At 38.7% G+C, this 72,089-nt stretch overlaps 2 protein-coding genes and 1 non-coding gene across 7 annotated transcripts; all 3 read left to right on the forward strand.

Moving 5' to 3' along the window:
• The first annotated feature begins 10,495 nt into the window (after positions 1 to 10,495).
• Positions 10,496 to 38,004, forward strand: NT5C1B (5'-nucleotidase, cytosolic IB). Of its 3 annotated transcripts, none has more exons than XM_045369739.2 (10): positions 10,496 to 10,708; positions 12,549 to 12,638; positions 12,968 to 13,198; positions 13,745 to 13,882; positions 15,185 to 15,649; positions 15,929 to 16,096; positions 17,207 to 17,336; positions 24,030 to 24,152; positions 24,557 to 24,741; positions 37,647 to 37,970. In XM_045369739.2, the coding sequence occupies exons 1-10, from the start codon at positions 10,679 to 10,681 to the stop codon at positions 37,968 to 37,970; spliced, it is 1,884 nt and encodes a 627-aa protein (XP_045225674.1). In that variant the 5' UTR covers positions 10,496 to 10,678. The 3 variants fall into 3 exon arrangements, with proteins under 3 accessions (XP_045225674.1, XP_005576542.1, XP_005576545.1); XM_005576485.4 differs by having other exon boundaries at positions 12,968 to 13,147; positions 13,745 to 13,888; XM_005576488.4 differs by lacking the exon at positions 12,968 to 13,198 and having other exon boundaries at positions 13,745 to 13,888; positions 37,647 to 38,004.
• LOC123568461 (U6 spliceosomal RNA) lies at positions 16,728 to 16,834 on the forward strand. Its single transcript, XR_006691839.1, has one exon. It is a non-coding gene; the product is annotated as a U6 spliceosomal RNA (small nuclear RNA).
• Positions 38,005 to 40,934: 2,930 nt separating the features above from the next.
• On the forward strand, positions 40,935 to 47,089 carry RDH14 (retinol dehydrogenase 14). 3 transcript variants are annotated; one of them, XM_074012284.1, is made up of 3 exons: positions 40,935 to 41,561; positions 42,445 to 42,473; positions 46,010 to 47,089. In XM_074012284.1, exons 1-3 carry the CDS (start codon positions 41,036 to 41,038, stop codon positions 46,625 to 46,627), a joined length of 1,173 nt encoding a protein of 390 aa, XP_073868385.1. In that variant the 5' UTR covers positions 40,935 to 41,035; the 3' UTR covers positions 46,628 to 47,089. The 3 variants fall into 3 exon arrangements, with proteins under 3 accessions (XP_073868385.1, XP_073868386.1, XP_005576547.2); XM_074012285.1 differs by lacking the exon at positions 46,010 to 47,089 and adding an exon at positions 44,928 to 46,003; XM_005576490.4 differs by lacking the exon at positions 42,445 to 42,473 and having other exon boundaries at positions 41,087 to 41,561.
• Positions 47,090 to 72,089: the final 25,000 nt, after the last annotated feature.

Genomic DNA, 72,089 nt, shown 5'->3' on the forward strand with positions numbered 1-72,089 from the left:
CTCTGCCAAACTCTAAAGTTAGAGACTAATCAATTACTGATTGTGCTTTGGCTGAAAGTTGGAAAAATTCAAATAGGCATAGTCTCATTAGAGCCCAGGGTCCATGGAGATAGTATTGGGAGTCTCATTTTATTGTCCTAGAAAGTGCCTCCTCAAACCCTTGTCTACCCTACGGCACAGAAAGTCTTTCTAATTGGGAACACACGATTTTTTATTCATTCTTTTATTCATTCAGGAAACATTTTGTTCAAACACTGTATTAAACACTGGGGATGCAGAGATGAATAATGCATAGGCTCTGTCCTTGAAAGGCATTCACAGATTAGTGGAAAAGAAAAACATAAGAACAAGTAATTATAACTTGGCAGGCCTGGGGCTTAGGACAGAGAATGCACAGGTGCCACGGATGGGCCCACGGTAAGACACTGGACACGTGATGCGGCTGTGTGGCTGATTTTTACTGGTATTAAGGAAGTCAAGCCAAAAGATGCTAGAAACAGGATGTGACAGGGAGGAAAATGCAGCATCTGTGATTAATTTGGGATCTTTCCTGAACTATTGATTGGGAGGATGGTGGTCCTGGCCACAGGAACAGAAACACAGGGGCAAAAGCAAGCTTTTTAAAATGTTACTGGACAGGAAGAAGTGGGAAGCCAAAGGAACTAAGTGGAAAAGAAAATGAAGGTCATTGATGCCAAAGCCAAACGTTAAAAAACTGAAAAACATCACTAGAGTGAATTCTATCCATTTTCATCACCAAAAATACAGAATCCAAGCTGGTCCAGACTTGGGACTCTACTCTGAGCTGTGCTGCACTGAGGACACTGCTGACCTACATTTTGCAACAATATCGGGGGTTGGGGGACCTCTAGGAACAAGCTGCTCACTCCTCAAATATAACAGCAAACACACATATTTTCTCACCACTGATGGGGCTTTTGCCAGGAAATCACACAGACCCAAAATAAAAAAACAGGCCAAAGGAAAACAAACAGACAAGACACACAGTCTGTCATCCACGGGGCACTGCGGTTCAGGGCAGGGCCTTCCCTAGGTGGTCACAGGGTCCAGATAAAACCCTACCCAGAGTGCCTGAAATATGTTTATGCAGGTGAATCGGGAGGCAGGGAACCTGGGAAGACAATGGTTACTGACTGCCTGTCCTGTGCCAGGCATTGCGCTTGATCCTTTACATTCCTCATTTCCTTTCTCTCTATGAAGTCACTATTATTATCATTCCTATTTTACAAATGAGGAAATGGGCTGTGAGGCTAAGCAACTCTCAGAGACACATAGGAAGTGGCAGCACTAATATGAAAAGCCACATCTGCAGAGTATGAAGATGTTTCTTTTCTTGGCAACATGTTGCCTGTCTCAAGGAGGTGAACACGCCACCTGGGAGCTCCTGGTGCCTGAAAGCTCCTACAAGGACCACCCCCACACAAGAAATCCCTTGGTTTCAATGTAGGCAAGGTGTGATTAACCTGTCTTGAGCCTATTTGTTTGATTATTTTCCTTTCTTAAAAGTTACCTAATAAAGTCTCCTCATCCCCACAGTCCCTTTCGGATCATAGGTTCTCCTAGCAAACTGATCAACTCCTGAAGAACCTAGGCTAGAAGTTATTTTCCTGCATTGTTCTACTTAAGGCCTGACCCTGGACAGCAGAATCATGAGGACATCATACAGAACCGGTCAACACAAAGACAGCTTCTGTGAGATCCAAGACACGATCTCATAAATGCACCACGATTCCAGGTGCAGCAGCTTAAGTGCCTATGTAAGTCCTACTTAGCACCTGTTCATCTGGCTGGCGTGAAGCAGGAAACTGGATTATTTTCCCTCCTTTGGATGAGGCATAGCACGTTGATTAATGATGTGAGGGAGAGTGAACCAAAGACAGGAGTTCTGTACACAAATGTCTTTCAGGAAAGCTATCACAGGCGTGGGGAAAGAAAGGTGAGCATTGTAAGGAGGGGGTGGCAGACAGCATTTGGTTGATTAGGGTTTGGTTAATGCTGGCGAGTGTCGAACATTCCAACTCATGGCTGTTACTAATGGGAGAAATGGGGTTATTTGTTAATTTTACTTATTAAAGTAAGTGTTGAAGGCAGGATGGAGGGAAAAGGTGAACATGTACCATTTTGGCTAAGCCTAATAAAACATGGAAAAAATTCCTCATGATTTTCTTAAAAAGAGCAAGACATCGATTTTGCACTGGCACCAAGCTCCCTTACCTTAAAGAGGAAGTGGTCATCAATTTCCACTTAGCCTGCCCAGTTTTCAAATCCTTTGGCCATCTTCCAAGTGACCTATTTCTTTGTTCATCATGCAGATTTTTGGTGGGATGTGTTATAAAGAACTTCCTGTGAACTTCTTTTGTGCTTTTCTTTGCATGACCACATTCATGTTTCACAAAAAAACTGCAAGATGTGCATAGGCATTTAATTCCTATTTTACAGATAAGATTGAACTCCAGAGCCCTAATCTATGCAAGTAAGTGGCACTTTTATTTTTCAAGACCTTATATTTTATAGAGCATCTTTACATTTGAGACTACCTTCCCCAGGATATTTTTAAAAATTCTTTTCTTAAAGTACAAGTGTTTTTCACTTTTTAAAAATTTTTTCCCAATCCATCAAAGGCATTCTATCTAGTGTCCATGGACAGAGTTCTCTGGTGCTCTGACTCCATAGTAACCCCTGAATCATGCGGATGGTCAAGATGGACTGATTCAAGAACTATGAACTTCAAAGAAAACTTTTTTCTTCGCTGATGACTTCTGAGAGACATGCTCGCCTCTCTGGATAACCTTCCCAGAACTTGTATTTTTCAACTTTGACCTACATGAGTGGAATGTTGATGTAACTGCCATCTGGGAAGCGGCTAGTAGATACACATTGACCTCTAGTCAATATTTTGGACAAGGAATTTTCACTTACCAGCGTTTGGCAAGAGTATTCTGCATATGCACCATGAGCAGGGCCAAGCTCATGAGAAGCTGCTCCTTTATCATGATCTGAGATCTGTAGAGACTTTTAGAGTGACAGGATTTGGCTCTGTCCCCATACAAATCTCATATTGAACTGTAGCTCCCATAATTCCCACGTCTTGTGGGAGGGATCTGGTGGGAGATAATTGAATCATGGGGGTGGTTTCCACATACTGTTCTCCTGGTAATGAATAAATCTCACAAGATGTGATGGTTTTATAAAGGGTTTCCCCTTTCACGTGGCTTTCTCTCTTGCCTGCCACCATGTAAGAAGTGTCTTTTGCCTTCTGCCATGATTGTGAGGCCTCCCTAGCCACATGGAACGGTGAGTCCATTAAGCCTCTTTTTCTTTGTAAATTACCCAATCTTGGGAATGTCTCATCAGCAGCGTGAAAATAGGCGAATACATAGAGACACAGTCTCATTGGATGAAGCTCATACTTAGAAACTATAATAACTTTATTTATCCAATTTTTTGACTATCCAATTAATTACATAGGATTCCAGACTGGCCTATTGTTAAGATATGTATAAAAGACCGGGCCACTGTAGAAGAGAAAGTGTGATTAAAGAACCATCACTTCGCAACTTCAGGCAAGTTGTTTCACTCTACACTGCTTGGTGATTAAAAAGTACTAAATAGTATAAAATGCAATGTGTCTAGCATGTGCTTAAAAATATTATTTCTTATTGTCCTTATTTTCTTAACATGAAGATTTCAAGCCACCCCATGGAAGCAGCATTCCAAGAAGATAGTCACCGCAAGCCTTGGGAGCCCTAGGCTCAAGCACTCCCATAATGTTATTTTCCCTGCATTATATTAGTTAAAGCATATCACAAGAGAGAGCCAGATTCAAAAGATGGGAAATAGAATACAGCTCCTGATGGGAACAGCTTCAAATTATTGTTCGTGACTCAACTCACCATAGACCCTAACCATGAACCAGTATTTTGGGCCAAGCACATTATATGTGCTACTCATTTATTTCTTCCTAAAAACCCTCCAACTAGGTATAATACCCATTTCATAGACATAAAAAAAAAAGATTTATCGATGTTAAGTAACTTCCCTGATGTTAAGCAAGTGGTTAGTAACAGGGTTGGTTTTAAAATTCAAATTTATTTGACCCCAAAACTAATACTGTTACTTTAGTATATTTAGAGATCAACCATGAAATACACTTCCATTTCTACAGAAAGGAACTAAGAAGGATATACGACTTTATCCTTGTACTTAATTTTAGGACTATTCCAATGAAGACATCTTGAGTTTGTAAACTTTCTCTGAGGTGTCAATGTGCTCCTAGATCTGTTCCATGCCCACATCAACAATCACAGATCTCAGAAAGGTGCAGGAGAAAGTACACAACTCCTCCAAAAATATCCACACACGTACATCCTGGGGACTTAGTGACAGGCTCTAACACGTTCATACATGTTACATTTCCTAGTCGATACCTTTAAAAACAGAATATATCTTCAAATCAGGTGACCATACTAGCCCCAGATAGTCCATATGCACTGAAACAGATAATGGTGGACACCAATTTGCAAGTATGAGTTTTATTTATTTAATTCCCTATTTTGAGGATTCACTTAGGCAAAGTCAAATAAGTGTGGAGGACAAAATTCTAAGATGATCTCTCCAAAGACCTTCACCCTTGTGTAATTCCCTGCCCTGGGAATACAACGGGGCATCACTCCCATGATTATGTTATTATACATGGCAAGACAGACTTTGTAGATATAATTGAGCTTACTCATTAGATGATCTTGAGTTAATAAAAAAGAGATCATCCCAGTGAGCATAACCTAATTATCTGAGCCCTTTAAAAGGAGTTTTTTTCTGACTGATAGGATTCAGCACAAGGAAGGTTCTCCATTAATGAGATGGAGGCAGCCATAGAGCAAGGGCCTGCGAGTGGCCTCTAGGAGCTGAGGGTGATTCCCTGGTTGACATCCAGCAACTTGGACCTCCGTCCTACAACCAGAAGAAACTGAATTCTGCCAACAACCCATATGAGACTGGAAGTAGATTCATCCCCAGAACCTCCAGGTAACAGCTCAACATGGCTGACACCTTGATTTTACCTTTAACAGATTCTAAGCAAAGAATCAAGGTGAACATCCCCAGACTTTTAACTTAACAGAACTGTGTGATAATAAATGCACATTATTTTAAGCCAGTAAGTTAGTGGTAATTTGTTACATGTCCATGCAAAATTAATACAGCAAGCTGATCTAAGTGACAGGTAGAGATCATAAGAAAATGTGACCCTTTCCCCTTCTCTACAGCCTTTCTGTGAGCCTCAGGAATCATGCACCTATGCTGACTAATCTTAGGCCTGATATTTCCAACTATCCACCCCATGACCTAGATTGAGTCCAGTGCTAATCATGTTAAATTTTCTAAGACAGTCTTGATTTGAAATATCACATTAGACCACATTCTTACTAAAATCTGAAAGTGTAGTTACTGCTGCAATGAGGTATCTAGTTATTGGTTATAGGATCACAGCAATGATTTTTTCAAATTTTTATATTCATAATTCACTAAAATATAATGATAACACCTATCTATTATTGCTAGACACCTTCTTATACTGTCAAAAATCCTCACAGTCTGTATGAGAAGTAGATGTAACTTTTCCAATTTTGATGGCAACAAAACTGAAGTTTGGATGGAGTAAATGATTCAAACATATAGACTAGCTAAGGTAAGATTTAAACCTAGGTCAGTCTTGCTCCAAAGTTCAGAATTCTACTGGATAGTGATGCATCAATCTGTAAAATGGGTTATGAAGAAAGTAAATTAATGATTACTCAGGGCTGGGCAGGGGATGAGAAGTTAGGGGTTATATCTGTTGAAAATATGCTACAATTCAGCTGTGTTTATAGTTGCATGACTACAAATATTTTAAGAACCATTGAATTGTACACTTTAAATAGGTGAATCATATGGTGTGCTAATTATATCTCAATACATCAGGATTTTTTTAAGGCAGTAAGAAGTGTTTTGTTGGGGAAATCTAGATATATGAAGCTTGCAAAGGAGGCAAGGAATGGGAGAAAGACTCAGTCATGGAGAGTCTTGGATATCAGACTAATTTGTTTCCAAGGGGAAAAAAAAGGTTCTCCACAAAGGGTTTTAAATAAGGGAGTGAAAGAATCTATTGGTGTTTTAGAAAGATCTCTTTAGTGGCTATATAATGATGGATTTGAGGAGGACACAATAGTACAGTTGAGGAGGTTGGTGAGGAGACTCTTGCACAGCTCACTGGAAAAGATGAAGACCTGGCAAAAGCTAATGGAATGCAAGGGTGCCTGGTGTTTGAGAGACACTGCTGAGAACAAAGACAAGCAACTTGTAAGAACCTCAGATAAGGGAGAGAAAGGAATGTAAGACTGGGGTTTCTAGCTTGGGAGTTCAGCTTCTTGAGCAGGTGCTGCCTCCCCTTTGTGGAATCTGGGAAACTGAACCCAAGGCAATGTGGGGAGAGGGAGGAAGGAAGGTAGGTACCTTAGAAGTTCTACTGAGAGTCTAGGGCTCAGCCCTCCAGTCAAACACCAATGATACTGATACCTGGGTCTTACATTCAGAGATTCTAATTAAACTTGTCTGTGATTGTGACCTGGAAAGATCCCAGGCACTGGGATTTTTAAAAGCTCTCAGGTAATTTTAATGTGCAGCCAAGGATGTGAACCTACAACTTGGAGAGTTCCTTTCCAACTAAGGAAGTCAGAAAAGGACGCAGCTGTTGCTGGGAACTGCTTATGGTCCAGCCAATCAGACAGGGCCCTATTTAAAAAAAAGGTGCTAAGGAGTTGATGGGTGCAGCACACCAACATGGCACAAGTATACATATGTAACAAACCTGCACGTTGTGCACATGTACCCTAGAACTTAAAGTATAATAAAAAAAAAATGAGGCTTTGTCTTGAGCATTGGAGTCTGACAGACCCATTCTAGAGACTGTTTCACTAATCTTTACTACAGGAAATGATATTTAAGATGGGAGAGGATTATTTGATGTTGTTCACATGGGGTCAGTGGACCAGCTAGAGCTTACCTGTGAGTATGAAGAATTCCTAATTACTCTGGCTTAGTGATTATGAAAGTGTGGTGCTCAGTCCAGCAGTATCAGCTTTATCTGGGAACGTGTTACACATTTAGGTTTTGGGCCCTATCCAGGTCTACTGAATCAGAAACTCTGGGGGAAAAAGCCCCAAAATTTGTGTGTATGTGTTTTTTAAGAAATTAATTAAACTTTAAAAAAATTTTTCAAATAATTATAGATTCATAGGCAGTTGCAAAAAAAAAAAAATACAGAATGATTCCATTACCCTTTGCCCAATTTAGACATTCTACAAAACTATAGTACAATATCACAGCCCAGGTGTTGACACTGATACAACCAAATAAAAAATACAGACTTTCCATCACCACAGAGATCTCTCATTTTGCCCTTTTCTAGCGACACCCACTTAACTCCACCCACCTCTTCATGCTGGCAACCACTGACCTGTTCTCCATTCTATAATTGTTGTCACTTCAAGAATGTTATACAAATGAAATCATATAGTATATAACTCTTGGGGACTGGCTCTTATTTTTACTCAGCATAATTCTCTGTGGAGTCATTCAGGTTATTGTGTGTATCAATAGTTTGTTCCTCTGCATTGCTGAGTAGTTTTCCATGGTACGGTTGTGCCATAGTTTAACCATTCTCCTGTTGCAAAGTCACTTTAACAACCTCTCAAAGTAATTCTGATGCACTCTCAGGCTTGAGAACCCCTGATCTCTAGAAAAAAAAAGCTTTAAAGGACAGGAAATAAACACAGCACTTTTCTGGGTTTTCTTCCCACACACTAACTTCATGGTCCTCCTCAAAGGCATAGGTAAATGACTTTTTAAAATTTCCACATGGCCAGGAGCGGTGGCTCACGCCTGTACTCGCAGCACTTTGGGAGGCCGAGGTGGGTGGATCACCTGAGGTCAGGAGTTAGAGACCAGCCTGACCAACATGGTGAAACCCCATCTCTGTCAGATACAAAAATTAGCCGGGTGTGGTGGTATATGCCTGAAATCCCAGTTACTCGGGAGGCTGAGGCAGGAGAATTGCTTGAACCTGGGAAGTGGAGGTTGCAGTGAGCCGAGATCATGCCATTGCACTCCAGCCTGAGTGACAGAGCAAGACACTGTCTCAAAAAAAAAAAAATTCCACCACTACTGTTAACACAATATTCTGTATCCTGCTTATCGCTGTTAAGTAAATGCATTTCTTAAAAGATTCGTGTATTTATATTCAACAAATATTTATGGACGTACCTCCCAGTAACTATTCCAGGCAAGAAGAAAGCAGCAGTAGAAAAGATACATAGGTCACTTCTCACAAGTAGCTTTTGCTTCAGCAGGACCAGAAAAGACAATAAGCATATAAAGTCTTGTGAAACAAAGTCAGGTTGAAACAAATGTCATGATTGAAAATAAAGTGACATAAGGGTTAAAAGATGAAGGAACTGAGGTCCCATTGTTAGTGACAGTCAGAGAAGTCCTCTCTGAGGAGATTGCTTGAGAGCAGAGTTAACTAAAATAAGGAATTAAGGCACGTGAATATATGGGCTGCTGCAGCAGACGGAGCAGCAAATTTAAGTCTTGCAACAAGAACATGCTTAACCTATTATATGGTTTGGATATTTGTCCCCTCCAAATCTCATGTTAAAAGATGACTCCCAATGTTGGAGGTGAGGCCTAGTGTGAGGTGTTTGGGTCATGGAGGTGGATCCCTAATGGATGGCTTGGTGCCCTCCCATGGTAATGAGTTACCAGGATATCTGATTGTTCAAAATAATCTGGGACCTCCTCCCTTCTCTCTCTTGCTCCTGCTCTCATCATGTTACACACTTGCTCCTTCTTTGCCTTCTGTCATGATTGGAAGCTTCCTGAGGCCTCACCAGAAGCACACGCCAGCACTATGCTTCCTGTATAGTCTGCAGAAGTGTGAGTTGAATAAACCTCTGACTCAGGTCAGTTCATGCTTTTGCACAGGCTTCCAGACTGTGGAGGAAGGGACTCCAGCCCACAGCCCTAGATTTGGTATGTTAGGCTTCCCTAAGTGAAGTCCTGCTCATGAAACCTATAACAGAAGCCTTTGCTCCTTCCCTCGAAGGAGTGCTCACAAGCCATAATGAGTTTATAATCCTGAATAGTAGAAATAAAACACCTTATTACAATGAGATGAAATTCACGTTAGCTGCTCTGGCCCCAAACATAGAATATTAAGAAAATAAAGATGCTCTTGGTACTTAAGGGTGTGATTTTAATAGAGAAGGTAAGGTTCTCTGAAGTTACTCTGAAATGTATAGCACTTAGAACTTTGATTGTCTACATAACTTATAAAAATTATTAAACAATAACATCATAACCATGCAAAAACAAAAGACCCCTGTACAAATTTTGGGTAGAATGGTGGGGGTTGGGAGTACAGTGGGGAGTAGAGGAGAGATGAAATAATTTAAACCCAGGCACTCTTACCTAGAGTCTGAATGTTTTACTCACTAAAAGATCCTTGGATAACTTAAATTAAAACCATCAACAACTTCCGATATTCAACCTTAGCTATCAACTTGTCCCATGAAAACAGGCCAGAAACCTGCCTCAGTCCCTTATGATTTCATCAGCTCAGGTTGGCATGGCACATGTCTCCTATCTAAAGCCTGGGTGAAGATAAAAGGAGAAAACTAAAATGAAGAACATGTTTAGATTCTGTAAACCAGAGTTAGGGGCTACTTTTTACAAATATCAATCCTACTGGTAGCTATATGTTCCCTGTTACTTGCCAAAATGAATCACGAACTCATTTGTGGACCCAATCATTTATCCATGTTCACTCTCCCAGACTTTGGGGGGCTTTCCTCAGATCTGGAAACTATTTTTGACAGCTGAGATTTTGTTCTAGACATGGAGTTTAAACCTGAGTTTGAGTTTAGCTTTAGTGTTTAAAGGGTTAAGGATGGGGCAGCCCAGGGTAAAGGGTTAAGGATGGGGCAGCAAAGGTAACATTCTACACTGAGTCTAGCCATGGGGAAAGGACTTTGTCAGTGTCTTCCTCGACAGGTTTTGCCATTGAAAGAAACATGAGACACTAAAGCTAAACTCAAACTCAAGTCTAAACTCCATGTCTAGAACAAAATCCCAGCTGTCAAAGAGAGTCTCTAGATCTGAGGGAAGCCCTCCAAAGTCTGTCTGGCAGAATGAACATGGATAAATGACTGGATCCACAAATGACTTTGCCATTCATTTTGGCAGTACCAGGAAACACACAGCCACAAATGAGATTAATATAATGAATGGGAGAGAAATGCTTAAAAAGATGTAAAAAGAAGGAAGTGGTAATATTGATATTGCTACATATTGAACATCTGAACAATGTTTAGACATCAATTTCCGAAAACAAAGACAATGGCTATGAGCAGATACACTCAAAATGAAGAAATAATTTTTTTTTATTTTTTAAGAAAAGGTTAATCACATATTCACAGAGTCAGTTTGTTACTATGGAATCACATATGATGTCATAAATTTGACATTCTAAATGCAAAGCTAGACTGAGCAAGGGAAGTGACAGGAAATGGAGCTGGGGAGACAAAAATCTGGATAACAACAAAAGAATTTCAACAGTTAAAAAATGAGTCAAACATCTCTCAAACAGAAAAAGGTGAGTGAATTGAGTGTCTTAGAATCTTGCCGTGGGGCTGAAGAAATGTGGACATCAGTCCATCATTTGCCTCTGCAAAGGCTCTGCAACAACCAAATAATTTCAGATAATGGCTTCATGTAGAGGAAAAGAGAAGGAAGAGAATAAAGGCAATGGAAAGAGCAGAGAAATGGGAAGAAGGAGAAATTTTTAAAAAACGAAGACAGAAAAGAAAAAGATTAAAACATGTAGTATACAAATCATTCCAATAAGTCAATATTCATTTAGCATATACTCATATGTTAGTAGTAAAAGGTAAAAACAGTGGCTGTCTTTGAAGAAGGCATGGCCTAGTAGGAGACAGAACAGACAAAGGACAGCTCATTGCTCTGTAAAAGTATATACAAAAGACACAAGCAACACAGGGCAATATTTCACTCTGGGAACTTCCCCCAGGTCACACGGAGCTGGGTTTTGAAGAACATAAGAGAGAAGAGGAGACCATAAGGAAATAAGGGTGGTGTATGCAGGCAAATACAAGTCACTTGGTATTAGTAGAACACAGTGATAAAGTGTAGAGTGAAGGGCATGCAAGTAGCAGGTACACAGGAATACATCATGAGGCTCCTGGTCGAACCAAGTGAAGAAAGTGTTTATCCAGGAATGAAGCATTACTAGATTTACATCTCATAAATATTACTCTAAATAAATACAGTGGACAGATCTAGAAGTGGAGAGGATTTAAGGCCATGAAACCTGCTCGAAAGGCTATATTCTAAAAACGTAGTCCCAGGATGGTCAGAGGCCTGGAACAATGCAATGATAATTGAGATAGAAAAAAGGAACTGGATTTAAAATATCATTTGGAATTAGAAGTAAGAGGATATTATGGTGACTGCTATGTATGTGTATAAGGAGGGTGAGGGTTGATGAAAAGATTATAAATTAGTTCAGGAGCCGTACAGCTATGCCATTCTCTCATGCAACTAACATTCTCATGCAACTGACATTGATGAGATTTTTCCTGCTGCAAAACATAGAGCTTAAATGGATGACTATAGAGTGCTCTAGCAGATCATGGTCTAACCTAGAAGTTGTGCTCCTTAAACAGATAAATAACACTAATCTTGATCACATTGCGGCCACTTACTTATCATAAAACAGTTTAAATAATACTCCAATAAGTATCTCCACCAAATGAAAATGAAAACATAAATATTTGAGTAGAGTTCCACAAAGTGAGTTATCTTCTTGTGCTCTGTTACTTGGTTTTCCCTATCTGTTGTTAATTTGTTGGTAAGAAATCCCTTTCCACTCTACATCTATGAGTAATTACATGATAGGAACAGAAGACATGACTTTCAATAAATTTGTATGAGATTAAGGTCCTTATATTTAGAAATCAAACTAATATTGGTGAGGCTAGATCCACAGAAAATTTGAGCTATAGTGATGATGAAAATGAGAAAAAATTGAATTCTAAATGGTAAGGAAAAATAAGTTTCATAAGTAGCAATCTTCAGAGTAACAGAGAAAAAAAAACTTATTCTACATAAACAACTTCACAATTCTCTAATATTTCCCATGTTATCAGTCTTTAAACAATAAATGCTTTATATCTCAAATCTATGAACCAACAAATTTCTATATTAAATTTTGTTTATATAATTCTTTTTAATAAAATATGTGTTATCTTTTACTCATTCTTGTTAGAACGGGGAAACTAAGGTCTAGAGTTTATATCTTTTTATATAAGCAAATAAATAAATTCCATGTTTTCTTTATCCTTGTATTCTTAAAGTCAAGGTTCCTAAAGCCCTGAGATTAAAAATTAATAAACATTCTTTGTTTCCATGTCAAGAATGAGCCCGGAATGAGGTCCTCAAAAGAGAGTCTAGAAGCAGAAAAAAGAAAGGAATCTGACAAACAAGGAGTTCGTCTGAGCAATCAGGTGAGCCGATCTCTGTAGCAGAGGTGAGGAAATTAAGGAGCAGAGAGCATAAAGGAAAATGTTAGGGGGCAGGGAGTTCTGGGAGAGAAGACCAAGCTGTTGAGAATTGTATTAAGCAATCCCTAATGTCCTCATGAGGAAGTTAAGGAACTAGGAGAGGTTGGGCCCTGCCTTCCCCTCCATCCATACCCGAGTGTTCACTTAGAATGTGTGGAACCACAGCAGGCTCCTCTGCTCAGCCTACACAGGGAGGAGACTGATCTTTGTTCAAATCAGGGAGGGGAGGGGGTCTGGCCATCGCATTGACCACTTTCTGCACAATCTTTCAGATGAGGCGTGCAGTCAATCCGAATCACTCGCTGAGATGTTGCCCCTTCCGGGGTCACTCGTCGTGTAGACGCTGCCTTTGTGCAGCTGAGGGAACAGCCCTTGGCCCCTGCCGCACAATACGTATTTATATTCACATGTGCCTGTTGTGGGAGCAGGGCCAGCAGATCACCATGATGAGGGTGAGCAGAGATCGCACTACTGATTCTGGAGGGGAACCACAGACAATCTGGGTGAGGGGAAGAATATGGCAAATAGAAACTCTTTTACTTTGCTGCTTCCTGGTCTCCTTCATTCTTGTTTCTCCTAAAAGGAAAGCTTGAGGGCTCCATTCCTTTTAAGCAGCTGCTTTAGAGTCCCCCTGCAACCTCAGTGGGGCACCAGCTGCCCTCACCTTTAGAGTCTGGTAAAAAACGGTGGATATATCATTTCAGCATCAGTTAACAGGCTTATCCTCGAGGGAAGAAGTGAGAAAAAGGGAGGAACAATGGTGAACCATACTAAGTTCCATATACGAGGAGTCACAGTGAAAAAATATGTTTGCATCTTGGTTTTGGATGCTCTTTCAAATGGACCCCCACATAGATGCTCCAAACAGAAGTGAGGACTTGACCAGAGTTAGAACAGTACACAAGAGTTCAGGTTAAGAGTCAATGAGGCCAGGGATCTTCTCACTGGGTGCTGCTATATTCAGCCTGACATGACTATTCTGCAGGCACCTGTATAGAAGGAGTGGGTGACAGGGTTTTACACCCTTGGGTTTCTTCTTTCCATCACAGGGATCACAAGAATCATCACTGCGCAAGACAGACTCTCGAGGGTACCTTGTGCGCAGTCAATGGTCTAGAACATCCCGCAGCCCATCCACCAAGGCTCCATCCATAGATGAGCCTAGAAGCAGGAACACCAGTGCTAAGGTAGAGGTAAAGATGAAAGGGAGGAGTAGATGATAGAATAATAACAATGGTTAACATTTATTGACGCTTTCTATGTGCAAGGCCCTGTTTATGTGCTTTACATGTGTTAGCTAATTTAGCCCTCAGGAGAACTCCCTTCCGCCCATAAATCCCATTTTACCGCTGAGAAAACTGAAGTATAGAGGGAACTTGTTTAAGGTTTCACATTAATAAGTTGTAGAGCTAGCATGAAAACCCAGGGGCTCTAGATCTAGAGGCTGCACACTTCCTCCTTCCTTCCTTAATTCGACAAATAGTTATTAACTGTGATTCTCAGAAGAGAGAAGGAAATGGTCACCACAAGAGAAAAAGAGTGTCAGATTGTGTGGGGCTTTGAGTCTTTAATTAGGCCTGACCACATAAGCAATTAAACAAAAAAAAGTTAGTTTTGAGATTAAGAGTTTGGAAGCAGAGCGAATGATCCAGACCCAGCCACTGGGAGAGCATGCATTCCTACCCAATTCATCATCTCTATCGCATTTGACTCAATCATCTAAAGAAAAACATCCTTTTTTGAGTCATGTGTGAAACAATCTGAAATCATACATGGATGCCTAATAACTTCTTGCTCACCTTAGTAAAGGAGATTTTTCTCTAGAATAGTCCTTTCCTGTTTAGGAAAATGATTCAATATAACTGTGGTCCCCTGGCACAAGGAGCTCTGAAGGCCCTGTGGAGATGCTCCAGTCTCCCGACAAGCGACTTTCCCAGCCATCACTCTAACATTCACATGGGGAGCGGGGAGAGACATGCCCCAAGGAGATATGTAGCGTGTTCTGGTGAGAATGTCTGGCCCACTTTGCTCATGGAGTTAACTGGAGGTCACACACTAAGGCACTGGCCAAGCAAGATCCATTCTGCACGCCCTCTGTCCTACCTGCAGGCCTCTGACTGAGTAGGTATATGCCAAGCAGGGGACAGAACTTTGCAAACCATGTGTCAGCTGCCTAAGGGGGAGGAGGAGGACTGGGTCCTATCTACTCCAAACAAATAAAAATGTGCGAAATGCTTATGGGGAAGCTAGGGGAGAGAGAATGAAAGCAGACAGTCTCTGTGTCTGTTTAACAGAAATATCAAACAGCTGAAGCCTAGAAATGTCCGGTTCCCTTAAGCCCTACTTAAGGAGCTGAGATGAACCAGCACCCATCCAAGGTCTAGGAATGGAACGGGCAGAAAGGACAGATCCTTGACGGGAGCTGGGCAGAGCTGGCCACAGGGACCCTGGGCAGGCCTCGACTTCAGACGCCCATTGTCTTGCTGCAGCTCCCCAGCAGCTCCACGAGCTCCCGGACTCCATCCACCTCCCCAAGCCTTCATGACTCCTCACCGCCGGCACTGTCCAAGCAGCCCTCGCTCCAGCCGCCCGCGTCACCCCAGCCACCCCGGTCGCAGGACTCACGGCCTCCCACGCCCCCAGAGCCCGATCCTGGCTCCCGGCGCAACACCAAAATGCAAGACAATCCGGAGGCCTGGGCCCAAGGCATCGTGCGGGAAATCCGCCAGAGCCGGGACTCGCAGTCGCGGGAATATTCGCGCACATCCCCCACCGAATGGAAGTCCTCCAGCCAACGCAGGGGGATCTACCCCGCCTCCAACCAACTGGACCGCGACTGTCTGCCTGAGCAGCAGCAGCAGCAGCGGGAGGATGAGGACGACTACGAGGCTGCCTACTGGGCATCCATGAGGTCGTTCTATGAGAAGAACCCGAGCTCCTCGCGTCCCAGGCCGGTGAGCGAGCCTGCCACCCCTGGCACCCGGGGCACCCCTCCTTGCAGCGGGCAGCAGAGCCTCTTCCAGCCGCCCTCCTCTCCACTGCGCAGGGAGGTCCTCCCCAGTCTCCCGCTTCTCCTCCCCAAACTTCAGGGAGTCCCAGCCTCAGCTGTTTCCAGCATCCCACTTCTCCAAGCAGGGACCCGCGGTCCTATTCTCACCCTCCCGTGGAGGAGCCCCAACCCTGTCCCCTTCCTGGCTATGTGACTGTCCTCCCGTTGGCGTCCCTCTCTGCAGCCCAAACCCAAGAACGCCATCACCATTGCTCTCTCATCCTGCGCTCTCTTCAACATGGTGGACGGCAGGAAAATCTACGAGGAAGAGGGTCTGGAAAAGTACATGGAGTATCAGCTCACCAATGAGAATGTCATCCTGACCCCGGGTCCGGCGTTCCGCTTTGTCAAGGTACTCTGCAAGCTGTCTTTGGTCCGCCAGGACCCTCGATGGCGAGGGAAGGACCCAGGCCAACCCTTGGGAGGGCATTCAATTTCCCAGATCATTCCTAGCCCACGATTGTCATTCTTGTCTCCTTCTAGCTGACCCAGGTCAGTTTATGATTTCGCACAGGCTTCCAGACTGTGGAGGAACTCCAGCCCACAGCCCTAGATTTGGTATGTTAGCCTTCCCTAAGTGAAGTCCTAATCATGAGACCTGTAACAGAAGCCTCTCTCCCTCGAAGGAGTGCTAAGAAGCCATAATGAATTTATAATCCTGAGTAGGAGAAATAAAACGCCATATTACAGTGAAATGAAATTCACGTTAGCTCTTCTGGCCCCAAACATAGCATATTAAGAAAATAAAGATGCTGTTGGCACTTAGGGGTGTGATTTTAATAGAAAAGGTAAGGTTCTCTGAACTTACACTGAAATGTATAGCACTTACAACTTTGATCTGCTTATATAAATATTACACAATAACATTATAACCATACAAAAACAAATGACACCTCTACAAGTTGTTGGTAGAATGTACTTATGAGTCATAGTAAAAGCATGGGCAGGAGCCACAAACCTAAAGATACATGTTAATACACAAAGTACTATCTTTGACAGCATATATACTAAAATTCGAACAAAACAGAGACAATTTGCATGACCTCTGGGCAAGGATGACATGCAGATTCATGAAGCAGTCCATATTTTTCAAAATTAAAAAACAATCATTAGATGATCAATAAAAGCAGATTTTAAAAATCAATCAAACATAGACAAAGCATAAAAGGATTAGCCTGACCCTACTCTCTACCTGTCCCCCAGAGATAATTCTAGTGAACCTAAAGTTGAAACAATTCTCAACAAACATTACTGATGTATTCTGAACATTAACTGAGTTCCTATGAATGAGAGGTTGATGATACAGAAATGCATGGGATAAATCTTCCTTAAAGGAGCCAGAATCTCTCAGAGAAGATTCTTCAGAGCTTGAATTTGACTCTGATGAGATGCTTCCTCTGTGGCCTCCCCAAAACCACCTTGCCTGCCCCTCTTTACACACATTCATGTTTGTAATCTGCAGGCACTACAGTATGTCAATGCTAGACTCCGTGATCTATATCCTGATGAACAGGACTTATTTGATATTGTACTGATGACTAATAACCATGCCCAAGTGGGAGTGCGGCTTATAAACAGCGTCAATCACTATGGTAAGTAAAATAAATACCATGTGGAAGAACAGCTCTCTGCTCTGAAAGAGAGAAGCCATGTTATTTTGCTAACTGTGGCTTAACCAAACGCAGCGTCTTTGATACTGACACCCCCTTCTGCGCCAGGAATGTTTATTTGCCTATGTCAGAACAAGAGAGGCCATGTTCATTTTTAACTTCAGCACAGAGTTGGGCTCAAAGCTCTGGACTTAACTTGTCAAGTGTGAATTTCAAAGTCTTAATCCTAGGTCCTGCAATATATTTCTCTGTTTTATGTTTTTCACTTCTGAACTTGACTTCAAGGAGCCGTCAACCGAAAGGTTTTTACTGTGTGATCAAACTTCTTGCTCACCACAGATTCGTGTTAAAGGTTTAAAGGTTTTCACCTCTCCTTTCCACTCTTAAAATCTGATTGTCCCCGGCTGCTTTCTCTCCCCACACATAAAATAATTTACATGGAAAATTTGATTGATTCTAGTCTCTTCAGTGTTTCTATCAGTGTGTTGGGGACTTTAAGAGAAAGTTCCAACTTTTCCTATTATGGAACTACCTGAATTATTTCAGGCACAATTGGCCTATTTTCTAAATGGGTGTGTGAAGTTAAAATAACGTTTAAATTGGGCATATTTACAAATAATCAAGATATAAGTTATGAGTTTTACTTTATATTATTCTAACTATAAGGCTGGAATCATTGAAGTACATTTAAAAATATTTTTGCCTTTTAAAAGTGTAGTCTTCTTAGTGTTATGAAGTAAAAAGAGAGAACATAAAAATTTAACATAAATGAGTGCCATATAACAATCACCTAGTAAACAACAGCTAGTATTTAACATTGATTTAGTAGGTGATTAAGGTCTATCCATCCCTCACCACGCTGACCTATCAAGGCTGGAAGCGTAAGAAATCAGTTATTTACCTGTTAATTCTGCTGATGAACTGTGTACAACCTTCTCATGCAGCCTTGTTCATGGAATAAAAATCTTTTGACCCAGAAGAGTTAGTTACTTCCTTCTCTGGGTACTGAAAGCAATTCGTATCTCTGTCTGCCGGGGTCTTTATTATAACAAATGTTTTACATGCCAGGCTCCTCAGTGAACTGTGATCTCCTTAAGAAGAGGGACGACGCTTTAATCATTTCTGGAGTCTCGGTGTCACCAAATAATTTCTGGGTGATGAAATTCACATGATTTAGGGATTTGTAGAGCACACTTTTGTGCCACATATGCCCAACATTGACATAAGTGAAAAAATGAGAGCATTTTCTAATACCAAAGCAGATACTTCCACCAAGACAGTTAATGGACCTGACCGACTCTCCTGGTCCATACAAATGATAAACAACTAACTAGACAGTATTCTGCTTTATATCATGTGTACCTACCAGTTTATCATATATCTAAAAAAAATCCTTTGAATTGGTACATATTCTATCATTTGGATAATCCTATACTTTATATAACTACTGTCACATTGTTGAACGTTTTGCTTTTATAAATAACCCTAAACAGACCTTTTTATAGAAATCTTTATCAGAATTTCAGAATATTCCTTTTTAAAAAACTAAGGAATCTTAGGTCAAAAGGTACAAAGCTGTTAAAAGCTCTTAATACATATTGCGTATCATCAAATCACTTTCTAGACAGCTTGTACCAATGTATACTTTTACCCATAGTATATGAAGGTGCCTATTTTACAAACCACTTTCAGACAGCCAGTGTTATTTTGTAACAGTTACTGATTTACAAAAGCATTTGATGTTATATTAATGTTTAATGATGATAATTCACTGTTATATGACTAAATTGCATGTCATGAGGGTTTAGTGTAGAGATTACTTCATTACCTAGGTAATAAGCATATTACCCAATAGGTAATTTTTCAATCGTCATCTGCCTCCTACCTTCCACCCTCAAGTAGGCCCTGATGTCTATTGCTCCCTTCTTTGTGTCCATGTGTACTCAATGTTTAGCTCCCACTTATAAGTGAGAACATGTGGTATTTGGTTTTCTGTTGCTGCATTAATTCACCTAGGATAACAGCCTCCAGCTCCATCCATGTTGCTGCAAAAAAGATGATCTCATTCTCTGTTATGGTTGTGTTCCACGGTATATATGCACTACATTTTGTTTATCCAGTCCATCATCAATGGGCATTTAGGTTGATTACATGTCTTTGCTATTGTCAATGGTCCTGCAATGAACATTTGTGTGCATATATTCTGGTTTTTTGTTGTTGTTGTTGTTTGTTTGTTTGTTTTTGAGACAGAATTTTGCTCTTGTTGCCCAGGCTGGAGTGCAATGGCACTATCTCGGCTCACCGCAACCTCTGCCTCCCGGGTTCAAGTGATTCTCCTGTCTCAGCCTCCCGAGTAGCTGGGATTACAGGCATGTGCCACCACGCCCAGCTAATTTTGTATTTTTTTAGTAGAGGTGGGGTTTCTCCATGTTGATCAGACCAGTCTCAAACTCCTGACCCCAGTTGATCTGCCCACCTCAGCCTCCCAAACTGCTGGGAGTACAGGCGTGAGCCACCATGCCCTGCCATATATATATTCTTATGGTAGAACAATTTATATTCCTTTGGGCATATACCCAGCAATGGGATTGCTGGGCCAAATGGTAATTCTGTTTAAAATTCATTGAGAAATCTGCAACCTGCTTTCCATACCAGCTGAACTATTTTACACCACCAAAAGCAGCACGTAAGTGTTCCTTTTTAACCACAACCTCATCAGCAGGTCAGTTTTTGATTTTTAACAGTAGCCATTCTGATTGATATGAGATGATAATCTCATTGTAGTTTTGATTTGATTTTCTCTAATGATTAGTGAGGTTGAGCATTTTTTTCATATGCTTGTTGGCTGCATGTATGTCTTCTGAGAAGTGTCTATTCATGTCCTTTGCCCATTTTTTAATGAGGTTGTTTCTGCTTGTTAATCTGTTTAAATACCTCACAAATTCTGGATTTTAGACCCTTGTTAAATGCATAATTTGAAAATATTTTCTTCCATTTTATAGGCTGTCTGTTTACTCTGGTGATTGTTTCTTTTGCTATGCAGAAGCTCTTTAATTAGCTCCCATGTGTCAATTTTTTTCTTGTTGTTGCAATTGCTTTTGGTGTCTTCATCATGAAATCTTTGCCAGAGCCTGTCCAGATTGGTATTTCCTAGGTTTTCCTCGAGGGCTTGGGACATGCCCCAAGGAGATATGTAGAGTGTTCTGGTGAGAATGTCTGGCCCACTTTGCTCACGGAGTTAACTGGAGGTCACACACTAAGGCACTGACCAAGCAAGATCCATTCTGCACGCCCTCTGTCCTACCTGCAGGCCTCTGACTGAGTAGGTATATGCCAAGCAGGGGACAGAACTTTGCAAACCATGTGTCAGCTGCCTAAGGGGGAGGAGGAGGACTGGGTCCTATCTACTCCAAACAAATAAAAATGTGCGAAATGCTTATGGGGAAGCTAGGGGAGAGAGAATGAAAGCAGACAGTCTCTGTGTCTGTTTAACAGAAATATCAAACAGCTGAAGCCTAGAAATGTCCGGTTCCCTTAAGCCCTACTTAAGGAGCTGAGATGAACTAGCACCCATCCAAGGTCTAGGAATGGAACGGGCAGAAAGGACAGATCCTTGACGGCAGCTGGGCAGAGCTGGCCACAGGGACCCTGGGCAGGCCTCGACTTCAGACGCCCATTGTCTTTAATCCATCTCGAGTTAATTTTTGTATCTGGTGAAAAGAAGGGGTCCCATTTCAATCTTTGGCATATAGCTAGCCAGTTATCCCAGCACCATTTATTGAATACAGAGTCCTTTCCCCATTGCATGTTTTTCTTGACTTTGTTGAAGATCAGATGGTTGTAGGTGTGTGGCTTTATTTCTGGGTTTTCTAACCCATTCCATTGGTCTATGTGTCTGTTTTTGTACTGGTACCATGCTGTTTTAGTTATTGTATCTTTGTAGTATAGTGTGAAGCTTGGTTATGTAATGCCTCCAGCTTTGTTCTTTTTGCTAAGGTTTGCTGTGGCTATTCAAGCCCTTTTTTGATTTCATGTGAATTTCCAAATAGTGTTTTCTAATTCTGTGAAAAATGTCATTGGTAGTTTGATAGGAATAGCATTGAATCTGTAAATTGCTTTGAGCAGTATGGCCATTTTAACAATATTGATTCTTCCTATTCATGATCATGGGATGTTTTTCCATTTGTTTGTGTTGTCTTTCATTTTTTTTCAGCAGTGTTTTGTAATCCTTTTAGAGATTTTTCACCTCCATGGATAGCTGTATTCCTAGGTATTTTAATTTTGTGTGTGGTGATTGCAAATGGGATTGCATTCTTTATTTGGCTTTTAGCTTGAACACTGTTGGTATATAGAAATGCTACTGATTTTGCACATTAATTTTGTATTCTGAAACTGCTGAAGTTATTATCAGAGGTAGGAACTTTGGGGCAGAAACTATGGCATTTTCTAGGTGAAAAATCATATCATCTTCCAAGAGAGATAATCTGAGTTCCTCTCTTTCTATTTGAATGTCTTTTTTCATTCTCTTGCCTGACTGCTCTGGCTAGGACTTCAGGACTATGTTGAATACAAATGGTGAGAGTGGGCATCCTTGTCTTATTCCAGTTCTTCTAGCTTTTGCCCATTCAGTATGATATTGGCTCTGGGTTTGTCATAGATGGCTTTTATTATTTTGAAGTATGTTCCTTCAAGGTTGAGGCTTTTATGGGGGAGGGGGGTAGCATGAAAGGATGTTAAATTTTATTGACAGCCATTTTTGCATCTATTGAGATTATCATATAGTTTTTAATTTAGTTCTATTTATTGGATGAATCACATTTATTGATTGGTGTATGTTGAACCAACTATGCATCCTAGGAATAAAGCCTACTTGATCATGGTAGATTAGCTTTTTGATGTGCTGCTGGATTTGGTTTGGTAGTATTTTGTTGAGGATTTTGCATCTGTGTTCTTCAGGGATATTGGCCTGAAGTTTTCTTTTTTCTGTGTCTCTGCCAGGTTTTGGTATCAGAGTTATGTTGACCTCATAAAATAAATTAGGGAGGAGTCTCTCCTCCATAATTTTTTACAATAGTTTCAGTAGGATTCATACCAGTTCCTATATGTCTGGTAAAATTTGGCTGAGTATCCATCTGGTCCAGGGCTGTTTATGGTTGATAGGCTGTTTATTACTGATTCAATTTAGAAACTTGTTATTGGTCAGTTAGGGTTTCAGTTTCTTCCTAGTTCAATCTTTGGAGGTTGTATTTTTCCAGGAATTTATCTATTTCTTCTAGGTTTTCCAGTTTCTATGCATAGAGGTGTTTGTAACAATCTGAGGGGTTTTTGTTTTTACTATTTCTGTGAGGTTGGTAGTAATGTCACTTGTGTCATTTCTGATTGTGTATATTTGGATTTTTCTCTCTTTTTTTCTTTGTTAGTCTAGCTAGCAGTCTATCAATCTTATTGATTCTTTCAAATAACAAACTTTTGGTTTTGTTGATCTTTCGTATATTTTTTCACATCTCAATTTCATTCAGTTCAGCTTTGATTATGGTTCTTTTCTTCAGTTAGCTCTAGGGTTAGCTTTTTTCTTTCTTTTTTTTTCTAGTTCCTCTAGGTGTGATGTTATGTTGTTAATTTGCGATCTTTCTATCTTTTGATAAAGGTGTTTCATGCTATAAACTCCCCTCTTAACAGTGCTTTAGATATGTCCCAGAGATTCTGGTATGTTGTATCTTTATTATCATCAGCTTAAAATAATTTCTTGATTTCTGCCTTCATTTCATTGTTTACCCAAAAGTCATTCAGGAGCAGGTTGGTTGTTTATTTTCCATGTAATTGTATGGTTTTGAGATAAAGCTTTTTTTTTTTTTTTTTTTTTTTGAGACAGAGTCTCACTCTGTTGCCATGCTAGAGTCCTGTAGCACAATCTCAAGAGCCACATCTTAATAGACCTTTACAGTAAGTGAGCAGGCTGTAGTTCAAGAAAAAGTACCCTGTTCTAGCCTAGACAAGAGTCAAACACTTGGGCTCAAGTCTGCTCTATGCATCTAAATCAGTGTGTTAGATTAAGTCTTTATGTCTAACTTTCCTTTCCTGTAATGAAGATAATAATACCTTCAGTATGTTTGTGAGAATAAAATGGCATGATCTATGTGAATATACTATGCATATAAACTATAATGTACCAAACACAACCACTATTACATAAAATAGTTTAGGAATTTTAAATATTGGTGCTATAAGACGATTTTAAAAGTTCATTTCTTTTTTTTTTTTTTGAGACAGAGTCTCACTCTATCGCCCAGGCTGGAGTGCAGTGGCCAGATCTCGGCTCACTGCAAGCTCCGCCTCCCAGGTTTACCCCATTCTCCTGCCTCAGCCTCCCAAGTAGCTGGGACTACAGGCGCCTGCCACCTCGCCCGGCTAGTTTTTTGTATTTTTTAGTAGAGACGGGGTTTCACGGTGTTAGCCAGGATGGTCTCGATCTCCTGACCTCATGATCCACCCGTCTCGGCCTCCCAAAGTGCTGGGATAAAAGTTTATTTCTAAGGTAACTTTCCTTTAGGTTCACAAATAAAGCCAGTTGAATTTACAAATAAGTTCAGTTATCTGTAAGGTAACTTTTACTTGGATTTACAGCATTTTGTCTTTAATCTCTGTCATAACAAAGTCTTTCTTGTCTGATAATAGGCTTACTGATTGACCGCTTCTGTCTGACCGGTGGAAAAAACCCAATTGGCTATTTGAAGGCATATCTTACCAACTTGTATATTGCTGCAGATTCTGAAAAAGTGCAAGAGGCAATACAAGAAGGTATTAGTCTGATTTTATTCCTCTAGTTAATAAAGAGGTTTACACTAATGGTTACTTACATTAAGTTTTGCATATGATTATGAGGCTTATGGTCTTGTTGGATATTCTTCTGAAGTTTTTCCACATGGGGCAACACTTAAGTCTGTCCTTTAGAGCTTTGACTTTCCTGGAAATGGACATCCTCAGTAATTGTCCTACAATCCATTTTACATGTTCCCATTCCTATAGAAACAGAGGCAGTGCATAGACAACTGTTCTGAGATCTCTGGTTGTGAAGAGGAGTTGAGCCATCAGGTAATAGCTAGAGAGAAAACATAAGGTCTGGAAGAATTTGTTTTTTTAATGGTAGAAACTATAACGCATGGACCTAAGAAGAGTATTAATCAGTCTCCATAATCTATCAGGTATTGCCTCTGCCACAATGTTTGATGGAGCCAAAGACATGGCTTACTGTGACACCCAGCTCCGTGTAGCCTTTGATGGGGATGCTGTCCTCTTCTCTGATGAGTCTGAACATTTTACCAAGGAGCATGGGCTGGACAAATTCTTCCAGTATGATACATTATGTGAAAGTAAGCCTCTTGCTCAGGTAGGTTCAATGAGTGCTAATTAATTTTTATGTACTTATTTATGTACTTATTTATTTTCTATTCTATATAAATATCAATATTGGTCTATTCTGATGAATGTTTAAGTTATTTTAGGCAGGCCACTCCTTCTTACTGTCTTATCTTTGGAGCTTTCTTTCTTTCTTCCATGAATTGCTCACTTTGATGCATTCACTGCTGATAACTTTATTTTTAATTTTAACCTTATTTTATCTATACTTTTGGAAATGCTTGTATGATCTTCCCATAATAAGAAGTATGCGAGTAACAGGAAATACTACTTATCAATAAGCCACTACTACATAATAAATTCTCAAAATAGTAGGGTCATTTCCAATAGATTAGAGTAAGCATTTGTTGAATCTCTGTCCTTGACTTCAAACTCAAGAAAGGCATTGCTTAATTGAGAAAATATGCACAACTAAGAACTTGAACTGAATCAAATAATGATCCTCAAACAAGTGCAAATTATGAATATGTAATCAAACTGAAACTAAATATTTAGATTTTTTTGGATTAGTGCTGTTGAGTACCTTTCAATCCATCCATGAACCGAAGTGTTAAAATCAAGGTCGAAAATGAACAGAACCTATAACTTTTGAACAAAAGGAAATCTGAGATCAAAATGTCATTTAATCTGAATCTAAACTTATAGGTCTTTTATTTTATTCTATCAATTTTCCCAAGAAATTTAATTGTCCTTTTTCTCAGTTCTTCCTGAACTTAAGTTAAACTTAAATATTGTTATTTTTATATAAATTTATAAAAGTATGAATAGACTAACTGAAAGTTGAAAAGTTTTTCTACTTTGTCACCTCTCATTAAAGCAAGCAATATTTAAACTATGAGTGTGTGTGTTCAACTTCATACTCTCTTTCTAAATAGCTCCTTTGGAAACCTTAACCTAGTGTTATAAAGTTCAGTATTAACAAAGCTTACTATTGAGAAGAAAATTCTTTGTTATATTTTATATCAGTCTACTCTGCTGAAATTCAGAGCCATTCACCATTATTGAAATGTGGAAATCCTCCATAAAAAGAACACTTAAACAAAAACACTTCAAAGAAAGCATTGCTTCCAGACAAATGTTAAAGTAGTATTTTCTCATCTGAAGTAAATAATCTAAATTTCTTTTAAATTTTACATTTTTCAGTTCTTTTCTCATGTTGTACTTTGTTATTTTCTTCAGTTTTATTGAGTTACACTTAATTTTTAAAAGTTGCACATATTTAATGTATACATTTTGATGAATTTGGACATATACATACACACATGATACTATCACTACAAATAAGGTAATAAACATATCCACCGCTCCCAAAAACTTACTTTTCTCCTTGTCTTTTAAACATTTTTTTGTTTTGTGGTAAGAACACTTAGCATAAGATCTATCCACTAAACAAGTTTTTAAGTGTACAATACCATATTGTTAACTATAGGCACTACATTGTACAGCAGATCTCTAGAATTTATTCATCTTAGCAGGTCTTCCAGGTCTCATCCATTTTGTTACAAATGGTAGTATTTCCTTCTTTTTAAAGGCTGATTAATATTATGTTGTGTCTTATCCCACATTTTCTCTATCCATTCCCCTGATGACATTTGGGTTATTTCCAAATCTTGGCCATTGTGAATAATGTTGTAGTAAACATTGCAGTTTACATAGCTCTTTGAGATCCTGCTTTCATTTCTTTTGGATATATACTCAACAGTGGGATTACTGAATCATTTGGCAGTTGTTCTGGTTTTAGTTTTTTCTGAAAAATTTCCATTCTGTTTTCCACAGCGGCTACACAATTTTACATTTCTGCCCACAGTGTATAAGGGTTCCACATTCTCTACATACTCCCCCACCATTTGGTATCTTTGTTTTGTTTTGTCTTCTATAATAGCCATCTTGACTAGTAAAATTTGATATTTGATCGTGGTTTTTATTTGGATTTCTCTGATGATTAATGTGTTGAGTACCTTTTCATATACCCATTGACATTTGTATGTGTTCTTTAGAGAAATGTCTATTCAAGTCCTTTGCCCATTTTTAACCAGCTTAATTTGTTTTTATTTTGCTGTTGAGTTGTAAGAATTCTTTGTATATTTTGGAAATTAACCCTTATCAGATGTATAGTTTGCAAATATTTTCTCCCATTCCATAGGTTGCCTTTTCACTCTGTTTCCTTTGCTTTGCAGAAACTTCCTAGTTTTATGTATTCTCACTTATTTTTGCTCCTTAAATGGCCTTTTTCTCCCATTAAACAATTAAAATTGTGAATCCCAACTCTACTTATTGCAGGAATACCCAACAAATTTCATGCTTTCCTTTATTATGCAGTACTTCTGCCAGTTTAAAAACCATGCCATTTTTTACATAAAAAAAGGTGATTTTCCATAAAGGCCAGAAGGCTTTGCTGGGTGTTCCATTGATGAGAAAGAATCTGTGAGGTACAACTCCTACTGAAGACATTCAAGTATGTTGCTAGTAGGGTGGTGGTTTGGTCATGACAATATCTTAATTTTGTCAAATGGAAGAGGTCTGAAAGTCACCAGCAAATGGGACAGCTGGAGAGGATTAATTGAACAAGTCTGAATGTAGTTTATGAGCCTCCAATCTCCAATGTAGTACAGTGACAAGTAACTGATATCTCCTGATTTGATCCCTATCTCTTGTCTCACCGTTCTGGGATAATGGTCTCTAAGTGTGTGTGTGTATGTGTGTGTGTGTATCAGAATTTTTGAGGTATATTTATATAGAGTAAAATTTATAATTTTAAGTGGATAGTTTTAAGAGTTTTAACAAATATATATAATTGTGAAATAACCACTAACATAAAAATACATACTCAACCGTTTCATTAAATCACTAAATTCCCTCATGTCCCTTTGTAGTCATCCTAGTACCCTATCTCCAGACCCCATCAACCACTACTCATCTGATTTCTATTTCTATAGTTTTGCCTTTTCCAGGTGTCACATAAATGGAATCATATGGGACGCAATCTGACTTGTTTTATTTATTATAGCATAATGCATGTCATTGCATGTATCAGTACTTGGCTCCTTTTTATTGCTGAGTAGTATTCTATTCTGTGGATGTACCATGTTTTCTTTATTCTTTTACCTGTTGAAGGAGTAGGTCATTTCTAGTCTTTGACATTTATAAATGAAGCTACTTTTAAACATTTGAATACAAATTTCTGTGTAAATATAAGATTTCATTTCATTTTTAAATACCTAGAAGTGGAATTGCTAGGTCATGTGATAAGTAGTATACTGTATCATTATTTGATGAGATACAGTCAAATTATTTTCCCAAATGACCATAACATTTTGCATTCCTAAAAGCAATGCATGATTTTGTTGCTTTGCATTGTTGCTGGCATTTGGTAGTATTGAGTATTTTTCTTTTCTTTCTTTATTTAAGCAATTTTCGTGTTTATAAAAAAAAAAAAAAAACTCATTGTAGTTTTAGCTTGCATTTCTTTAATGACCAACGTTACTGAGCATCTTATCAGGTGCTTTTTTCCATCATGTATCTTCTTTGGTGAAGTACCTGTTCAAATCTTTTCCTCATTTTATTGGGTTTTTGGTTTGTTATCGACTTCTGAGAGTTCCTCATATGTTCTGGATACTCATCCTTTATCAGGCATGTGTTTTACAAATATTTTCTCTCAGCCTGTGCTTGTTTTTCATTCTTCTAACATCTTTCAGTGCTTTTCAGTGAGCAGAAACTTATAATTTTGATGAAGTCAGATTTATCAGTTTTTTCTCTTAGAAATTGCACTTTTAATATCATATATAAGAAATCTTTGCCTAATCCAAGGCCACAATGATTATCTCCTGACTTTTTATATATAAATTTTATGGTTTTAGGCTTTTAATTTAGGATTACGGTCTCTTGTGAGTCAATATGGTATTTGTGCAAAGTACAAGTTGTGGTTCATTTTTCCTGCTTATTCTAATTTCCTGGATATCTTAATTGTTCAAGCATTATTTGTTGAAAATGGTGACTTTCTGTCTTGTTCCTTTAATATAGATATTCATCCTTTTATCAATATTACATTGTCTTGATTATTGTAGTTTTATAGTAGTTTTTTTTGTTTGTTTGTTTTTTGACGGAGTCTTCGCTCTGTCGCCCAGTCTGGAGTGCAATGGCGTGATCTCAGCTCACTGCAACCTTTGCCTCCCGGGTTCAAGACATTCTCCTGCCTCAGCCTCCTGAGTAGCTGGGACTACTACAGGCGCCTACCACCACACCCAGTTAATTTTTCGTATTTTTAGTAGAGACTAAAATACCATATTGGCCAGGCTGGTCTCGAACTCCTGACCTTGTGATACACCCACCTCAGCTGCCCAAACTGCTGGGATTACAGGCCTGAGCCACTGCGCCTGGCTACAATAGTTCTTAGGACCAGGTGGTGTGAGTACTTCAACTTTGTTAAAATTAAAAAAAAACAACAACAACAACAACAAAATATATATATATATATATATATAGAGAGAGAGAGAGAGAGAGAGAGTACAGTCTGATTCCCTTGCACTTTCATATAGATTTAAGAAGTGTATCTATTTCTGGGGGAAAAATTTTGTGAGAATTTTTATTTTTATTTTTGTTTTATTTATAGCTAGAGCTTGGGATAATAGATATCTTAATAATATTGAGTCTTTCTTTCCATGGACATGGTATTTCTCCTCTCCTCATTTATTTAGAACATTTAATTTTTTTTTTTTTAGTCTTTTGTAGGTTTCAGCACACAGATATTGCATTTTTTTTATTTATACCTATGCATTTTGTAATATTTTGGTACTATCATAAATGGTACTTTTAAAATCCTTACTATCCAATTATTTATTGCTAATACATAGAATCACAATTGGTTTTTGTATTCTGCAACCTTGTTCAATTTCCTTGTTAGTTCTCACAACAATTTTGTAGATTGAGATTTTCTAAGTCAACAATAATGTTGACTGTGACTAAAGACAGTTTTATTTCTGTGTTTCCATGCTGTATATCTGTTATTTATCATTCTTGACTTTTTACCTTGCTAGTACATCCAGTACAATGTTCAGAACAGTGATGAGGGTGGACACCCTTGCCACATACCCAGATCTTAGGGGGACATCAGTCTTTCACTCTTAACTGTTATCCATAGGTCTTTTCTAGATGCCTTTTTTTCAGGTTGAGGGAGTTACCTTCTCTTTCTAGTTTTTTGAGAGTTTTTATAATAAATGAAGGTTGAATTTTGACTATGCCTGATTTGCATCTATTGAGAAAAATCATGTGGTTTCTCTCCTTTAGTCTGTTGAGGTGTAAATTACATTAATGGATTTGTAAAAGCTGAGGCAGCTTTGCGTTGTTGGTATTAATTCAAGTTGGTCATGTGGTATTATCCTTTTCATATATCGCTGAATCCAATTTGTTAATATTTTGTATTATTTATTCATTTATGTCTTCATGTTCATCCTCTACAGTTTTATTCTCTTGTAACACCTTAATCTGACTTTAGTAACAGGGTAGTACTACCTTCATAAAATGTGATACAAACTATTTAAAATGTTTGGTAGAATTTTTCAAAGAAGCCATCTGGGCCTGAACTTTTTTCTTTGTTGGAAGGCTTTTAACTACTGATTCAATTATTTTGGTAGCTATAGAACTTCCATTTATCTTTTTCTTCCTTTTCTCATTCTTTTCTTCTCTCTGTTTATGAGCTTATGTTTTTCAAGGAATTTGTTCATTTAAATGACTGAATTTATGGACATAAACTTTTACAGTGTTTTACTAATATGTTTTTAATATTTGTAGGATCCTTAGTGATGTGTCCCCACTTTTATTTCTGATACTAGTAATTTGTGTCTTTTCTTTTTTGTTGTTGTTTTCCTTGGTCAGTTTGGCCAGAGGTTAATCAATTTTCCTGAGCCAGCTGTTCCTAAGTTTTTAAATGTGGAAGCTGAGATTGTTCATTTGAAACCTCTCTTCTAATATAAGCACTTAATGCTATAAATGTTCCTCTAAACACTGCTGTAGTTGCATCCCACAAATTTTGATAGATGATGGTTTTTTTTTTTATTTAATTCAAAATATATTTTTAAAATTTCTCTGTGATTTCCTCTTTGACCCACAGGTCACTTAGAAGTAGGTTATTTAATTATCATATATTTGGAGTTTATTCAGATATCTTTCTATCGTTGAAACAAAGCTTAACTCTTTTGTGTTGTAATTAGAAAATATATTTTGTATCTCAATTATTTAAATTTATTGCGGTATGTTTTATGCCCAGAATATGGTCTATCTTGATGAATATGTCATGTGTATTTGAAAAGAATATTCTGTTGTCATGAAATATTCTATAAATGTCAATTAGATTATGTAAATTAATTCAGGTAATATTGCTTGGGTTTTTTATATTGTCAGTAATTTTCTGTCTATTTGTTTTACCTACTATTGAGAAGGCAGTGTTGAAATCTCCAAATATATTTGAGAACTTATCTATTTATCCTTTCAATTTTATCAGTTTTACATCAGTGTATTTTGCATCTTTGATTTTAGGTGTCCACATATTTAGGATTATTATATTGTCTTAATCTTAATTAATACCTTTAATCTAATTAATACCTTAATTAGATTAAAATACTAATCTTAATTAATACCTTAATTATATTATGTATATTATATAATACATAATATAATTTATATATAATACATAATATTAATAAGGTATTAATTAAGATTAGTATTTTAAGATATGTATATATTTAAGATATGATTATATTAAGATATGTATATTATATAATACATAATTATGTAATATTCATCTGATACTCATATAATCATTCCAGCTTTTTGGGGGGGTTAATGTTTGTATGATATGATCTTTCTATACTTTTATCTATGCCTTTATATTTAAATTTTGTTTATATTTAACTTATTTTTCTTATAGATATTACAGTTGGTACTGCTATTTATACAATCTGGCAATCCCTGTGTTTTAATTGCTATTTTTAGGATGTTTAAATTTAACATGATCATAGCTTTGGTTGGATTAAAATCTACTATCTTCCTATGCTTTCTCTGTGTTCCAACCATTCTTAGTTTCCTTTTCCTTTTCTTTTTTCCCCTATTTACTTAAGAATTTACTGTGTGTTTTTACATGCTATTTTATCTCCACTATTGGCTTATGACTGATTTAAAATTTCTATTAGTTACTCTAGTGTTTACAATATGCAACTTTAAGTAATCACCATGTATCGTCAAACAATGTTATACTCTATAACATCATATGTGCCGTAAGAACCTTGCAACAATGAACTGCCAAACTCTCCCTCTCCTGTTTTGTGCTACAGTTGTCGTATATTTTTATTTTATCTATGCTATAAACTCTCTATACTTTGCTACTGTGAACGCTGAAAATGTGAAACAGGTCTCAGTAAATTTAGAAAGTTTATTTTGCCAAGGTTGAGGATACGCACGCATGACACAGCCTCAGGAGGATCTGATGACATGTGCCCAATATGGTTAGAGCACAGTTTGGTTTTATCCATTTTAGGGAGACATGAGATACTTATTAATCAACATATGTAATATGAACATTGGTTTGGTCTGGAAAGGGAGGACTCCAGGCAGGTTTGAGTTTCTGATTAGCCCCTCCAAAGAAGGCAATCCTATATGTAGTTATCTCAGTGAGCATAGCAGTGACTTTGAATAGAATGGAAGGCAGATCGTCTCTGAGCTGTTCCAGGCTTAACTTTTCCGTTTAGCTTAGTGACTTGGGGACTGCAACACTTATTTTTCTTTTCCACTACTATTTCTGTTTTTGGTAATTAAATACCTTCTACTAAATAAGGATGAGGCAAAATATGTATTTCATATTCGAATTCCTTTTAATCATTTTCAGAGAGCTTCCTTTCTTTGTGTAGATCAGGTTTTTCTCTGTTATCATATTCCTTCTGCCAGGAGATCTTTTGTTTTATTTTGTTTTCTTTAACATTTCATGTAGTACAAATCTACTGGTACTGAATCTGTTTTTCTTTGCCTAAAAAGTCTTAACCTTATTTATTTTTTAAAACCATATTTTATTTTTACTGAATGTAATATTCTGGGCTTACTATGTTTTTCTTCCAGCACCTTAAAGATGCTTTTCCATTGTCTTCTCATTTGTATAGATTCTGACGACAAATGTTATGAATTTTGTATCTTTAGTCTTTAGTATGTAATGTGTCTATTTTTCTCTGACTGCCTTCATAATTGTCTATATTTCCTTTGGCTTGAATATGAGAGAGGAGTGTAAGAGTGTGTGTGTGTGTGTGTGTGTGTGTGTGTGTGTGTGTCCCACAGCATTTCAATACTCTGGATTTTTTTCCCCACTCTTTCTTTTTCTCTTTCTCTCTTTTCAGTTTGGGCAATTTCTATCGACTTGTCTTCAAGTTCACTCATTCTTTCTTTAGCTGTGTTGAGTCTACTGATACATCCATTAGGCACTCTTTTTTTTTTTTTTTTTTTTTTTTGAGACGGAGTCTGGCTCTGTCACCCAGGCTGGAGTGCAGTGGCGCGATCTCGGCTCACTGCAAGCTCCGCCTCCCGGGTTTACGCCATTCTCCTGCCTCAGCCTCCCGAGTAGCTGGGACTACAGGCGCCCGCCACCTCGCCCGGCTAGTTTTTTGTATTTTTTAGTAGAGACGGGGTTTCACGGTGTTAGCCAGGATGGTCTCTATCTCCTGACCTCGTGATCCGCCCGTCTCGGCCTCCCAAAGTGCTGGGATTACAGGCTTGAGCCACCGCGCCCGGCCAGGCACTCTTTATATAGTTCCATTCAACTCTCTTATCATTTCAATCTCTTTGCCAAAATTGCCAAAATTGCTAGTCTACTCATGTATGGTATCCACCTTTAAAGCAGACATTTAAATATATTAATCACAGTTATTTTCAATTCCCTCTGTTATATTTGTGATATCTGGGTCATAAGTCTAGTTCTTTTAATTTCTCCTGAAAGTAGATTGTTCATTTTGTTTTGTTCTGTTTTACTGTAGGACTAGCAATTATTGTGATAGATTGAATCAATCAAATCAGGTGTTAAACTTGTTTTAGATTTTGTGGTTGCTATGGTTATCTTCATGGCACCACAAGATCCAAGCTTGTCTGGTATCAACTTTGCCAGAGGGTTTTTCTCCAGATTTCTAGTCGACTTTCAGCAGTAGGCCTTCCCTGTGTGTCTGCTGCAGAGGAGGTCTCCTCGTTCTTACCCCTTCCCAGCTATTTCTTCTATCTTCCTAGGGCTTAGGGATGAACATTCTCCTGGATCTTGCCATGCCCCAGTGATAGCCAATATCTAATGGTACCGATCCTTGATAGTCTCTTATCCTCCCAAAGTTAGAATGTTTTCTTCTGTAACAGTGGATCTTTACTCATGCCGTGGAGGATAACAGTGTTCGAAGCCCTTCTAGCAGTCTAAGCTCTTTGTTTCTGAGGGTATAAGCAACTGGGGGAGTTTTAGTCTTTGCCCCCAGTGGCAGCTGCTCCCCTCCTCCACACCTGTACCATCAAGGATGGCTTTATTCTATCACCCTACTGCCTGCAGTCTTTGTCATCAGCATCTAGTGAAGTCCATGGAGAAAAGCCTAAAAGAGAGTGTGTACTTCTCGTGCCTGTGGATCCCAGGGCTTCTATGCTGTCTCATTGGTGCACCCTAGTTCTTTCTCAATGTCTTTTTTAAATTACTTGAATTGCTTGTACTTGCTTGTATGGAATCTGGTATAACTTTTTTCAACTCTCTACCAAAAGTACACAGTTCTTGCACTCCACATCTTCTTGAAGATGCCTGTTTTTCCCTAGTTTTCATGCTAGTTGGTTACCCTACAATCTCAGCTCTTTGATGGGCTCAAGAAAAGTTACTTTTTAGATTGGAGTTTTCTCGTTATAAGGGTTGGAGTAACAGTCTTTCCCTAGTATTTGCTTTTTCTAAGTTTCCCTAGTAATTTTATATTTTTATTGATAAATTATATGCTGTACTACTGTGCAAATATATAAATTACAAAACATACCCCAAAATAGAAGTAAAAGAGAATGAGATGGATACTTGATTTGAATATGGTGATATAAACTCAGCATTCTCTGTTTCTTCCATTTGGAAATCATCCAAAAACAGCAAGGGAAACTGTGCCCCTCTGTGTTTTAAAGACTAACTGCAATGATGGTGGCTCCTGCCAACAGTCACTATGAGTTTGCTGCTCTTGTCAAAAAAACAGTCCCAGTTTTTTCACCTATATGTTTGGCCTCTTACCATGAGAAAGTATATTTACTTGTTTTTTCCTAAGATATACAGCCTTAAAGAAAATTTAAGTAAATGGTTACACAATAAGTCGTGTTTACAGAAAACAGTTTGTTTCCATGACAGCAAAGAAGGGAGCCTTTGAATCATGAAAACAAGTCAGTCTCCAAATATTCCCATTGACCTTCCCCTAGAAACCCACCAATTGTCCCAAGAAAAACCAGTCTACTTCAGTACAAGTAATAATAAAAAGAGAACTGACATTGAATACATTCAAAGATACTATGAGAAAAAGGCAGATTAAAAAAGAACAAAATCTAATAACAGATAAAGAGCTCTTACAAGAAAAAGTTGACATAATACAGATAATTATGACTAAACATTTGCCATGACTTTTAAAGACTTAAAGCAAGATCATAAAGTAAAAATGCAATAATCAAGGAAGAGATGATAAAATGTGAAAGTTATAGAATGCTGTAAATCTTTCCTCCCTTCTAATAGAGATATTACCCATCTGGTACAGATTAAAAACACAATTACATATAGAAAAATGACAGAAATAGATAACAGGTAAAGAAGACCCAGCATATGCCTAAGTAGAATCCCTGAAGAAGAACTTTAAAATCATGTTGGGAGGGGAATTGATGTTAAATATAAAGATGCAAATTAACGTAAAAATATAAATTAAAAACTGATAAATTATCAAAAGATATTTATATATTAAATGATTAAAATATTAAATATTAAAAGCCCATATTGTGTGATAGAGGTATAGAATCAAAATGACCATCACTGAGAGGCCTAGTGAAATTATTGGGCTTCAAAATGAAGAAATAATTATTTGGGCTGCCTACTCATATAAGTGGTGGAAGAGGTGGGATGGGAAACAAGAGGCCCTCAAACTTCTCAAGAGCAGCATTCAAAAGCAAAAGACAGTGGAGCACTACTTATAAGATCTTGTGGAGAATCTTATATATAAATCATGTATTCTATATCCAGCCAAAAGTTTACTCAAGGACAGAGGAAACAGATATACAGTTGAGAATATACCATATTCTCAGGGATTATTACCATAAGATGTTTTTGAGAAAATTAGTACTACAGGACAAATTTTGGCCAACACGTGGAGGACTAGAAGCACAAAGGCACAAACATTCATATAATATAGTTAACCATAGAATTCGAACTAAAACAACTGTACAAAAGAACAAATTTGTATGATGTACAAATTATATAACTAACAAAAAATGGAAAAATATGGGGAAAGAAGGTCTACAGAAGAAGTATGCTGGAATTTTCAGTTACAATAGCCAATCAAAGGATGAAATGTAAACTTGATAAATAGAAATAAAACAAAATGTAATAATGCAAAAGTAAATAAACACCAAGGAAAAGTAAAAAAATGACCAAAATTAGATGGTGGAGAAGAAATAGAGGACTACAGACACATTGAAGAAACACCCTGCTTTCATTATTTCTCATTATGAAGAATAATAGATCTGGGATTCTTTTTAAAAATGAGGACTGAGGGTACTATAAAAGGTTATAGTTGTAAAGGTAATTTATAGAAGGAAATAATGTAAACCTTCTTAAATGTCAGAAGAACCACCCATATACAACTACAAAGAAGAAAGACACAGATTATTGAACAATCCTTTAAAATCTTTAAAACATGGAAAATGCAATAAAAACCACAAGACAGAAACAATCTCAAGTATATTTGTAATATAAATAAATGTAAATGAACAAAAACAACTATTGTTTTAAAAAATAAGATTTTCAGGTTGTATCACGTAGCAAAATCCAATTCTAGGCTCTACGCAAGAGATACTAAAACTAAGTGTTTGGAAAGGTTAAAAATGAAAGACACAGTTAGATTCAAGTCAAACAGCATTAAGCTAGGCCGGGCGCGGTGGCTCAAGCCTGTAATCCCAGCACTTTGGGAGGCCGAGACGGGCGGATCACGAGGTCAGGAGATCGAGACCATCCTGGCTAACACAGTGAAACCCCGTCTCCACTAAAAATACAAAAAAAATTAGCCGGGCGTGGTGGCGGCGCCTGTAGTCCCAGCTACTCGGGAGGCTGAGGCAGGAGAATGGCGGGAACCCGGGAGGCGGAGCTTGCAGTGAGCTGAGATCCGGCCACTGCACTCCAGCCTGGGCGACAGAGCGAGACTCCGCCTCAAAAAAAAAAAAAAAAAAAAGACAAAAGCATATACTTTATAAAGTTAAAATGCACATTCACAAAAAGCAAATTAAAAGAGTAGTGCTTTGGTAACTAATTAGAGTTTATTTAGAGTGACCCGCTATTCCAGCTTACCATGGATAGTTTATGTCTGTTGTCCTGGCTTAATTATTTATTGAACATTCTTTCATATTTAAAGTATATAGGTTTACATGTTAAATCATATGGTCATTTTAGGCACATTCCAGGGATGCAAGGATGGTTCCATATCAGACAACATATTCACATAAATTCCTATCGAATTTTAGCCTTTTGCCATCAGCTTCATAACACTGCATGTCATGCTGTATTATATCCTTTGTATTGTATCTTATGGGTCTCTGCTTTTTAGCATTCACTTTCTTTGGCTCACTGTATCACAGCTGTGATATATGTTCCTTTTACAGGGTCCCCTGAAAGGCTTTCTGGAAGATTTAGGCAGACTGCAAAAGAAGTTCTATGCCAAAAATGAACGGTTACTTTGTCCTATCAGGACCTACCTGGTTACAGCTAGGAGTGCAGCCAGTTCAGGCGCCCGTGTGCTGAAGACCCTTCGACGGTGGGGTCTAGAGATAGACGAAGCTCTTTTCCTTGCTGGAGCCCCCAAAAGTCCCATCTTGGTGAAGATCCGGCCCCATATCTTCTTTGATGACCACATGTTCCACATTGAAGGGGCACAGAAGTTAGGTTCCATGGCAGCTTATGGCTTTAATAAAAAATTCAGTAGTTAGGGGCAGGGAGGAGAAATAAAGTGGTAATAGTCTGGTATTACAGAAGCCACTTCTTTTGACTCTCTAGGATTATTAGATAGGTATTTCAGAAAATTGGACCTTAAAACTTAGCTTCTTTGGAAAGATTTCCTCTTGATTTTTTGGAAAACCTTTTGAACCCTCAAGTTACCATCAAACTACTTCTCTTTGAACTACCAATACTGTTGAATGTCATTGCACCTATCTCTGTGTAAGCCACAATGATGACTCTTTAAGATAAGTTTAGAACTTGAATATTTGCATGCTTAAAGGACTGTTTTAGAAGCTTACTTAGTTTCATGAAGCACTGCTCATTTTTGGATGTTTGTAGATAACAATGAATTGTTACCCATCAGCATTGTAGAATAGTGTCTTCAAAGGTAGAAGGAGTATGGTTAAGTACACTCTTGAAAACTGGACCTTTGTATTCTGTGACTGCTATGGCCAGCCCTTTAAACAAAGCAAAATGAGAATTTCACTCTACCTGCATAACAATTTTGATACTGCTCATTTAGAAATAAATCATCTGGTTGTTCCTCCAGGGTACTTTCTAAGATAAGCCTTAAACAGAAACTCTTAAGAAAGGTTCTCTGAAAATTACTTGGTGGGTTAAATGCCTCTGGTCCACAGAGTTTCATATTTGAAGTCTCTGGCTTTGGGCCTGGCAGGCTGGCACATCCATATTTGTATGGAAAAAAAAAAAAAAAAAAAAAAAAAAAAGACCCTACGCTACCACTTCAAAATGTGACATGAAGTGTAGAATCCTGGTCCTTCATTGTCATTCTCATGTGATTTTTGTTTTGTTTTCAACAAAAATTGGTTGGTCATTAAATATATGTTAGGCACAGTGACCTGGTTATTTTCACATGTTACTTCATTTTCTTATCAAATTAAATGTTTGTTACATAGTATCATTATTACCTTCCTTTTTATCAATGAGGAGCCTAAGATTCAAAAAGGTTAATTAGATAGCTTGTTTAAGGATATGGAGCTAATGAGTGTTAAGACTAATTAGATTCAAATTCAAATCTTACTTCAAAAGTTATAATGAGGTCTCTTTCCTCCCTTCCAAATAGAGTTATTAATTTCATTGCCTTTGGACCCATCTGGTACAGATTAATCATTTCATTAAGTTCCATGCATAAACTACACAGCAGTTACACCGCAGGTCTAAGGATTCCTCCCTCCTCTTTTCCTCCTACCCTTTGCTGCTCTCTCTACCTCCACCTTCATCTCTACTCCACCTGGACATATGTATTCTACCCCGACTCTAGATGAGAGAAGACCACAGCTGAAACACATCTTCTGATGCTCCCTAATTTTATGTAAACCAGTCCAAAATATATCAGTTGTGACACATGACACTTACTGAGTACCTACCATTTTGTAGGTGTCCTCCCATGCAAAGACCACAAGAGGTATGCAGGCAAAACCCTATCCTCTAGGAAACTGAAAACCTTAACTATCTGGTCAAGGAAGTCAAATGTGCAAACTCAAACAGTCAACACTAGAAGGCTGTTTGTCTTCAGTGCCAGTGAGGGTCACACATGAAGGGAGCAGAGATCTTCATAGGCTGGAAGTGGTCATAATAGACTTGAGGTAGCCTGTAATTTTGATGGATGGGCAAGATGTGGATGGGAAGAAAGGACAATAAAGTGGAAACAGATATGCTGGGGGATCACTGAGTTTGAGTAGCAGCTTCAAATTGGGGATAGGGTGGTGTAGGACCACCTCTCATGATTCCTGTTCCTGGTGCCTTGTGTAATCCACAGTAAGAGTGCTCTTTCCCACCTCTGAGCTCCATTCTCATTAATCATAAGAAACCTCCTGGAATCCATCCCTTTTTCTTTGTATTCTGACTATTGCATGTTACATCCTTCCCAAATGTAAGGGAGTGGAAGATGGATTATCACAATTATTGGGGAGTTTGTCTCAAACTATACAAGCTGTGGCTCTTTTTCCTTGTGTGAAGAACCTGCAATGGGTGGAGGGTGGGAAGTGGGAGATCACAGTTCCAGAAAGTAAGCACCCTGAGAGCAGAAATGGTGTCCCATTTCTCTGTGGCTCTAACAGAGAACAGGCCAGGCACATATTGGATGGAGAGGCAGATGAACGAATGAGTCTTTAAAAGTAGCTTCGTCTACAGCTATGAAATTTGTAACTTGAAGATAGGTCCCTGTGACACTAACCCTGATATTAATGAGGCATTTTACAGTGAGCCAAGCACTTTGCCTTCCATCGTTGTGTGTAATAGTCCTATGGAGAGGGCAGGGAGGCATTTGTAAATGGCCTGTTCAGAAGCCTATATTTACAATAAGTCCAACCTTTTCCCACTGTACCTCTGCCAGTGTCAAGATCATTTGAAGATGATTTTCTTTTTTTTAGTAGGGACCAGTGACATAATGCCTTGTTCAGTGGTTCTCAAAGTGTGGTTCCCAGATCTGCAGCAGCAGCACCTGGGAACTTGTTAGAAGTGCAAATTATCAGGCCCCATCCTGTACCTATTGAATTACAAACCCTAATACTGGGGCCCTGGTTTTTTGTTTTCGTTTTGTTTCATTCCCCTGCCCCGAACCCCCACCGCAAGTCCTCCAGGTGATTCTAATGTGCATTTAAGTTTGAGAACTACTCGCCCATTCTATTTCCAACTGATTCATGTTGCTTAATTCTTTGTCTCATCTATGAAAAACAGTCCTACCTCAGACTTCAGCTTGTCAGGGCCCATTCCCCAGACTGGTGAGTTGAACTGAATTTACAAGTCCCAGGAGCCCTCAAAGGAAAACACACGAAATGCCCTGAGGAGTGGCATTTGTAACAGGGCCTCTACAGAGATCTGTAACTCAAAGTACTCATCAGGCATTCCCACGGGGAAGTGCGCCCCAACTCTGGGATTTCAATACGTATGAACCCCAGCAGCCTGAACACTGTGCTGGGTGCCCAGCCTCCATCATTAAGCTGGGAGCAGGTTTCACGGACGTCGCAGGACCCGGGGCGCTGAACTCTCCCAACCAATCAGGCGCCCCCAGAGGGAAACTACAAGTCCCAGGATGCCCCACGCACACCGTCAGGGGCCGACCCGCCGCGCCCCAGAGTTCTCCGCGTACAGGTGTCTCCTGGGTTCCGGTAAGGCGGCGGCTTCGGAACTCCCGTGGAGGGACCGGTGGGCCCTCGGGCCCGACGATGGCAGTGGCCACTGCGGCGGCAATACTGGCCGCTCTGGGCGGGGCTCTGTGGCTGGCGGCCCGGCGGTTCGCGGGGTCCGGGGTCCAGCGGCAGCGCGGAGGCGGGGACCCCGGCCTCATGCACGGGAAGACTGTGCTGATCACCGGGGCAAACAGCGGCCTGGGCCGCGCTACGGCCGCGGAGCTGGTGCGCCTGGGGGCGCGCGTGATCATGGGCTGCCGGGACCGCGCGCGCGCGGAGGAGGCGGCGGGTCAGCTCCGTCGCGAGCTCCGCCAGGCCGCGGAGTGCGGCCCAGAGCCCGGCGTCGGCGGGGCGGGCGAACTCATAGTCCGGGAGCTGGACCTCGCCTCGCTGCGCTCGGTGCGCGCCTTCTGCCAGGAAATGCTCCAGGTGTGGGCCTCGGGGGGCCGGGCTGGTGGGGAGGGCCTGGGCTGGTGGGGAGAGCCTGGGTGGGCACGGGGTGGGAGGGGACTGCGGGCTGGGGCGGAGCCTCGAGGTACAGCCCTGGGGTTCAAGGTGTCACCTTGGGAACCGCTGAGGGTGAGAGGAGTCCAAAAAGCCACGTAGAGGTGGCCGGGAAGCTGCAAGGTTGAGAAGGAAAGATTAACTGGGAGGGCTGCCTTCTGTCCTCTAAGGATGTCGAGAAAGAAATGGGCCCAAGAGAAAAGTAAACCAGTTTCTGAACATTTCATTTCGTTATATGAGGACCGTCCTGGAGTAGATCCATGGCCTCTGAATTGTTTCTCCTGTGTCAGAAGTGAATTTGCACCGAGCTGTGTCTTCAGAACCCCAGAGCACTGGGGGAAGTTGCTAGCCAAGGACCTCAGATCAGTCCTTTAAAAAAAAGTTCTCCCTCCCGCGGCCTCTGCTCCTTTTCTGCTGGGGTAGGGCGCTAGCTCGCTGCCACCAGTAAACTCAGCACCATCCTTAACGGGACTGTGGCCTGATTTCCAAGTAGAATAGAGCTTGGAACCCAGTGGTCATGCTCCATACAGGGACAGGAGTAAAAATAATACCCAGCATTTATTGAAGATCTGTGTGCCAGGAGTTGTGCCAAGCATTTCAGATTTTCCTTTTTGTTTTAAATGAAAATGAAGTGTCCTTGCCTATAACTTGTCATTGAAGCTACACGGTAACCCTGTGGAGTAGGCATTATTATCCCCAGTTTACAACGCAAGGAAACTGAGGCATAGGAAGGCTAAGCAGCTTGCTTGTAGTCTGTCTGCAGAACACTTGCTTTTAACCCCTGTTCTTTCCTCCTGCTGCCTGGCAGTGAGGTGTGAGGATTTCTTTGTGCAAATGGTAAGTATTTCCACATAAGTGGATGTTTTCTGCTGAGACTGAGGTAGAAGGGTTTCTTGCAGGGATAACTGGCACTCAGAGGGCATTTGTTCAGAAGAGTGAAATTTAAAATTAGCTGGGACAAGAAAGGTGCCTATATGACATGGAGTCTCTTGAGTCTATAGAACAGGTTCCCAAATTTTCTCAGTAATTTTTTCATGATGCCGTTAGCCCAGAAATATTTCCCAGTTCATTTGTTACGTAGTTAAGTCCAAACAACTGTAAAACCAAAAGTATCTGATATAGGTCTCAATAAATTTAGAAAGTTTATTTTGCCAAGGTTAAGGATGCATCCGTGGCAGAACCTCAGGAGGTCCTGAGGACATGTGCCCAAGGTGGTCGGGGCACAGCTTGGTTTTATACATTTTAGGGAGACATGAGACATCAATCAAATGTGTAAGATATACATTGGTTCTCCTGGAAAAGTGAGACAACTCGAAGTGGGGGCTTCCAGGTCATAGGTGGATGGGAGACAAAAGGTTGCCTTCTTTTGGGTCTTTGATTAGCCTTTCACTGAATGTACAATTTACATGTGCAGGAGGGATAGAGGAATAATCACTTTTGTCTTAGACTGGCTCAGTGAGTCTGCATTTTCACATAAACAATAGGGCAGAGGCAGCAATCAGATAAGCATTTGTCTCAGGTGAGCAGAAGGATGACTTTAGTGTTCTGTCTTTTGTTTGGCACTTGTGAAGATGAGCTATCAATTTATTAATACATTGCCAGGGTGAAATTCAACAGAACTGTTTTAGGGTAAAGATCTTAAGGCCCATGTGGGCAAATCGTGAGGGTGGTATGTAGCTTCTTTTTCTTTGTAGCTGTCTTATTTAGGAATAAAATGGGAGGCAGGTTTGTCTGAGGCAGTTCCCAGCTTGACTTTAACCTTTGACTTAGTGATTTTGGGTTCTGAGATTTATTTTCCTTTGACACAACCTAATAAGTAGTTATGTCCTAACAACTTAGTAGCTATTTGAGAAGATAGCATATAATTGAAAGAAAAAATAATATCTTTATTTTATTCTTAAACAGCCATAACTACTAATGGGAAATGTATCCCTGTTGGTCATTACACCAGTGTCTGAAACCTTGGAATCAGATTGGACACTGCCACCCTCATTTCCTGTTCTAGGTAGATTTTTAGCATTGTTCTTGTTTTTATTACAGCAACTGCTAACAGCTGCTTAAAAGTCAGCTCCACAAAGAAATAATGTCATTGAAAGGAATATAGCACAATGTAATGTTCAAGCTGTGAACCACCTGGAGCTAGTAGTTTTTGAGGTATTGAGCAAGTATCACTGTGTTTCCCTCGAAAATTTAAAATATTCCACAACACCCTGAGAGTTTGCTAAACGCTGTAGGCCACAGTTTGGGAGCTGTTGCAGAACTAGAGAGTTGGTTTTTTGTTTACTGCTAGTATTTAATTATTGTGTAACACAGGTTAAGAAATAATACTCATCAGTGAGATTTTGGAAGCATTAAAAGTGGGTCTTTCTGTTCCTCTTTAAAATATAGTTTGGACTGGGTGTGCTTCTTTGGCAGTTGAGGCAGAACTAATTAAAAAATGAGGACACAAAGAGATAACTAAGTTGTCCTTGCTTCTAAGTATTTCAGTTCCTGCCTGGCTCTGAAGTTAAGTGACTATAATTAGAAGGGGAAAAAAAATGGAAATTTAGATTTCCCACAGGTTGGTATTCTTGGTATTTATTTCATTTATCTCCTAGAATTTAAAAAATAGTAAATGATAAAATTTTAAAATGACACAAGCCCAGCAAAGAATGCTGGCTAACAAATGATTAATTCAGGAAACTCTTCCAAAGGATTTGTGGAAAAGAATACTCCTTTCTTTCCCCCATGAGTGAACTCTTGCCTTCTTTTTGAAGTTGACTATTGGAAAACCCAAAGTTGCTCAGACAGGGCAGAATGAGAAATAGTTAATCCTCTGACAGGTGGGCTTTGATAACAGTTGTGAAATGTAACACATTTTTCTTTTCACTTATAGTTGGCAGAAGGGCCAGTGAAATTTGAAAGTTGACCTCAAATTAATCATGGGTCATCACAGTGTCTTTACACTTGGAACATGTTGTGCATTTTTTTGTCCATCAAAAGAAACATAGAACAACCAAGAAAAGGCTAGAGAAGACGATCTTACATGATTTAAGGAATAAAAAGACATCCCTATGAGAACAGTCTAAATTTTAGGACTTTAATTTGGAAAGATACAAAAGCATATGTTCAAAGTATAAAATGTTGATGATACAGATCTCCTAAATTAGAGTCCCCTTTACGCTGGATATTTTTACATTACCTATTTAATTTTTTTCTTAATCTTTGATTATTCATTATGAATCTTGATTTATTCATGATGTTCTCTCCAGTGTTGTTTGCATTTCTGACCTTTTCTATTGCTTGTTTCAGTTTTAAGAAAATGACTTGAAGTTGTTCCACCCCCATGGTGCCATTTCCCCTGAGAGAACTACAGAATAAAGCAACCATAAGTTTCCTTTGGTGTTGATAACTAGTAGCTCTGGGAATAAACTATGCTTATCTGTTTTCTACTGCATATGGTCTGTCTAGCTTTCATTGCCTCTCTAGCTGTTTCGAAAATCCCAATTAGAAAACCATGCCAGCTTACTAATTAAGAAAATAGGCCTTGGTGCCAAAGACTTAATCTTCAGATCTGATCTTATTTTGCTACTTAGGAGCTCTGATACTGGTTAAGTCACCTAGCCTGTGAGCTTCATTTGCTTATAGAGTTGTTGGAATTAGATGTGGTGACATGTGACAATCACAAAGCCAGGCTCCTATCAAGCTTGTGCATCTGGTTTTTTTTTTTCTATTTTTCTCTCAATTATTGGAAGCTCATAGAAGCTGTTAGTAGAATTTTAGTAGTTTGCAAGTATTTTTAAACATTTTATCATAGGTACACATTATAATTTTGATATGATCTCAGTATTAACCTGATAACTCCCAAATTGATATTTTCCTAGTTCAACTGAAATTAAAGGGAGATATATGGGATTATAGGAGCGCCTTGACCTCAAATTGACTGTATTTCTGTTTTGAGAAAGATCTTGGTACTGATCACGTAGTCAACTTTCTAGTGCAATGTTAAAGTTTATATATTTGTAAATGTTATAAAAGCATAAAACCAGAAACTAAGTCTTACAGTTAGTTTCTACATCTTTTATTGGAAGATGACTGTGGATAAATGTCTTTCTGTATATCATTTTAATAAATGAGAAAAAAGAGCTGTTGAATGAAAGATCATGAATATCAGTATTTATCTGAGGAACATCCTGCAGAGGAATCCCTTTCCCCATTAATTAAAACACAAAATTGCCAGTGTTTCAAGTAGTTATCTGATTGATAGATCAACAACAAATTAAATGCTTTTAGTCTCAAGTTCCCATTTTTATTAAAATGTAATTATCATGAACAGAAAAAGCAATACAAGGCATGTGTTCTTAATTCTGCCATTCTCTTTTCGACATTTAAAGGAAGAGCCTAGGCTGGATGTCTTGATCAATAATGCAGGGATCTTCCAGTGCCCTTACATGAAGACTGAAGATGGGTTTGAGATGCAGTTCGGAGTGAACCATCTGGGGCACTTTCTACTCACCAATCTTCTCCTTGGACTCCTCAAAAGTTCAGCTCCCAGCAGGATTGTGGTAGTTTCTTCCAAACTTTATAAATATGGAGACATCAACTTTGATGACTTGAACAGTGAACAAAGCTATAATAAAAGCTTTTGTTATAGCCGGAGCAAACTGGCTAACATTCTTTTTACCAGGGAACTAGCCCGCCGCTTAGAAGGCACAAATGTCACCGTCAATGTGTTGCATCCTGGTATTGTACGGACAAATCTGGGGAGGCACATACACATTCCACTGTTGGTCAGACCACTGTTCAATTTGGTGTCATGGGCTTTTTTCAAAACTCCAGTAGAAGGTGCCCAGACTTCCATTTATTTGGCCTCTTCACCTGAAGTAGAAGGAGTGTCAGGAAGATACTTTGGGGATTGTAAAGAGGAAGAATTATTGCCCAAAGCTTTGGATGAATCTGTTGCAAGAAAACTCTGGGATATCAGTGAAGTGATGGTTGGCCTGCTAAAATAGGAACAAGGAGTAAAAGAGCTGTTTATAAAACTGCATATCAGTTATATCTGTGATCAGGAATGGTGTGGCTTAAGAACTTGTTACTTGAAGAAAAAGAATTTTGATGTTGCAGTAGCACTGCTAAGAGGTACATGTGGATATTTTGGAGTTACTGAAAAATTATTTTTGGGATAAGAGAATTTCAGCAAAGATGTTTTAAATATATATAGTAAGTATAATGAATAATAAGCACAATGAAAAATACAATTATATTGTAAAATTATAACTGGGCAAGCATGGATGACATATTAATATTTGTCAGAATTAAGTCACTCAAAGTGCTATCAAGAGGTTTTTCAAGTATTTTTGAGTTTCATGGCCAAAGTGTTAACTATTTTTACTACGATGTTTGGTGTTTGTGTGGAAATAATCTGCCTGGTGTGTGCACACAAGTCTTACTTGGAATAAATTTACTGATACAAATTCTTAGCTGTGTATTTCTTTGGAGGCTTCACTGAATACAGTCCTTTATCATATCACCATTAGCCTCTGCTGATCTTGGTCTGCCCAGTCTCTTCTTGCCACATATCTTGTATACTGCTCTGAGAGATAATATTTCTAAAACCCAAATCTATCACATTCCTGCTTGAAAAACAGTGGGTTTTGAGCCTTAAAAAAAAAAAATCTGCAGAATTCTTTCTTCAAAAGAAGTGTTTCACTGAAATGTAGAAGCTGGAGTGGTAAAGCAGGTTATTGCAGTGCTGCCAAGGTGGAGTCCCCAAAAGCTCTTCCTAAAGGGATTTCTTAGAATATAGTGGTTTATAAACCACTTTTATTTCAACTGAAGATTAAACTGTTGAAGATAGAGTTGAGGTTCCATGAGACGGTACCATGCTTACCCTATACTCTTACACTTAGCACTGTGCAGTAGAACTTTGCAGTGAGGGGAGGAATACTCTGCATTGTCTGATGTGGTGGACTCTAGAAACATGGGGTTATTAAGTACTTCAAATTCAACTGAGAACTGAATTTCTAATTATATGTAATGTTAATTTAAATAGGCATATGTCTAACAACTGGTATCTTGGACAGTACATCTCTGGTCATCCCATCAGATAACCCAGTCCTGATTTTAGAACAGTCACCTAGTCACTTGCTTTGGGCCTTTCTTGATAGTGTTCTTTCAGTCTGGAATACCCTCTCCTTTCTCCTTGGAAATACAGTTTAGCCTTTAGGTCCCTTTCAAATGTGTTCCTTTCTCCAACCCTTGTAGGCAGAGACAATTCTCTCTTTTTTCTCCCGTTGATCTTGGTACTTTTACTAGGAGTTTAGGAGTTCATTCACAGGTTCAGTTAGATAATCAGAATAGAAATTCTCTAAGGAAAAGAGATTTATTATTAGCTTTCCTCCCTCAAGAATCAAGTATAGTGCCACCACATAGTAAAAAATCAGGAAATAATGGCATGCATAATTGAGCCCAAATAGTAATATTGTAGGCATCTGTGTTACAACATCAAAAGTATCTACTTAATTTCAGTTATTTGTTTCACTATCTCATATTGGAAAAAGGAATTATACTAAAGTATAGACAGTTACACTGAATTTAATGACTAGTCCAGGGATAATTCTTGATTGGTTATTATTTTTAAGACCATTTATAATATCAGCTTATGAGTATCAGCTATTTTCAAGAATGGCAGGATCTTGGCATATCATGCAGAAGATCTGTTTTCTGTTAGAGCATTGCCTTGTGAATTGGAGAAACAGCGTATCATCACAGGTGTGTCTCTGCAGGTGTAGTGGATATAGCTGCATCATGTTCTTTGAAATATTGTATTTTTAAAAAGTAATCCTACAAAGAGACCTGCTGAACTTAGAAATATGGGCAGGAAATATACCAGAATGCAACTTGGAAAAATGGAAGCTAATAAATCTGTCCTACACCTCGACTTCATTAAAAGGAAGCCCCTTTTTTTCATTTAATACCATCTTTGTCTGGCTGCATTTTGATACTTGATGCTTTTCAGGGGATTTGGACCTTTTGTAAGAGTTGAGCCTTTCAGAGTTCTTGTTTGTGGCACCATAATAAAAAAATATATTTACTTACCATAATGGAAAACTAGAAACTTATCTGGAAACACCAACTATTAAGGTAAAATGAGCTGCCATTTGGAAGATGTCCTTCCCATCACTGTTTGATGGAATTGAGGACTAAGAGCTCCAAAATGATGAGTTAGATTTGGAAGAAGTCCTTAACTTCCCCTCCTTCATTCTCCCTTTTGCTGACTCACTTTAAACCATTTTACTGGGCAAAGAAATAAGTAAAAGGCAGTCCTGTTATTTTGATACTTGTTCTCATCCTCAGCAATGTATTAGAGGGGAGACTGTATTGTGCCAGATAATGGAAGAATTGAGTTGAAAGCCCATTTTCCATGCTGGTTCTCGGCTTCATTTTTTTTTTTTTTTTTTTTTTTTTGTTGAAAAATTGACTCCTGTTTCAAGCAGCTTATTCTGAGAAGGGTTAAGGTTGCTGGCCTTCTGTTTCAACTTTCGCTCAGAGTAACTATTTTATATAGTGGGGTTCTCAGTAGCATTTAATTGGACAAGGGGTTTCACAGCGTAAACACACCACCACATTGAGTTTGACTAACAACTCTACTGTGTAATGCTTCCTGTAACCTTGGCAAGTTACTTAACCTTCCTGAGCTTTTTTTTTTTTTTTTTTTTTTTGGCTCTATATTGAAATATAAGTGTCTGCTTTAAAGGATTGCTCAGTGAATGAAAGCATCAGAGTAGGTAAAGCATTTAGCAAAGTGCCTGGCACATATGGGCACACATCCATTTCTCCTTCCACAATGCACATAATCATTACTATCTATTAGCAGTAATAGTAATTAGCGATGCTAATGATTAAGCAAGTACATATGATGGAAACAAAACTCTAAACCAAGGCTCAGCAGACTTCATCTAAAAGGCCAGATTTCTTTTTCTAATCTTTTAAAAATGTAAAAACCATTTGTAGCCAGCACATACCATACTATTGTACTGAAATGACTGGTACAGTCTTCCAGCCCCAATGTACTCACCTACTTGTTTACCTTTAAAACACCTTGTTTGGGAGTAGTCGTCGTATATGCTGTGATTCCTATTACTCTATAAGGCTGCTGTTGTTTTTCTATATTATTTCTAATTGTGGACAACTATTTGCTTGCAGACCAGGAAGCCTAGAGAGTATATTTTAAAGGTCTGTCTCCAGCTATAGATTCTGGTGTGAGGAAGAGCAGTTATCTGCCTTCAACTCCCTCCCCTGACAAACTTGCTGGGCCTGGCCATAGATCTGAGGGACTCTGTATTTGAATATTTAATTGATTCCAAATGTCCTGTGGAACACTAAAGAGAGAACATGTTACTAATCACCCTTCAGGAGCTTGGCCCCCACAGACAGCTTCAGATGTTCCACAAACCTTCTCTGGGCAATGGGGAGTTAAATTAGTTACAGGTTAACATGAAGAAAGGTAGTTTACTCCTACAGGAAACTAAGACGGAATGCTTAGTTTTATGCAGACGGTAAGGAAGAGCTTTTGCTAAGCCAGATGTGTAATCAAAGTGCAGTGGAAGCACTTTTAAGCAACTGCCATCTAAGAGATTTGCAATAATAACTGATTCTCTATTATCTTTTTCTAAAAAAAAAAAAAAAAAAAAAAAAAAAGCGAATGCACATAGCATGTGAAACTCCAGGCTGATAGACTTTCTTCTAGCACACAACAGCCCTTCTGCTTCCTCTTGTTCTATTATATACTTAAGAGTAAGTTGTGTACCATTTGTTATTCACTTAGCAAATATTTATTGAGTACCTATTATGTAACCAGGCATTATTCTAGTTCCGCGCGTGCAGAAGGCAACAAAGAAAACCCAACCCAATTTGTGCATGCATGTGTCAGCTGTGCTGGTTAATAATCACATTACAAATTATTAATCATACTGCAAGTCAATGAAATGTGAGTACAAAGGGAATTTATATGAAAAGTAGAAAAGTAGTTTTGTGAAAAGTAAATGAAAGCAAGTCATTAAAAATTTACTGTTGACTAAAGTTTCCAAACAACTATCAAATACTAAAAATAAATACAAAAATATAAAAGGAGTCTGTAGTTAGTGCTTTGCAAGTAACTTTAAACTGTGAGTCCATTTTAAGGACAAAAAAGCTAGAAATCCGATATTACTATTTAAGTGAGTACAGGATTACTTCAGAGATACTTCTGATTTTGTTCCAGATCACCACAATAAAGCAATTATTACAATAAAGTGAGTTATACAAGCTTTTGTGTTTCTCCGTGCTTGTAAAAGTTATATTTATACTATACTGTTGTCTGTTAGGTGTATAAGAGCCTTATGTCTAAAAACAATGTACATACCTTAATTTAAAAATACTTGTTTTTGCTAAAAAACCTCTAACAATTATCTGAGCCTTCAGTGAGTCATTCTCTCTCTTCTGGTGGAGGGTCTCACCCCGATGGCTGCTGACTTCAGGGTGGTGGTTGCTGAAGGCTGGGTTGGCTGGAACAATGTCTGAAAATACGACAACAATGCAAGTTGCCAAACTGATAAACTCTTCCTTCCACGAAATATGTATCTGTAGCATGTGGTGGTATTTACCCGCAGTAGGACTTCTTTCAAAATTGAAGTCAATCCTATCAAACCCTGTTGCTGCCTTCTCAACTACGTTTATGTAATATTCCAAATCCTTTGCTGTCATTTCAGAAATGTTCACAGCCTCTTCACCAGGAGTAGATTCCATCTCCAGAAACCACTTTCTTTGCTCATCCCTAAGAAACAATTCCTCATCTCTTCAAGTTTTATCATGAGACTGCAGCAGTTCACTCACCCTTTAGGCTCCACTTCCAATTCTCTTGTGATTTTTACCTCATCTGTGTTTACTTCCTCCAAAGAAGGTTTGAACCCTCAAAGTCATCCATGAGGGAAGGCTGGACTCAGATTTTTTCTAACTTCTGTTGATATTTTGACCTACTCATATGAATTATGAATGTTCTTAATGGCATCTAGAACGGTTAATACTTTCCCAGAAGATTTTTCAATTTATTTTGCCCAGATCCATCAGAGGAATAACTGTGGCAGCTTTAGCCTTAGGAAATGTTGTTTCTCTTAAATAATAAGACTTTAAAGTCAAAATTACTCCTTGATCCATGGGCTGCAGACTAGATGTATCAGCAGACATGAAAACATTAATCATTTTATACATCTTCATCAGAGTTCTTGGGTGGCTATGTGCATTGTCAGTAAGCAGTAATATTTTGAAAGGCATCTTTTCTAAGCAGTAGGTCTTAACAGTGGACTTAAAATTTCAGTAAACCATGCTGTAAACAGATGTGCTGTCATCCAGACCTTGTTGTTCCCCTTATAGCACATAGGCAGAGTAGATTAAACATAACTCTTACAGGCCTTAGAATTTTTAGTATGGTAAATGTGCATTGACTTCAACTTAAAGTCATCAGCTGCATTAGCCCTAAACAAGAGAGTCAGACTGTCCTTTGAAGCTTTGTTTCCATGCATTGACTTCTCTCTAGCTCTAAAAGCCTCAGACCGCATCTTCTTCCAATGGAAAGCTATTTTGTCTGCATTAAAAACCTGTTGCTTAGTGTATTAGTCCATTTTCACGCTGCTGATAAAGACATACTCAAGGCTGGGCAATTTATAAAGAAAAAGAAGTTTCATGGACTCACAGTTTCACGTGGCTGGGGAGGCCTCACAATCATGACAGAAGGTGAAAGGGACATCTTACATGGCTGCAGGGAAGAGAGAAAATGAGAGACCAGCAAAAGGGGTTTCCCCTTGTAAACCCACCAGATTTCATGAGACTTATTCACTACCACGAGAACAGCACAGGAAAGACCCATCCGCATGATTCAATTACATCCCATGGGTCCCTCCCAGAATACGTGGGAATTATGGAAGCTACAATTCAAGATGAGATTTGAGTGGGGCACAGCCAAACCATATCACTTAATGTGGCCGCCTTCATCAATGTTCGTAGCTAGCTCTTCTGGATAACTTGCTGTAGCTTCTGCATTAGCACTTGCTGCTTCACCTTGCACTTTAATGTTGCAGAGATGGCTTCTTTCCCTAAACCTCATGAACCAACCTCTGTTAGCTTCAAACTTTTCTTCTGCAGCTTTCTCACCTCTCTCAACCCAGATAGAGTTGAATTAGGGCCTTGCTCTGAATCAGGTTTTGGTTTTAGGGAATATTGTGGCTGATTTGATCTTAGAAGATCAGTTTAGGCAGCCCACTAAAACTTTCTCCATATCAGCAACGTTAGGCTGTTTCACTTGCTTATAATTCATGTGTTTCCTGGAATCGCATGTTTAATTTCTTTCAAGAACTTTTCCTTTGCGTTCACAACTTGGTCAACTGTTTGGCACAAGAGGCCTCACTTTTGGCCTTTCTTGGCTTTCAACATGTCTTCCTCACTAAGCTTAATAGTTCCTAGTTTTTTATTTAAATTGAAAGATGTGAGACTCTTTCTTTCACTTGAACGCCTTTTGTTGTGTCTCAGGGAATAGGAAGACCCAACGAGAGGGAAAGAGATGTGGGAATGACTGGAGCAGTCGAACACACACAACATTTATCAATTACATTTGCCATCTTATATGGGTGGGGCTCCTAGTGCCCCAAAACGATTACTATGATAACGTCAAAGACCACTGATTACAAATCACCATTACGGATAATATAATAAAGTTTGAAATACATATTTTTTTTCGAGACAGAGGCTTGCTCTGTCGCCCAGGCTGGAGTGCAGTGGCGTGATCTCTGCTTACTGCAAGCTCCGCCTCCTGGGTTCACGCCATTCTCCCGCCTCAGCCTCCCGAGTAGCTGGGACTACAGGCGCCTGCCACCATGCCCAGCTAATTTTTTATATTTTTAGTAGAGACGGGGTTTCACCGTATTAGCCAGAATGGTCCTGATCTCCTGACCTCGTGATTCTGCCTGCCTCAGCCTCCCAAAGTGCTGGGATTACAGGCGTGAGCCACTGCCCCCAGCCATAAAGTTTGAAATATTGCTGAGCATTACCAAAATATGACATAGAGACATGAAGTGAGCACAAACCATTGAAAAAATGTCACCAGTGGACTTGCTTCCTGCAGGGTTGCTACAAACCTTCAGTTTGTTTAAAAAAAAAAAATGCAGTATCTGCAAAGCACAGTCAAGTGAAGCATAATAAAACAAGGTATTCTTGAACAATGTAAGAAAATGAAATCCAAGTGATTCCATGTTCAAAAAGAAAAACAACAAAGATACCAGCTGAACCCTTAGCCTTATATTAGAAGATAGACAAAGAAATGGACATGTTTTATGTTTTAAGTTCAAACATTTTGTGGTACATATCATTCATCTTTTTTATTTTCTGCTTTAATCAACTTTTTAAATGTAACCAATCAATTCAAAGTAAGAATGCTTCTATTGTACAGCAGGGGTATCACTTCATATCAGAAGAGTTTTTGTTTGGTGGGATTGACAATAAGTGTGTTCTATGTGGTGAAGCATATTTTTCCAAGGAGTTCTAATCGAAATTTGGGAATAGTTTTATTTTTTTAAATGCACCAGTATATTGAATTGATAACTTGATATATTTGGTCCTAAAGTGTTTTTGTAGCCAGTTCTTAAAATTTAGTTTCATCATCAGTTTTGTTTCCCTCTCTCTCATTTAAAAAGCTCCTATTAATTGTGATAAATAAGTTTCTGAATGTTTAATAAAGTTATTTTTCAGTATGTCATTTTATATTTGGAAGTTGCCATGTTACATATGAACTATTCCAGCCTAGTTTGTCCTGAGTTGGGGGTTTTAGAGTCTATTAAAAACAAAGAAGTTTCTACCTTCCTTTATAATGTTGAACTTAAGCACTTGTACCTTCCTCTTTTTTCTTTTTGGTATAACCCACAGATATAGATAGTTCTCCAGCTTTTGACAGAATGGAATTGGTTCTAAATCTTCCTAATAGCCGCCCCCCCCCGCCACCCCGCCTTTTGCTACTATGAGAATAGTAAGGTGAATAAATAGTAGAATTTTAAGTTGTAAACAGATTCAAAACATTTTATCTGTGCAGACATACATATATGTTGGCATTTTAGTTATATCTTGAAGTTATCCACACGGTTTGAGGAAATATTGAGCACAGAAAAATATATAATCATTATTAGTTTGTGAAAAAAGCAAAGCGAGTTTCTGCCACCAACCCATGAAAGCACAGGAAATGGCTTCGTGTAGTAGGTGTTTGAGTCTAGGCATTCTGTTGACAGAAGTGGGTTCTACCCAGGGGTTTTGTGTTAATGTAATCAAACACTTCAGAGCTGCAGCCTAGCAAGATCAAGTCCACCCACCTCAGAGTTTATCTTTAGCTCATCTGGAAGAGTTTATTTTAAACATTGAACATTGTTTGCTGCTGTTGAAATGAAAGTGAGAGAGTTACAAGCTTTCTTCCACTGCCATCTGGCAGGTTTACTGATGGATCGGGTTCTTTAATCCATGTAACCCTGTGTGTGGGAGCTATTGTCTTTGTGTTGATCATGCAGCTGGCTTGGCTGAACTTTAAAAAGCTTACATAAAGCTATCAAAAGCCATCCTATAGATAAATGAAGTTGAGGATGTTGCAAAAGTCACTGAGGCCTTTTTGGAGAAGGCTTGGATATGTATTTTTCATTCTTCACTGAACACACAGTTTGCATCTTCTCTTTATGAACTGGAAAAGAGGAAGATAACTGTACCGGACATTTTGAAACAAATAACTGAAGCTACCAAAAAGTGATTATTCTTAAATAAGAAAAGTATTGTAGCATAGTAGAAAGGAAAGAAACAGCAGATTGGGGGATCCATATTTCATTAAAGTAAATGTGGGATGTAAAAAGTCATATGAGTGTGCTCTTTTTTCAGTGGAGGTTTGTCTGGCTTTTTCTTAAGCCTATATATGGCGTAGGGATGTTCAATGATGAACTTATTACATACTTAATCATTAGTTATAGCATCCTCAGGTATAGTACGACACAGAATCTCATGCAGTAGGCTACTAAGTATAATAATTTACAACCAACTCCAGGGTACAATTTCAACCATATTCTCAAATGCATACATACATCTGCCTTAAGAGATTGCATGCAAAGAGTAGACTATGTGCAAGATAGGGTATCTTGCATAAATTTTTATTTTATATTTGTAGAACATAGGAACATAAGACAAATGGAACATGAAATATCTTGGATATGGTGAACTGGTATTCAGTTTTCTTTCCTACCTACATCTAGAGTGCCCTTTTTTATCTTGCATGAGTTGGACAATTTAAAAACAAAAACAAAAACTACGTTGCCTATGTCATGAATGAAAACCAGTTTCCAGCAAACATATACCCATGAAATTAGATGTTGAGGGGACAATTGAGCAGGCCTTTTTACCTACCGTTTTTAGCTATTTTCTTCTAGCAAGAAAGGCCATAGAAACAGAGTCATATTTTTGTTTAGTTTTGTTTTCTTTGTTTTTATAACAAGAGGCAACTGGGGCAGACCCTACAATGATTCCATGTCCACTCACCTCCTGATGGGTGTTGAGAGGAGGTTGCAGTGGTGGTGGTATCCTGATCCCAGTTCCCTGATGTTTTGATCCTAGTATGACACACATGAATCCATGTGTTTTAACTTGTATTTCCATTGGCAGCCTTTAGGTCTTACACCTTTCTGAAGTTGCAGATTTGGGCAGAAGTACTACCTTCCCCTCGCAGGTCAGTTCTTGTGTATTCTTGGAGTCATTTCTATTTCTAGAACCTAAGCAATTCTTCCAGCCCTTCCCATTATTTTATATATACTTACTTTACTGTTTTCTGTTCCTCTCTCCTTAAAATATCTGGGATGGATTCTGTTTTATATAATGAATGTAGTCTAGCAGGATTACTGACCAGAAAGGAAAAACATAAGTTGGTAATTAAAATCACTTTGCAAATGACCAAGCCACGGCATATATAGAAGGCACAAAGAAATTGAATATTACCACTTGAAGGACTGGGGGTGGGTTGGGGGAAGAGAGGCAATCAGTATGACATTTCTTTAATCACAATTTTACAATGTTTCAGCCTTAGCTTAGTAGCCTCAGATATTTGAATTTGTCAAAATATCTGTCAATAATGAGAAACCAACAAAAGAACAGGAAAATTTTCTTTGGGTAGCAAAATGTATCCCAATAAAGAAAATCCATTTGGGAAGGCAACTTGTACTCAGAATCTTAATTAGCTCTTCTAGAATCAGAGCACAGGAAGTGACTTCTGAGACGGAATGTTTAGTGGCATTAGCAGTAGTGTCTGCATTAGGCCCATCCTTAAGCAGGAGATTTATGCTCTGGATGTGTCTCTTTAAGTGGGCCTTGTAATTATGCATTCTGTTTTGCCGACTTTACTGCATCTGAGTGACTTTTTTTTTTTAAATAAGTGTTTATCATTTAAATGTTTCTAGCCTGACTGAGGAAACATTTTGTCTCTGCTGTATGACAGAGAAGTAGAAGGGGCCGAGTGAACCAGTCGCATTCAAAGACACAGCTAAGGTATAGAAAGATATTATTCACAGTTTTAGACACTGACAGTTGAGAAAAATCTATATCAGGATACAGATATTCCTATATGAGAAATATGATACTTCATTTCCTAATATGAGATTTCTGGTGAACAGATTAATTTATCACAGCTGTGTTCCATTTAGGAAAAATGTAATAAATACGAGGCTTCCTTCAGCAACCAGCATGATTAGGACTGTAGAATGACTCGTGATGGATCATCCTGCATAAGTGTTTTGGGTAGTGTGAATGGATTAGAAAGACATTCATGACCGAATCCTTGGTTACCTTAGGAATATTTATTTATATGTCTATGCTGCAAATCAAGTCAGAGAAGTAGAGATAGGAAGGGATTCAAAGGTTAGTTGTGAGTGGTCAAGCACTAAACTGTGAGTACACTGAAAGCAGGAATCTATTTGAACCGTTTCTGCATCCTGCTAACATCTGGTGTGGGGCTATTAGATATCAATCACTCACAAAATATTAGGTTGACAAATTAATTAGTTAATTAATGACCTGAAAGCTCAAGTGTCTACCACATTACTGATAGTCAAGGTAGATGGAGCTGATTTGGCTGTCCTGGTAGATGGTCTCTTATTATACCCCAGGAAATGAGTTCCATCTTTATTGAAGAAAAGAGAGCTCTTCTGGCTTGTGAAGACAATGCTGGATTCTTCTTTAACACTCGTATTTAACAGTCAAAATCGTAGGCACGAAAATGCCATTAAGAAAATGCGGCATTATTTTTGACAGTGATAGTCAATGGTAATTGGGAATTAGTATAAGGAAAACTAGAATGTCTACAAAGAAAGCATACAGACAATCATCATCATCATCATCATCATCATCATCCTGCCACAAATTCCCCTAGAAACTTCTGTATAGTTCAGTCAAATTATTGACTACCATCTTCTAGTTCTTTCTGCAGATGCCTGTGTATTTTAGTAAGCAGCCTGTCTTCAGTTGACAGATGTGACTTGCTAAATCCAACACAATTAATTTTGCCATATTTAGTATTAATTTACTCCAGCTCTTAATTAAGTTTCAAATAAGTTTACATGTAGGAAAAAAACTAAAGAAGACTTATTTTCTTTTTAAAATAACGCCACATTCTTGCAAATCCCTAAGACCATGGCTCATCAGTTAATAGAATAAAATAGGACATGTGATTAAACTCATTAGGGAAAATTATTTCTAGAATAAAAACTACTATTTGAGATAGTTTACATATATTATCTCTAATTCTTATAACAGCATTGTAAGCTATTCTTATTCCAATTTTATAGATAAGGAAACAAGGCTTTAGAAAACTGAAGTGACTCATCTGAAGCCATGATTTGGACCCAAATCTTTAGGGTTTAGAACCTTTGACTTTTTTTACTCTACCAGCAGATCCTTCTTTTAGTGAACTAAAACGATGTACTTAGAAAAAGTTAAAATTTCCTCTGAAATAAAAAAAATCATAGATATTTAGCTCTCAAATATAGTTATTATTCAAAATCTTTCTCTTTTATATATTCATTTTCTAGAGTAGATGTTATTTCAAATAAGATTATTTGTGCCTGATAGGTCAAGAATGCGTTAAAAAAATTTTCACAGACTACTATATTTAGTTTCTCTGTCAACACAAGTTAATTGAAAAGGTTTCTGCATAATATCCCCAAGTGTAAATTATTTATCAGGGTGGTTAAATAACCCAGTGCCACTCTAGAGTGTTGGTTTCCTGCCAGAGGGATATATATCATCTTTCAGGGGTTTGGAGAAATTGCACAAACAATGAACATGTCTGAGTTAAATCACAATACGATGATCAAAAGAACCATATTATAGTACTATATAGTAAATGCAGCTATTTCTTTTGAAATGCAACTGTTTTAACTCTTCAACATCTGCTGAGAAGAGATTAGACATAACTCTGAAAACACACTAAAGACTCCAAATATTTAGTATAGCTTTCCCACTATACAACCGATAACATACTTGACATAGCAATATTATTTCATAAAAAGTGCCTGAATAAAATTAGAGTTCACGGAGAAAACACTGTATTTTCCTTTTCAAAAATATTATTTAAAGGAATGTCAGCTTCTAGACATGATGGGCTAAATTACTTTGACCAATTTTTATTCCAGAACTACTAGAAATTCTGCATGAAATTTAAATAGATAGATAGATATCCATATGTCTACTTTTTTTTTTCTTAAAAACATCATAATGCTACAAGCTGGTGAAAAATTTTTAGGTCAAAATCAAGCCAGCATGAAAGTGAGAACCCTAAAAGTTAAGAGAGAATGCAAAATCAGTTTTACCCAGAGAGCATTTGTCTTCCTAGAAGAAACAACAATGAATGTGCACGTTTGTTTTGACTGCCTAGCACCTCAAGGACAACAGAAGTGAAAGTCTGTAAAAAATCTGGGGTTTGATAGATACCTACACAGATTCACATGAAGCTGGATTCTGAAGAACTACATGTTCATCTTAAGGTATGCATGAATTAACACTATTATACTCTTAATTCTCCCATGGAACAGGAGCGTTGCCTTAACACTGAACAGAGAGGGTATGTATAAAGGGAAAAAAAGGAAAATCTTTCCCAGGAAGGTTACAAGTTAAGCACTGGCTTCCATACAGAAGTACAAATGATTTTACCAGGGCAATCCAAGAAAGTTCAAACCATCGATTTGGTCTAAACTTGTTAGCGACTGATAGTATACTAAATGACTGGCAGGAAAAAAACCCATATCTTCTTTGAGGAAGATAACTTCATACAAAGGCTTGGGCAGCCCCTGTAAATAATTTTTTTAAGGGCAGTGAGTAGCACCGAGGATACAGGTACAGATACCATGAGTGAGAATCAGCAGCACTGATCCAAATATTTCAGATATGGGAATTATCAGACATAGAAAGAAAATAAAGAGAGAATAGGAACAGAGGCAATATTTGAAGAGATAATGAAAATTTTCTAGAATTGATGAAAAACAACAATTCACAGCTCCAAGAAGCCTAATTTTAAATAGAAACATTGAAAAGGCATATATTAAAAACTTATGTGTACACACGGGTGGACATAAGATCCACAGATGTTCAGAGAATCTTTATTAATAATTGCCAAAATTTGGAAGCAACCTGCCCTTCAATAAGTGAGCAATAATAAACTGTGATACATTCAATCAATAAAACAGTATTCCTTCTCACATGAAAAATGTGCTATCAAGCTATAAAAATACAAGAAGGAACCTTAAATGAGTGTTACTAAGTGATAGAAGCCAAACTCAAAAAGCTTCATACTATGTGATTTGAACTACATGACATTCTGGAAAGGCAAAACTGTGGAGACAGTTAAAAGATTAATGGTTGCCAGAGGTTGAGGGGAGGGAAGAATGCATAGGTAAAGTACAGAGGATGTTTAGGTCATCTAAACTATTCTTTGTGGTATGACAATGGTAGATGCATATCAAAACCCATAGAAAGTACTATTCCAAAAGTGAATCCTATTTAGAAAACAAAAAGTATTCATACCAAGATACATAATAAAGAAACTATAGACAACAGAAGGCAAAGAGAAGATCTTAAAAACCACAGAGAAAAAGAGAAAGATCATCATTAAAAGAGAGGCAGTTGATGAACAACTACCTTTTCACCAGCAATTATGTAAGCCAGGACAGAGGAATTAATTTAATGAATAAAAATAACTGCCAACTTAGAACTCTATACTCCATCAAACTATATATCAAGAATGGATATGAAACAAAAATGTTAACAAACGTACCCAAACTGACAGAACTGGCCACAGCTGAACCATAACAAAAGACATTCTAAATGATTCACTTCAGTTTTAAGGAAAATGATTCCAGATGGAGGTTCTGAGACTTGTGAAATAAGCAAAACAAAAAAAAATTAAGTAAAAATAAAACTGAAAATTATATTAGAAAATAATAATATAAAATAATAAAGTAAAATGATGACTTATATCTAACAATATTTAGGTATAAATCAGGAAGGAGTAAATTGAGTTAAAGTATTCTAAATGTTTTCCATCGTCTAGAAATAATATAAAAGTAAAGATTGATATTAAAATGTAAGTCGAGGTTACATGATACAATTGAGAGTAGCCACTGAAATAATATTAAGATGGTATAATCTCCAAACTAAGAAAGCAGAAAATAACCAGAGAGATAAAAGTAATCTTTCTGAAAAAAAAGATAGTGTGAGTCACAGTATGAGAGATTTAACCAAAACTGTACAGTTACAATAAATGTAACTGATTAAATACTTCTGTAAAAAGAAGAGATTTTAGACTTTTTTAAAAAGTCTAATTTCATGCTGTTTCAAGAGATGCATCTTAAATGTAAGTATGAAGATCGATTGAAAATAAAAGAAAGAAAAAAGATGCTTCAGGAAAACAGTAACCAATTGAATAACCAGTTATTCAGTTAACTTATTTAACTTATTCAACTATATTAAGACAAACTAGAACTTAAGACAAAAGCCATTAGCATAGAAAAACAAGATCACTTATAAGAAAAGTTTTAATTCACCAGAGAAATATAACAGTTTTTTAAAAATTGCAAGAATTTAACTGCATGAAAATTTAAAATTGTGGAGTCTCAAACGTACACAACAAAAAGCAAAACTGTGTATCTTCAAGGGAAATAGGTATATCTACTGTCATAGTGGATTTTTAAAATGCATCTCTCTCAGTAATTGAGAAAGCGGACCAAATATCAGTGAGCCTACAAATGTTTTGAACAACAATTTTATTAATAAAGTTGATGCAATGTATAGATACGGAACACCGCACTCAACAACTCCAGGATACATCAAGTTTCAAGCACATGCAGAATTTCAAAATGTGACTTTCTATTGGAGTATAAAGCAAGGTTCAACATATATTATGGATTTGAGATTACATGGAATGTATTCTCTAATCACAATTCAGCTAAAATAAACATCAGTAAATGATCATTTGAAACTCTCATAAGTTTGAAAGGAGGGAAATATACTTCTAAATTATCCATGGATCATGTAAGAAACCAAAATGGAAGTTGTTATTGTTTTTGTTTGTTTTTGAGACTGAGTTTCACTCTTGTTGCCCAGGCTGGAGTGTGGTGGTGCGATCTCGGTTCCCTGCAACCTCCGCCTCCTAGATTCAAGCGATTCTCCTGCCTCAGGAGAGGCATGTGCCACCACACCCAGTCAATTTTTGTATTTTTAGTAGAGACAAGGTTTCTGCATGTTGGTCAGGCTGGTCTCAAACTCCCAACCTCAGGTGGAAGTTTTAAAATATTTTGAAAAAAAAAAAAGATAATGAAATTATAGTCTTGAATAAATATATAAAAATAGAGCATAAGTGGAAATCAGTCATTTATGTGGTTATCTCCAGAAGTTAAAGAAAGTACAGCAAAAACTAAAGGAAGATTTTAAAAAAATTAAAAGCCAATGAAATGGTTCCTCTATTGCTAACCCTTCTGACACCAAATGTGTGGGGTACCAGTTTTTCAATTCTCTGCAATTACCAGCTGGGTGTCCAATTATTCAATTATATTCTGACATGATCTACGAATAATTAATGTCAGACTCCAAGAGTTAAAGGCGCAGTCCCACAAGACCACTCTCCCCTACAACTTAAGGCATTGATTGCAAGTAGTGGGTCCACAGGTTACCTACATTTTGTCCAACTTGGCCACAAATCAGACGTTCTCAACAACCTATCCTCAGGTTCAATAATTTGCTCACAGAAAGTGGATCATCATTCCAGCACATGGATGCCTTCAGCAACCCAGAAGCTCTTTGAACCCCATTGTTAGGGGGTTTTATGGAGGCCCCATTATATAGGCATGATTGATTAAATCGTTGTCCGTTGGTGATTAAACTTAATCTCCAGTTCCTCTACCCTCCCCAGAGGCTGGGGGGTGGAACTATAAATTCCAACCCTCTGATCCTGTGATGTAACCTTTCATTATGAAGAGTTAATCCAATCAAATATTCATCGGCTTAAGAAAAGTTGCGAGAAGTAGGTTGGTTAACATGCCCTGTTCCTTAGAGAGCTCTCTGGGGTGCTGAGCCTCTTCCATCACATCTACCAGCAAGCTCTCTTTCCACTTTCCATTGACCAGGTCAGAAACAGTCATACCTACTGACTTATGGATGGTGCCCCATCTCAGACTGAGAAAACTGGCAGATGCTTTGCAAGTGGCTTACTTCCTGAGGAGCATGTTGTTATTTTCCCCTGGCATCTGCATCCTCTCATCAGCCTGCTTTATTTGATAATATTATAAGATCTCTCAGACATGCTGTTCGCGTCTGCCTATTTTAGCATTGTCTACTAATACAGAGGAAAGTAGTGTATGTTGAGCAGTTTTTCATGTATCAGGTGTAAACCTGGACAGTTATCTGTGATGTAGATCAGTAACCATTTTAATGAGAAAGTTGTTATGCAAAAGTCAAGTTATTTGCCCACTACCATGCTGTTTGTAACTGAAGCAGCGTAAGTGCAAACCCATGTCTGCATGCCACCCCAGAAATTCTAATTTAATCGACCTTGGGTGGGTCCCAGGCATTGACTTATTTTTACGGGAATAACAAATGTTTTGAATAAGCAGCCAGGATTGAGAATGACTACATTAAGAAGATATCCTGAATAACACAGAGAAAAAATGAGCTTGATCTACGCCAGCTCTCAGGAAATGCAAGATGTCTTTGAACAGGACTTACCCTTTGCCTGCATGCTTTTCTTGCTTTCTTCTCTCACTCTGGCATCACCCTATGATATCCTATTCCTAATATTTCTTTAGATTTGGAAGATGCCTTAACCAAAACATTTTAGATATATTAGTAATGGTTTTCAACTGTTCTACTATCTATATGTTACATTGACACCCCTGAAACTTATGTGTATGTTGAATTTAGACTTTCATGATCATTAATTTAAAAAAAACTGTTTGAATTATCCCCAGGACATTTTTGGAGGCCAAAAGTTCTGTTTGACATGTATGTTCTTCAGTGTTTGTGGACTTACATGAATATTGACTGAATTTTATACTTTTTTAAAAAACGGTTAAAATTTTTAAAAAGAAAGTGATAAATCAATCTAAGTTTCATAATTCTTACATGTTTGAGACTAAATTGCCAAGTAGTTGATACTCATTTTGTTGTTCCAGTTGAATGATTGAATAATGAATGAATGAAATGAAATGTGTGTACTGAAAGCAAACAATTGATGACCTTGATGAACCTCAATATTCATTGGGCTTACACTCATTGTCGTTCTGTTCAATTATAAAATCCAATTTAAAACAATTATTAAAGAATAGAAATAAAATGCTAAAAATATTTCTAGGAATAAAGATTTTTATACAGAAATTGTAAGGTGTAATTAGAAATTTTGCGATTTATATTTATCTGGGACCAGCTCTTTCTTACAATATATCTATATGCTTGTTCAACTTAAATATATTTGACTTTTATATACATCTAAGAAATATATCATGTCTAGGAATAGGTGTCTGACTTTGTACTTTGATCTTTATAACACTATGAGGTAGGTATTATTAGCCCCTTCTACAGATGAGAAAACTGAGGCTTAGAGGGGGAAAGTGGCAGCTGTTAATGAGTAGGGCAGGTGGCCAGTCTTAGGCTTCTACTCATTTACTTGTCATCTGGCAATCCCATAAGCTTTTAGACCTTTTCCTCACTCAACTTTCATGAATCCCGATGAATGTGATCCAAAAAATCCTAAAGTAAGACCCACCTTCTTCCCAGATATTTTTATTTTCATTTTCATTTTAAAGGCTGTTAAATATCCAATGGAATGATTATCTACTGGTAGACTTTCAAGAGCTATAAATTAAACTAGAAAAGTGGGTGGCTACTCCTAAATCTCACCTTTCTATACATTAATCCCAGTTATCAGAAAAAAAGAATCTTCTTTGTGAGAACAAGGCTCCAGCCTCTTCTGAGTGGAGGGAAACCTTTTTCAACTGATCACCATCATCTGAAGGGGCTTCAACAGAACTGCATAGTACCCCAGAATTAAATAAATTACACGTGTGGTTATAAGAAAGTTAAGCACTTATTTACCCACATCATTAGTCATAGAAGTTCTCGTATGGAGGAACAACCCAGCCCCACAGGTCAGCCACTTCATGTTTCCTTAACACTTCCACTGTTGTTTAAACACCCGCTTCTTGATTTATGACTATACTGTGGCCTCAGGCTGGGCCTAATAACGCAGCACGTACCACCCCCGATCAGAGTGACACACACATTTCCTCGCACCAATTTAAGTCATCCCATATGTGGGCTCTCGTCTTGTATGCTGCTATCTGGAAGTTCATGGAAACAGGTGACCTGTGTTGCAAGCCAGGGACCTTTACTTCAATATGAAGACTTTCAGCAAACGATTCTTATTTCTCAGCTAACTGCAGCCACTCAGTATTCTTGAAGCCTTTTAACCTTTTTTCTACCTGCTTCTTATTTTTCTCCAATTGGGTCATTTACTTCCACTGGGAATGCTTTCCCTTACCCTTACCCTGTGTGAACAATAATTATTTTTCACTTTACTTACAAAATTGCTACCCAAGTGATGAGCTTCAGGTCACATACCACCACCACAGGAAGCCTTTCTCATTTCCACCTCTATTGATCCCTTAGCATACTACCGCAAGTCATGGCTATGGTGTGTATATATCTGGGTCAGATCCATATGTGTCTCTATGCCTGGCGCATTTAGGCAACCAGAAGAAGTCAACTAACTATTATGAAATTATCTGTGAGTATAAGTATCTTTTATATTCTAAATATATACTGAGTGCTAGTGATACATAGATTAATAAGACTGATTGGCCAGGTGTGGTGGTTCTCACCTATAATCCCAGCACATTGGGAGGCCGAGGTGGGTGGATCTTTTGAGGTCATGAGTTTGAGACCAGCCTGGCTAACATAGTGAAACCTCATCTCTACTAAAAGTACAAAATAGCCAGGCGTGGTGGTGGACACCTGTATTTCCAGCTACTCGGGAGGCTGAGGCAGGAGGATCACTTGAACCCAGGATGCGGAGGTTGCAGTGAACTGAGATTGCACCACTGCACTCCAGCCTGGGCAACAGAGCAAGACTGTCTCAAAAAAAAAAAAAAAAAAAAAGACCGATTTTTTTTTCCCCATCAAAGCACTCACAGTCTAGCAGATGTAGATAAATGCACGTGCACAAAAAAGCTATAATGCAAAATGGTAGAGTCTATGGTAAACAGCTCAAAGTATAACTAAACTTGGTTCTTGGGAAGCTTTGGATAAGCATGTAATGTTGAGTTGGCCTGTGAAGCATGGGATCCTTGTGGAGAAGGGGAAGAATGTGTTGCAGACTGTGGAAAAACACATGAGGAGGCACACAGACGTGGCCTTGTTGTGGCAGGAGAGTGAAGACCACAGAGGACCCTGGATGGATGAAATGAATATCACAAAAGGTCTGAAGGGCATGTGGAGGAATGTAAAGGGGGCCTAGACTTTTAGACAGTAGGGAAGATCAGAACTTTCTTAGTACATGAATGGCACAGTTAGCATTGATTTCAGATAGATTACAAGGACAAGGTATATTAAAGTGTGGATGGTGGTGACAGACCAGCTAGTTAGGAGATTGGTACTCTGATCTGAGAAAGAGCTAGTCAGGGTTTCTGCCAGTCTCACAAGAATTGAGAGAAGTGATAGCTACTTTAGGAGAATTGACAGCTCAGGAAATTTGCCAGATGTGAGAAGTCAGTAAGAGAGTAGAGGATAGAAAGATTTTAAATGGGATTAAAATAACAAAACTGATTTTTGGCCTTTGGCACTTAGGCATCCCCTTGGCACCTGGCCCACCCTGAAACAGGGCAGAAGAAACTCCAATAACCTCAGCCTTTTCTGGAAGACTTAATCTTCCCAGACAAGTCTGAGGAGAGATTAGAAAGAGACCACTGGGGCCAAAGGAAGGATCTGTCTAGCCCTGAGGCAGCACAATGATTTCTCTTCATTCACTCATCTCTTTAATCCTTTCTTAATCATTTATTAAGCAGCTTCCATCTGACCTCACATAACTTGGTGGAGAAAGTAGGAAAGTAGATTTTATGGGATGAATTTTGTCCCCGTAAATTCTTATGTTGAATCCCTAACTCTCACCTTAGAATGTGACTGCATTTGGAAATAAAGCCTTTAAAGAGGTAAGTAAGTTAAAATGAAGCCATTAGGGTGGGCCCTCATGTAATCTGACTCATGTCTTTCTAAGAAAAGGACACTTAGACACACAAAGAGATACCAGGGATGTACACAAAGAGGAAAGACCAAGTGAAGACAGGGAGAAGCCTTGGAGAGAAGCCTCAGAAGGAAACATCGCTGCCGACACCTTGATCTTGGACTTCCAGCCTCTGGAACCATAAGAAAATACATTTCTGTTAAGCCCCCCAGACCGTGCTATTTTGTTATGGCATTTCTAGCAAATGAACACAATGGATGACTACAATTTGTAGTGATGAATTTGATACAGTTGAAACCTGGTACCCTGGGGCACAAGGGGAATCGTGATCAATTCAGCCCATGAGATCTAGAGGAGCAAGAAGTCCTCAAATGAGGTTCTGAAGGATAAGCAGGAATTTGCCAAGCAAAAATTGAAGGATGCCATCCTAGGCAGAGGAATTTCTGCTTTTTGGCTCCTCAGTTTGTCTGTCCATTCCCAGGGTCTGTTTGCCTCAGCTGTCTTCCAGCTAGACCCTATTTTCAAAAAGAGCACGAGGTCTGTTCTTTCTCGAGGCAACTGCCCTGCTTTGCCTGACTCTGCTTGGGTACATCCCAAGCAAGCTGCCTTCAAGAGTCTGTAAAATCACTGCTGACAGCCACAGCCCACATGGCCCTGCCAGCAGAGGCTCCTCCAAATGGCCCTTCATCCAGAGAGCATTGACCTAGTCTCATGGATTGGCCCTGCTTAAAACGCATGCGTTTCTGTGCACCACCATGACCAGGGAAATGGTGTTATTCCCTGATTGCCAGGGCAGCCGGGTGACAATAGCAACCCTGTGATTGCTGCTATCAGGACCACATGAAATGGGTTTAGGAAGGAGGAGCTCTCTTATCTAATGTAGAAGGAATACCAGGTAGACAAAAGCAGCAGCTGCTCATTGCAGTATTATTTTTACTCCCATTTAGAGAAGAGAAAACGGAGGCTTAGAGAGGAAGTGGCTTGTGAGCATTAAACATTCATTCATTAATTCAGCCATAAGTTATTAAGCACGTACTATATGTTAAGCACCATGCTAAGTCCTTGGAATCTATTAATGACTGAAACAAACACTTCTAGTTTTACGTAGATTGAACTACAGGGGAAAGTGACATCAAAAAAGAATAAAATTTATAAATTAATTGTATACTAAGAAGGTGATCAGGGAAAAAAATAGGGGAAGGTAAAGGGGTGCAGGCAGAGATAGTAATAATTTCACAGGGTAAGTCTCATTAAGAAGTTTATATGTAGGCAGAGACATAAAGGAGGTGAACCCGTTGGTTAGGCCAAGGAAGCAGCAATACAAGGGCCATCAAGTGGGAGCTGCGTCTTGCATTGTCGGAGGACAAATAGCCAGGAGGACAGTGTGGCTAGAGAAAAGTGAACAAGGTTAGAATATGAGTCAGGGTGATTGGAAATTAACAGGTGTCACCTTAGGTGGCTTGGGTTTCTACTAAGAACTTAAAAGGACCTCAGGCCAGTGCTTCCTGTAAGGATGTAGGCTGCCATTAAGGGAAGTGGGGAGCCATCACAGGATTTTGAGCAGATCAGTACTTTGATGTGATTCAGAAGGATCACTCTGACTGCAGGGGTGAGAATAGATTTCTCTATATTTTCAGTAGGAGAAGAAAGCACACAGCTTAAATCCAGCCCTGGCTTTCTCTGACTCCAGAATCACAGCACTTATCCTGTGATGTATATGGAGGGCCTGGAGCCCTTGAGTGTGGAAACTTTTAGACAGCGAGATCCTCAGGACTTAGCAAGGCCCCTGTCCTGATAACCCCCATCTTCGTACCTCCAACCAGTAGAGGGCATTTCCTAACCAGTATTTCATACCTAAAGAATCTTTCAAAAAGTCTCCTTGCTGACCCAAATCTCTGTGTCAATGAAGAGATTTTATGGGCTTGTTTAAGAACCCCATTTGCTTTTTATACAGATTTTTTTTTCCTAGTCTCTTTTATACCCAAGTGATATTTTTAAATTAATTTCACCGAAAAGGATATTGTTATGAAGCTTGCTTATATAAATTGTATATGCAAAGATTCTCCAAGCCTCTCCTTCAAAGTAGAGCTCTTTTGTGTGCAAATGAAGCCTCCTTCTGGATTATATTTCTATGTCCAGGTTTGCATAATTATTATTGCTAAAAATGTATCCCTTTTCCTCAGGCCTAGCTCTCTAACCTCAACAGGCAGCATGCTCCCAGAGTCGGGCCAGCCCTCTGCAGAGGCCTGGATCTGAGGGAGGAGAGGTGGGCCAGGCAGAGGTAAGCAGGGAGAAGAAGGGCATCCTAGCTCTTTGAGGACTGACCGACCATTAGCGTTACCTTGGCTGAGTGGGGCTAACCAGAGCGTCTTCCTCTCTTCTGACACCACATCACGAGCACCCTGTGAGGGAAGCTCAGGACCTTTGGAGTTGGGAGATGCTTGGTCTGTGCATAATAGCAAAGGCTCTAGAGCCAGAGACCTGGGTTCTGGTCTCCATTCTTCCTTCACTAGCTGTGGGTCATCAGGTCAAGTGACTTAATCTCTCTAAACTTAACTCGTCCGTGTGCAATATGACTATATACGGGATAACATGTATAAACACTCGATGTGGGACCTAGCACAGAGTAAGAACTCTGAATATTCACGATGTCAATATTTATTCAGATGCAAAAGACCAGAACTCAAGCCCACCCCTGTCCTTGTAAAGCCCACCCCTGTCCTTTATAAACCTGGGCAAGTTACTCCCTTTTCTGAGTCACTTATGAAATGGAGTTAATGATTCCTGACTATGTTCCAGCATTATTTTGGAGTCTGTATGACATCATAAATGTGGAAGTACCTTGCACATTCTTATCATTACAAAGCAAATAATCTCAAGGGCTTTGGACTTTCAGAAGCTTCTGATCTGGATAAACTGACGAAAAAAATATGCTTCACAGACTTGGCATAGTTATTTATAGCCTGGATCCCATAAGCTGTAAAGTATTTCCTATGGGGGAGCATGCAACAGGACCCCTTGTTTTGGTTTTATTAATGAAACGGGTTTCATGTGTTACCTGAGACCTGTAAGCACCACCTGAAACATCCTTGCCATCTACTTCCACTGCACTGCCAACTTTTAGATACGCTTACTCATCGCCATGTAGTTCAGGGGCAAGGGCAGGAAGAATTGAATAGCAAATGGGCAGGAGGCAATAGAGTGAAAGTGAACACTGGTACCAAAGAGACCTCTAAGGGAGTCGATGTCAGACAAGCATGTTTAAAATCCCCTTCAGGTAACTAGTGTTGCACAAGAGTGGAAGGAAATACAAAACCATAACAATAACGAAAATAGCTAAGGTTTTCAGAGGAAGGAGAACTCACTGGGATCTGTATGAAAAGCCTTCCTGGAGAAAATCAGAACTGAGAGTAGCTGGAGTACTGGGAAAATAGAAGAGAACAGCAGGAAGTTACTAAAATCTGATGCCATCTCTATCCTTTGGTTGTTTAGGACTAAGGGGTGAGACTACTCTGTGCTTTCAAGATAGCCCGTCTGAAGGAGCCACTCCTGATATTTAAAACTGCAAGAATGCTTTGGTCAGACCTGTGATCCAGTGGACTTCAGGGGGAATCTGTAGGAGGCAGGACTTGTTTTCAGCCTTGATTTTGGTAAATACACCCACTGCCCAACTCTTCGGCAATGAGTAGGAGAACAGCCCCTAACATTTATGAGCCCTTACCATGTGCCCTTAACACTGTGTTAGATACAGGTGCTCCTTCATTTACAATGGGGCTATACTCGGAAAAAACCATCATAAATTGAAAACATCCCAAGTCAAAAATGCTTATTTTCCACCAAATATTTTCACTGTACAATGGTTTTGTCAGGACATAAATTCATCATGTGTATCACTTTCGCACCACAGTAAAACTAAAACAAACAAACAAACAAACAAACAACCAGTAAGTAGAATTACTGCTAAGTCGGGAATCATCTGTAATTTCAACTTTACAGGAATGACATGATAAGGTCCTATTATTGGATTAATTATGTACTGCTACATAGTGAATTACCACAAATTTTAGTGATTTAAAATAACACACATCTATTATCTCACAGTTTCTGTGAGTCAGGAATCCAGGTATGTCTTGCCTGGTTCCTTCAGCTCCAGGTCTCTCACACGGCTGTAATCAAGATATCAGCCAGCTCACAGTCATCTTAATTCAACTAGGGCAGGGTTCATTTCCAAGCACACTCAGTGGCCTTTGGTTGGTCTTAGTTCTTTGCTGGCTGTTGGGCAGAGGGTGTCCTTGTTTCTTGCCATCTAGACCTCTCAATATGGCAGCTTGCTTCCTCATAAAGAGCAAGGAAGGCAGAGTGAGGGAGACAGCAAGATGGATTTAAATTGATTTAAGAGTCTTTTAAAACCTTATCTCACAAGTGACAACCTGTCACTTATGTGATAGTCTCATTAATTACAAGGAAGTTACTGGATCCACTCCATGAAGGGAATTGCATAAGAGAAGGAATACCAAGAGGCTGGGCTCTTTGGGGGGCACATCTTAGAGGCCTTTTAAAACTTTATCTCAGAAACGACATCATGTCACTTATGTGATATTTTCATTAATTACAAGGAAGTTACTAGGTCCACTCCATGAAGGGAATTGCACAAG

Source organism: Macaca fascicularis, chromosome 13 (genome assembly GCF_037993035.2).
Source record: "Macaca fascicularis isolate 582-1 chromosome 13, T2T-MFA8v1.1".
NCBI classification, from domain to species: Eukaryota; Metazoa; Chordata; class Mammalia; order Primates; family Cercopithecidae; genus Macaca; species Macaca fascicularis.

What these genes read in the sequence shown, in the direction of transcription:
- NT5C1B (XM_045369739.2), top strand. Translation starts at nt 10,679, where the DNA reads ATGAGTCAAACATCTCTCAAACAGAAAAAG. An exon ending in GCTCCTCGCGTCCCAGGCCG is followed by an intron (nt 15,650 to 15,928) that starts GTGAGCGAGCCT and finishes CCCTCTCTGCAG; the next exon opens with CCCAAACCCAAGAACGCCAT. An exon ending in AAAGTAAGCCTCTTGCTCAG is followed by an intron (nt 24,742 to 37,646) that starts GTAGGTTCAATG and finishes TTCCTTTTACAG; the next exon opens with GGTCCCCTGAAAGGCTTTCT.
- RDH14 (XM_074012284.1), top strand. Translation starts at nt 41,036, where the DNA reads ATGCCCCACGCACACCGTCAGGGGCCGACCCGCCGCGCCCCAGAGTTC. An exon ending in TCTGCCAGGAAATGCTCCAG is followed by an intron (nt 41,562 to 42,444) that starts GTGTGGGCCTCG and finishes GCTGCCTGGCAG; the next exon opens with TGAGGTGTGAGGATTTCTTT. An exon ending in AGGATTTCTTTGTGCAAATG is followed by an intron (nt 42,474 to 46,009) that starts GTAAGTATTTCC and finishes CGACATTTAAAG; the next exon opens with GAAGAGCCTAGGCTGGATGT.